Source organism: Nicotiana sylvestris, chromosome 9 (genome assembly GCF_000393655.2).
Source record: "Nicotiana sylvestris chromosome 9, ASM39365v2, whole genome shotgun sequence".
Taxonomy (NCBI): domain Eukaryota; kingdom Viridiplantae; phylum Streptophyta; class Magnoliopsida; order Solanales; family Solanaceae; genus Nicotiana; species Nicotiana sylvestris.
The window spans coordinates 70,569,107-70,625,056 of NC_091065.1; the positions used below are offsets into that span (position 1 = coordinate 70,569,107).

At 37.8% G+C, this 55,950-nt stretch overlaps 2 protein-coding genes and 1 pseudogene across 2 annotated transcripts; 2 read left to right on the forward strand and 1 right to left on the reverse strand.

Moving 5' to 3' along the window:
* Window positions 1–3,984: 3,984 nt before the first annotated feature.
* LOC104231535 (DNA mismatch repair protein PMS1-like) lies at window positions 3,985–15,812 on the forward strand (annotated as a pseudogene).
* A 13,615-nt stretch (window positions 15,813–29,427) lies between these two features.
* Window positions 29,428–30,177, forward strand: LOC138877727 (secreted RxLR effector protein 161-like). The gene has a single exon (XM_070157358.1). It carries the CDS (start codon window positions 29,428–29,430, stop codon window positions 30,175–30,177), a length of 750 nt encoding a protein of 249 aa, XP_070013459.1.
* A 20,025-nt stretch (window positions 30,178–50,202) lies between these two features.
* Window positions 50,203–55,278, reverse strand: LOC104247583 (WD repeat-containing protein GTS1). The gene is made up of 8 exons (XM_009803639.2): window positions 55,019–55,278; window positions 54,724–54,931; window positions 54,532–54,627; window positions 54,106–54,180; window positions 53,339–53,449; window positions 52,632–52,723; window positions 51,157–51,241; window positions 50,203–50,844 (listed from the first exon to the last, which is right to left on the reverse strand). Exons 1-8 carry the CDS (start codon window positions 55,156–55,158, stop codon window positions 50,491–50,493), a joined length of 1,161 nt encoding a protein of 386 aa, XP_009801941.1. The 5' UTR covers window positions 55,159–55,278; the 3' UTR covers window positions 50,203–50,490.
* Window positions 55,279–55,950: the final 672 nt, after the last annotated feature.

Below are 55,950 nucleotides of genomic sequence, written 5' to 3' on the forward strand. Positions count from 1 at the left end.
CTTGCACTTGAAACATAACTATGTTTAATATACAAAGACATGTCTATATTTTTGAGTAAACTTTTTTCGATTAAGACCAATACAATTTCTTTTGGAAAACACCAAAGTCCAAATGATATCGAGTAATGAATAATAATCTACTACTTGTGCAATAATAACAGTTGATATCGCAATTCAGTAGAGGAATGGACTATGAAAAAGAAAAAAGGATTATTTTTTCCAACTTTGAAAAGGAAAAAGGATTATTTTTTCCAACTTTCAGTTCCAAGTTAAAAATTCAACTAAAAAATATATAGTGGCGTCGCCCGGACTTGAACCGGAGATCTTTAGGGGTCGTTTGGTAGGGTGCATAAGAATAATGCTGAATATGGTGTATTAGTAATGCTGGTATTAGTTATGCTTGCATTAGTTATGCTGGTATGTGACGACCCGGCCAGTCGTCTCATGAGTTACCTCTCCATTTTCCCCTTATTTCTGCTTCTTTATGCTCCGTTATCCGTGTTTTATGTGATCAAGTTGATTAGTCTATGTTCGGAGAGGATTTGGTAAGGAATGAGACACTGTCTCTTTTAAGAAGGTTTGATTTGGAAAAGTCAACCGGATGTTGACTATTGTGTTAGAAGGCTCTGATGTGAGTTCTGATGGTTCGGTTAGCTTCAGGAGGTGATTTGTGACTTAGGAGTGTGATCGGAATAAGTTTTGGAGGTCTGGAGTAGAATTAGGCTTGAATTGGCGAAGCTAATATTTTGACGATTTTCGGTTGATAGGCGAGATTTTGATTTGGGGGTCGGAATGAAATTCCGAGAGTTGTAATAGCTGCGCTATGTCATTTGGGATGTGTGTGCAAAATTTCAGGTCATTCGAACATGTTTTGGTTAGGTTTTTGATCGAAAACGTATTTCGGAAGATTTCTAAAAAATTAGGCTTGAATCCGATGTGTTTTGAGTAATTTGATGTTGTTTGAGGTGCTTTGATGATTGGAACAAGTTTGAATAAGGTATTGGGTTATGTTGGTGCTTTTGGTTGAGGTCCCGGGGGCCTCGGGGTGAATTCGGATGGTTAACGGGAAGATTTTGGACTTAAGAGATTTCAGAAGATTGCTGCTTCTGGTATTTCCGCACCTGCGGTTTGGGGACCTGCTTTGACTTATTACTTGAACTCAGTCCTGTTGATATTTATTGTTTTACAAAACTCAGCCACTGTTACTCATATTTGAAACTTAAATGATATTTCTAAATGATGTTTTGGGCTGAGAACTACTGTTTTACTAATGCCCGAGGGGCTTGTGATGATTTTCGGACTGAGTGAGGCCGAGGGCCATATGTGAGGATATGCTGAGTGATATGAGGCCGAGGGCCTGATATACTTTTATACGCCACGAGGTGGCTTGAGTGATGTGAGGCCGAGTGCCGAGAGATGATACCACGAGGTGGCTTGATATAGTGCTTGGGTCGTAAGGGGCCCCTCCGGAGTCTGCACACCCACAGTGAGCGCGGGTACCCATCATGATCTGAGAGTGAGCCCGAGGGGCTGATATTATTCTGAGAGATTGCCCGAGGGGCTGGTACTGTTCTGAGAGATTGCCCGAGGGGCAAACCTTTATGTATTCATCTTTCATATTTACTTGGCATTTTACCTGTTATACTGTGGTATTTGTGCCCGAGAGGCGGATGCTCTGTGCTTATCGGCACTAACTATTTTGCATTTATTTGCGTAACTATTGAAAAAGTCATTTTCGAAAGAGGTTTTAAACTGAGCTAAGATGCTTCTAAAGATTTCACAACTTCATTGTTTTTCTCAAAGGTTTTACACTGCTTCTATACAGCATGTTGGGTTGCCTTACGTGATTTCTTACTGCTCAGTTGTTATTTACCTTTATTACTCACTGAGTTGGAGTACTCACTTTACTCCCTGCACCTTGTGTGCAGATGTAGATATTTATACACCCGGTAGTGGGTTTTGGCTAATCGGTGGCAGAGTTATCAGAGTTTAGCAAGGTGGCTGCCAGCGTTCGCAGCACCGTTTTCTCTCCCTTTTTGCTCATCAGTCCTGTTTTTGTATATTTCAGACATTGTAGTTGTATTTATACTCTAATAGATGCTCGTGAATTGTGACACCCCGGTTAGGGATGTGTCGGGATGGTTTCTACTGTTGTTATCGTTATTTCCGCAAATTATGGTTGTTATATCATGTTTTAGAACTATTTACGGTATTTAACTGTTTAAAAGAGGTGTTCTGTTTTGGTTTGGCTGGCCTTGTCTTCACGAGAGGCGTCGTGACGACCGAGTTCGGGGTTAGGGTCATGACATGGTATTAGTTATGCTGACATATTTCTTATCCATTGTGTGGTTTGATATATTAAAGCATTGCACAATTTCTAATAGAATTGTTTGTTTACAAAAATGCCCTCAAAACCATTCCATCACTCTAACTTTTTAAAAGAAACATATGTTGAGAAATATTTTTATATGAAAAGGTTTTAAAAAATTATTTGATTTGTTTACCTATATTGTAATATGAAACCAAATATTTATTTATAAAAAAGGAAATATGCTAAGTATTTATTTATTTACTAGAGATATAATTTTATTTTTCACTATTTGGATTATTTTATACTTGCATTAATTTATTAAGGAAAAATGCATAAGAACCCCCCTGACCTATACCCGGATTCCCAACTACACATTTTTTCTTTGCGGAAATCCTATTACCCTCTTAAACTTATTTTAAATGAAATTATTTGCACCCTTAACGCTGACGTGACAGAGTGTGTGTATTTCACTTTCCCTTGGGAGAGTGAGAAGCAAGAAAAAATGATTTTCAGATTATTTTTTATTCTTTTTTACCATTTTTTCTTACTTTTTTTTTCCTTTTCTTTTTTCTTTGTCTTTTTTCTTTTATTTTTTTTCGTTTCTTATCTAATTCCGGTGGATATTCATTCACTGGTGACTTTGTCTAACCGTTTTTCTTCCATTTTTTCTTTTCACACAAAAATTAAACTCTCAAAAAGATCTATTCATAAGCAAAGCAAAATACACTCAGATTTGGGAGAAAAACTTCATCATGAGAAAACCTTCCCACGTCGGAAAAAAATGATGTATTGAAATTTTAACTGGAAAAAGTTTTCTCAGCTTATATTCGTTTTTATTTCTTTTGCTCTTCCTCCCACTCATAAATTACACTTTCAAGAAAAATTTATATATATATATATATATATATATATATATATATATATATATAACAAAACACACTTATATCGGGATAAAAATCTATCGCCGGAAAAAAAATTGCCAGAACAAATGGTGTTTGTAAAATTCCGACGACCACCATTTTATGCCGTCGGTGACCAAAACAAAATGAAAGAGAATGAAATAAGCCAAAAAAATGAGAATAATAAGAAATAAGAAAAAAGGATAAGAAAAAGAAGAAAGAATAAAAAAAGTACTAAAAATACATGTGGGGGCGCGTGTACCTCACTACTTGCCAAGAGTTTGGTTGTCTAGTTTTAGAGTGCGAATAATTCTATTTAAAATAAGTTCAGGGGGTAATAAGATTCCCGCAAAGAAAAAATATGTAGTTGGGAATCCGGGTATAGGCCAGGGGGTGCTTATGCATTTTCCCATATATTAACTGGCATATTTAATCAAGCATAAATTTTGAAGGCCAATTTTGTCTTTAACTAAGCTAATGCATGCACTAAAACCTATTGCATTGCTAATACCATTGTTTTCTATGCATTAGTTATGCATATGATAATACCAAATAACATGTATAACTAATGACTGTATAACTAATACATAGGTTTAAAATATCTACCAAACAAGGTATTATTAATACACAAAGCTAATGCATGCATTATTTTATGTAAAGCATTTTACCAAATGACCCTTTAGTGTGTTAGACTGACGTCATAACCAACTACACCACGACAGTATTGCGTTACCTCATTTCCATATATTTTATATCTCGGACAGGTTCTCTTTTGGCGGTAAATAAGTGATTTTCTGAACAGTAATCAAATTGAAACCATAGGGTTTTGTTGCTTGGTTTAATTTCTGGTCCTTGAAGCTCCACTATTCAATAATCAGTTAAAAGCATAAAAAATTGCAGATATGCATCCCTAAGTTCTCAGCATGAAGTCGGTTTGATACCTTACAGGTACCGGCATTGCCCTGTAATCGAGCGCCATTGAAATGGACGGAGGACCAGCAGCTTCACCGTCGACTATAAAGCCCATAAACAAGGGCGTCGTGCATAGAATTTGTGCTGGTCAAGTTATTTTGGACCTTTCCTCCGCCGTCAAGGAGTTGGTTGAGAACAGCTTGGACGCCGGCGCCACCAGCATCGAGGTTTCGCTCAAAGACTATGGCGCTGAATCCTTCCAGGTTATCGACAACGGTTGTGGCATCTCGCCTCACAATTTCAAGGTCTCTCTTTGCCGTTCTATTTTCTGCTCTTGTCCTAAATTTTTGTCACTTTCTCTTCCATTTGCTTGTTATTTGTGAATAAGCCAGTAAAATTGTGTTTTGTGTGTGTGTGTGTGTGTGTATTATGCATACAGACACCCACACTTATGCGGTTATGCCTGTATATGTGTATGTGTGTAGGCTTTCTCCATACTACTATCTATTTTCAATCAATTTGTGTCTTGTGTGTGTTTTCTGTGTCTTTATGTATATGTGTCATGTGTGTGTTTTGTGTGTGTTTATGTAGATGCGTGTGCCAGTGTGTGTAATTGTGTATATATATGTGTGGTATTTCCTTATGTATGACATTTAAACTTTCTCTATGCTAATCTCTATTTTCAATCAAGGTTGTCTCTTGTCCTCTGTAGCTCCCTTGCTACTGGTTTTCACTGTTTGTTAATATTTCTTAGTTTGTGCTGATTAAGTGCACTGTTTGTCGTGTTCATTGAGAATTGGTCTAATGGTACAAAGTGGTGTGTGTTTGATTTTGAAGGTACTGACGATAAAACATCATACCTCAAACCTATCAGATTTTCCTGATCTTCAGTCATCGACTTTTGGATTTAGAGGGGAGGCATTGAGTTCACTTTGTGCTTTAGGGGATTTGATGGTTGAAACAAGAACAAAGAATGAGCAAGTGGCGACACACTTGACTTTTGATCGTTCGGGCCTTCTGTTAGCTGAAAGGAACACAGCTCGCCAAGTTGGTACCACTGTCACTGTTAAGAAGTTGTTCTCCACTTACCAGTGCGAAGTAAAGAGTTTCACCGCAACATCCGAAAGGAATATGGAAAGCTTATTACATTGCTGAATGTATGATGCCTTTAATCTGCATTATCTACTTGCCTTTGGCTACTGATTTCTTAGGAAGAATTTAATTGTAATTCAACTAAATAATTGAAGATCAAAATTTCAACTGGTGCCTTCAAAACTGTAGGACAGTTCGTGGTGGTATAATTCGATTCAGTTCAAGTTGGTTCAGACTTCAAGCTCCAAACTTTTATGTGTTACAGTAGCACTCCTGTCTTTGACATTTTGGAGGACATTGATTTTTAAACTTAGAAATTTGTTGAACATACTTATTTCAACCAAAAAAGGAAAAAAAAGAGTTAAAAGAAGAAAATTTCTTCACTATATTGGAAATATATTATTAATCATTCTATTTGAGGTATCTCGATAATGAATAATTATCTAACTGACACCGTATTGTAGATGAATTTGTATATTAGCAGTTGTGCTGTGTTTGTGCTGTAGTGTTTTTTGAATATTCTTTATATGTCTGCTAATTCTTTTTATATTCCTCTTTTTTTCGATCGGAAATGCTTAAAGTAAGTTGGAAATACCTGACTGAATTTGAGTCCCTTTATAAACTCAAATTCTAAGAGGGATGCAACTGTGCAAAATAGAGATCTTCCTTGGAAAATGAGGTTACTGTCTATATAGAAGATTGGGTGCAATTTGTAGAGAACCATATTTTTGTGTAAGTTCTCTGCTTTTTTGGTATACATCATAAGGGAGATTTTCCCACTGTAATGAAATTGATTTACTTCATCAAAAAAAACCTTTGCTTCTGGCAATTCTAAGTCGCATTTTGCTATAACCTTGGTGACCAAATCATCCATGTTAGCCTTCTTATATAATTTTTTCTTGTCAATATTTTTAATCTTAATAAGAGATTATAGGCATGACATCCTGTTGAAGAAGTATTTTTATGCTTTAGTTGTTTAAGTTATTTAATTTTTTTGTCTTTCTTGCACTCCTAGGCCTATGCTCTTATTTCTAAGGGAGTCAGAATAGTTTGCACCAACACAGCTGTAAGAAATGCAAAGTCTGTAGTTCTGAAGACTCAGGGAAGTGGATCCCTGAAAGATAACATCATAACAGTATTTGGTATGAGTACCTTTACTTGTCTGGAGCCTCTTAAAGTATGTACTTCTGATGGTTGCACAGTTGAAGGATTCATTTCCAAGCCTGGTTATGGTAGTGGACGCAATATAGGGGATCGACAATACTTTTTTGTGAATGGACGGCCAGTAGATATGCCAAAAGTTGGCAAGCTTGTCAATGAGTTGTACAGAGGTGCAAACTCTCGACAATATCCCATTGCAATCATGGACTTCACGATCCCACCCAGAGCATTTGATGTCAACGTAACTCCTGATAAAAGAAAAATATTTCTGTCCGATGAAGGCTCCATATTGCATTCTTTGAGAGAAGCTTTAGAGAAGATATACTCATCAAATCATGCTAGTTATGCTGTTAATAGTTTCCAAGAGGTTTTTGAAGAAAAACATACATCCACTCATTCCCAACTCGAGGCCTTTCAGTTTCAATCCAAGCAATTATTGTCAGATAGCGATGATACTCAGGAAAGTGACTGCATTGGGGAGCTACATAAAGATGGTCACTATCTCAAAAAACCTCTAAAGGAATTAAAAGATACTTCTGTCACGGGCATGTTAAATGATGGAAACAGGTCAACAGAGAAAGACTTCAGTCTTCTATTCCATGGAAAGAAGAAAGACAATCGCAGTTCCAGAAGTCCCTGGAAGGAAGTCGGAGGTCTGATTACTGCTGATGGACAAGCACTCACCCCAGGATCAAAAGATAAAAGCTGTATCGATAATGCACATTATGTGGATCGTGCAACCATTGTCCAGTCATCACTCACCAAATTTGTTACAGTAAATAAGAGAAAGCACGAGAGTATGAGTACTGCATTATCTGAGGTACCTCTCCTGAGAAATAGATTGACTCTATGTCCTTCAGGAGAAGACAATTATTTGAAGGATACGACATCCTTAAGATCTCCAGATAATCCAGTTAAGGCTGATAAGTGTGATGAAGTAACCAGTGATAAGTCTGGATCTTCCAAGTTCACAAAGATGGATAGATTTCTTCATCATGTGAAGCAGTCAAGAATGGACACAGTCCTTGATCAAACAAATAATTTAATTCGGCCTGGAAATAGTATACAAAATGGAAAATTTGAGGAGGTAAGAGAGAACTAGTAGATATTTCCTTTCTGAGTTTTTTTAACTATCCTTGCTTTGTTGGATTAGAATTATAGTTGCAACAGGAGACAATTTCAATTCATTCTCTATGCTATTTTTGTTAGTCCTTTTAGTTTTGAACCATTTCATTTTCAGGAGCATGAGGTTCAAATGAACGAGTTATGTGTGACTGAATCGGTGCTTGTTAATTCTACTTGCAACAACATTCACGATGTGTCAGAAAATATGGTAGATGCTGTTTCTTTTGAACAGCCTGCTAGTCTGACTTTGGATGCTCCTAAGGCTTCATCTGATTTAAAGATTGGTTCGACATTGCAATTTAGTGTGAATGACCTCATATCAAGAAGGAAGCAGAGACTGTCAAGATTGCAACTCCTTAATCGTACATCTCAAAGAATGAAAACAAAAAGGTACTATACAGTAATTTCCTTTGGCTTGGGAAAAGAGCTTTTGGTCTTTCAATTAGTTAAAAGAAATTCTTTAATGGCTTCGGTAGGGATTATGCTGCAGCTACACTGGAGCTCACCGAATCAGAAAATGAAATGGCCAAGGAAAAGGCTTTGATTGCTGCTACCAGTGAGCTGGAGAGACTTTTCAAGAAAGAAGATTTTACTAAAATGAAGGTCCAAAACTCATCCATTAGTATTCAAAAGCAAACCTGTATTATCATTTTAATCTGCCAATAAGTTTGTTTCCTGTTCTGGCTGGAAGGTAAGATTGTTTTAGGATCTCCATGGAGCATTCTTTTCTTTCATCCACACCCCTACCTTATTAGACCCCACCTCTAACAAAAAAATTTGCAGTTTTCTGATTTTTGTTTGCATCTGAATGTTTCAGTTAAATATTCCGTAGTTGGTTTGATTGAGGATATTGTGGCACTGGGGTGTTCTCACGCTGCATTGTTTTTTCCAGTCAATAGCACTTAGAAACGCCCCAATTGACATTCTTAGCATTCCTTGGTCCCAAATTGAATATGTCCACCTCTTTCTTCTGTGTCGTAAATAATATCATCTGCTTCTTTAAAGGTGTCAGTTCAAATCTTTTTCTTTTTTTCTTTGTTCGGATAAGGTACAGTTTAATTGTACCTTATAAACCCACTTCTTCACTCCGTAATGCAACTCTGAAGTGCAGTCTGAACATGTTCCCTGATTTAACGCTAGATAATACTCATTTTCAATTTCAGCTATTCTTTGTAAAATCAATTCAATCCAAGGCATGACAGGAGTCACTATTTGCATTTTGGAATTTGTCTGATCTCTTTTTCCTCTCTTTACACCATGAAACCTGTGTTCTGACTTAAATTATTGTAACAGATTTGCTAGTCCATAATAGGTGATTTTTGTCGTCCTCTCTTGGATATGCTGATATAAACCTGCTCTTTTGAACTTCTTAGTATTTGTGGAGCTGTTTTTGTGCTATATATCTGTAAAATGTGAATTTTATTGCATGCTATTTGGTTATCATGCTTCCAACACTAAATGCGGTCAAGCACTAGTTTATTTACGTGCAATTGGCAATCATTCCATGTCCGTGTTTACTTTTGTCATTAGTAGTTTAAGCAGAAATGCAGAGTTTTAGTATCAGCATTTGAAAATTCTCAACTTCCAAATTTGGTTATGCAGGTGATTGGGCAATTCAATCTTGGATTCATTATAGGCAGGTTGGATGAGGACCTTTTTATTGTTGATCAGGTATTATTCTGTTGCTTTTGTATACTGACCTCTCTGTAGTAAAAGTAAATTAGTCTATCATTTGAGTTTGGTTTTTGAATGTTGCTTATGTGATTTGAATTGGATGATCTCTCTCTCTCTCTCTCTCTCTCTTTTTTTTCATTTTTCTTTGGTTGGTCAGCATGCTGCAGACGAGAAGTATAATTTTCAGCGTCTGTCACAGTCAACTATCTTGAATCAGCAACCTTTGCTTCGGTGAGGATCTTCATTCTCCTGCTATGTGTTTTGTGTAAGATTGTTTTTAAGTTCATAATGGATCAAGATAGTTGCAATCCCTCCAACACAATAGTAGCTGGAAAATGATGTGTTTTTATTAAGCTAAATCTATACTGATGTTACTTTACTCGACCAAAAGAATAAAGGGATTACCTTCTCCTTTTCCTTCTCAATAAGTGATTTTGCACGATAAAAAGAGCAGCATAAATTTTAAAAGCAGGGACTGAGAGAAGACTTTATTTTTGTCCCTTGTGTTTTGTTTCTTTAATTGCTGAATCCTTATTGCTCTTGTTTATGGTGAATTCTTATTGGCATTTCTTTTCATCATTTGGTTGTGTTTCTGCCTGAAAGATCTGCAGTATGGTTATGTTCAACTTCTGAGGTTAAGATGACATGATTTCAACCTTTGCATGCTATCCTTAACTTTATCAACCTGTTTGAAAAGTCAAAAGCATGACTGCACTGATGCTTAAGCCAATCAGTCAGTTGTCAGCGATAAGCAGTCCTTTACTTTTTAACTTAAATCAGAATAAATAAATATGTCATTTGTTGTTTAATTCTTTTATCTAGTTTGTCACATCACACTTTCTTCTTCATTTGGTTGGTCTAATGTTATGATTATCTTTTCCTCCCATTCTTTGCACCCTAACGCATATTATCTTTTCCTCCCATTCTTTGCACTCTAACGCATATTTCTCCTGACAAAAAATATGAGAGAAAAAAAATTGCTGAAATTTGTGGTGAAGTTCAAAGGGAAATCTATTTTGGGGGGGGGGGGAGGGGGGTTGGTAGAGGCAAGGGTAGGAGGGCTTTGGCTATTTCTTAATGAAGTTGAGAATTATACCTTGGAATGTTAGGAGAATGAATGATAAAAAGAAAAGAAACTTGGTAGATTTGCTTTTCAGAAATTGGAACGCAGACATTGTTTGTCTTTTTGAAACAAAGATAAGTGGTCTAATTCAGGAAGGTATTAAACAAGTTGGGGTTGAATTGGAGGCTCAAGGAAATAGTGGGAGAATTGTGGTGTATTGGGACAAAAGGAGATGGAAATGCAAGGAGAAATTGTCGTACAACATTCTGTTACTACTTTTATGGAGGAGGAAAATACTGGCTTTGACTGCACATTCACAGGGGTATATGCAACTTGTTATCGGAAGATAAGGAGGAGCTTGTGGAAAGAGATGGGTGCAATCTATGGCTTGATTTCACAACCATGGTATAGTTGGAGATTTTAATGTGGTCAAATTTGAAGCAGAAAAGAAAGGGAATGCAAGAAACACTAGAGCTATGAGGGAATTTTCCAGATTAATTGATGATTTATCTTTACTGGATCCTCCACTTCATGGTGGCAAATACACTTGGTTTGTGGGGGGGGGGGGAAGGAATAGTACATGTGCCTCTAGAATAGACAGAATCCTCTTTTGCTGAACGATGGGATGAGCAATTTAAACTCTTAAAACAAAGAGTGTTGCCCAGGGTTTCTTCAGTCAATTGTCCCATTCTGCTAGAATGTGGGGATTGGAGTAAGGGAATGGGTTATTCTAAATTCGAGGACATGTGGCTTGAACATAAAGATTTCAGTGATTTGGTTGATAATTGGTGGAACTCATACAATGTACTTGGCAGAGCTGATGAAGTCCTGGCTAAAAAGCTGAAATTATTGAAAAAAGACTTGAAAAAGTGGTATAGAAAGGTCTTTGGCAATCTGATAGAAAGGAAAATTAAGGCTTCGGAAAAAATAGAAGTCTTGGATCAAAGAGCAATTTTGACTCAAAGTTCTGATCAAGTTGAGGCTAAAAGGTGTGCTATCCAAAGTGAGCTAGAAAATATTGCCAAAGCAGAGGAAATGTCTTGGAGACAAAAATCCAGATGTTTATGGATTGATCATGGAGATAGAAATACCAGTTTCTTTCATAAACAGGCAAATGTGCATAAAAGGTACAACTGCATTGACAAGATTGTTATAGAAGGTGAATTGACTGAAGATGATATATTAATAAAGGAACCTATTCTGGGATTTTATAAAAGTTTGTTTAGAGAACCTGAAGCATGAAGGCAAAAATGATTAGGAGACGATCTAAGCAAGCTGACGGAGGAGGAGAAAGAATGGGTATAAAGACCTGTTACAATGGAAGAAGTGGAAACGTCTTATTTTAAGGGAGAGCTCCAGGTCCAGATGGTTTTAATCTCCACTTCTTTCAGAAATGTTGAAGTACAGTAAAAAATAATGTATGGAACACTGTAATTTTTTTTTCTTTTTTCAAGAAGGTAATTTCACTAAGAGTTTTAATGCTACATTTATTGCCTTGATACCAAAAAAGAAAGATGCTGGGAAATAAAAGACTACAGGCCAATTAGCCTCCTAGGAAGTGTATATAAAATAATTGCTAAACTGCTGGCAAAAAGGATCAAGGTGGTGATGGGAAATTTGATCTCTGATAATCAGAATGCTTTTATAAAGGGGGGGGGCAAATAGTTGATGATTCTATGGTTGCAAATGAGTGTGTGGAGTATTTGATCAGAAACAAAAAGCAAGGAGTACTCTATAAATTAGAGCTAGAAAAGACATATGATCATATTAATTGGGCATGTGTATTGGATATCATGAGGCGGATGAATTTTGGTGAGAAATGGATAAAATGGATTGAATATTGCATCTCTACCGTAAGTTTTTTAGTACTTATTAATGGAAGCCCACAAGATGCTAAAGAAAGCTGAACAATTGGGGTGGATTAAAGGCTTAAATATTGAAAGAAGGGGTGATGCAAGTTGTGTCATCTCGCATATTTTATATGCAGATGATTCCTTACTGATTTGTGAAGCTAAAGAAGAACAAGTCTTTTATCTCAAAGGGGTCCTACTAGTCTTTGAAGCAGTAACGGGTTTGAAGGTGAATTTGGCAAAGAGTAGCATGTTTAGCACTAATGCAGAACATTGTATAGGTGATCTTGCCGAGTTAATGGGCTGTTAAGTGGAGCAGTTATCAACATCTTATTTGGGGCTTCCATTGGGTGCTAGGAAAAACGAACAGAGGATCTGGCAAGGGGTAGTTGATAGATGTTGCAAAAAATTGATTCCATGGAAAAGGCAATACTTATTCCTTAGAGGCAGACTCACCTTGGTTAGTAGTGTAATGGATGGGATTCCAACTTATTTGATGTCTTTATTTCAGATACCTGTGAGTGTGGAGAAGAAACTGAACACTATGAGGACCAATTTTCTGTGGGAAGGTAATGCAGAAAAAAGGAAGTTACATCTGGTCAAATGGCAAAAGGTGATGATTGTTAAGAAATGAGGTGGACTGGGAGTTAGAAACTCGAGATTCCATAATAAAAGCTTGCTTATAAATGGTTATGGAGATATAATGATTGATAAGAGAGCATCTGGAAGAATCTTATAAATGCCAAGTATGAGAAGAAGGAAGTATGGAGCCCTCCAGTTGTCATTATTTCCTCAAAGGGAGCACCTGGAGCAGCATAAGTAAACTGTGGAATGAATTTCATCAACATGCTAAATTGAAGTTGGGAAAAGGGGGCAAAAATCAGATTCCGGTCTAAGTATGGGTGGGGATTTGAGCTTGAAAGACAGATTTCTGTCCTTATACAACTACTCCCTCGCTAAAGAAGGAAGTATGGCTGAGCATTATTCTTCCAATGGCTGGCAGATAAATTCTAGAAGAGATTTTAATGATTGGGAGATGGAAGAAGTTCGTCAATTTTTTTCAATTAATGGACACAGTTATGATAGAGGAAAATAAGGAGGACACCATGGCTCGGACAGCAAGCGCAAATATGAAGTATTCTGTCAATAGTGACTATAAACTTCTTCAAAAACAAGCAGACCATTACGTATCTAATTGGCCATGGAAAATGCTATGGAGTACAAAGGCACTTGTTAAAGTAGCCTGCTTTGAGTGGTTAGTTATCAGAGAGGCCCGCTTAACTCGAGACAATTTGCAGAAAAGAGGTTTCAATTTAAGCAATAGGTGCTATCTGTGTGAAGAAGGTTTGGAATCAGTCAACCATCTGTTTATTCATTGTAAAATTGCAAAGCAATGTTGGGAGCTATTCTTGAACCTTTGTGGAGTTACTTGGGTTATGCCTTCAAGCATTAGAAATCTGTTGGCTAGCTGGCGAGGACAGAAGATAAGAAAGGAAATGAGGCAGATTTGGAGAACTATCCCATTATGTAATTTTGGACCATCTGGAGTGAGAAGAACTATGTTTGTTTTGAGAACATAAGAAATCAGATTTCTAGAATCAAAACTCTTGTCTGCATAACTTGTTTTTTTGGTGTAAGAGGTGTATATTAGAAAACATGGATCAATATATGGAATTTTTGGATTTGCTAGGGAAGATGTAATTGGAGGTTTGTGTAGGTGTTGTCTGGTGCTTTTATGTTTCTGTACTTGGTACTTTTTATCAATAAAACTTTACCTTGTCAAAAAAGAAAAAAAAAATGTCTGCTGTCTTCACTCTTTCACCTAACACACACGCGCGCACAAAGAGAGAGAGAAGAAAAAATAAATGTCTGCTGTCTTCACTCTTTCACCTAACACACACACGCGCGCACAAAGAGAGAGAGAGAGAGAGAGAGAGAGAGAGAGAGAGAGAGAGAGTATTACTGTTTCCCTTTTACCTATTTTCAGATATATCTAATTTGGTGAAGAAACTAAAAAAGAAAAGAAAAAGAAAATATTTCAAATGAGAATAAGAGTAAGAAAAACCATTTAGGTTTAAGTCAGATAGAAGTGCCAAAAATTAACAGTTGGAAGGTTCTTTATCTACTTAATCAAATAGAGGTCAACGAAATAAATAGATCTTGTAATATAGCAGCCAAAATGCAGTCCACAGAATCATCTTGGCATCTGGCACTTCTCTGTTTGATAAACTACTAATCATATTAGCTTAAAAACTATTTAGTGCGATATGTCCTCTCTTAGAGTGATGAAAATATCATTTCTGTCTTTGGGCTCGCAGGAGAAATGGATTTCTATTGGAAGAGGATCTGCATGCTCCTCCGGGGCATCGATTTAAGCTAAAAGCAGTTCCCTTCAGCAAAAATATAACTTTTGGAGTCGCAGGTAATCACTCAGATGCATTCCATACCTTCCATGAACTTGAAGGTCTGTAGGACATTGGTCAGTGTTTCATCTGTGTTGCAACTTCACAAACGACCACACAAGTTGGCAATCCTTGATAAGATAGCTAAGAAGAGCGTCATAAAAAATAACTAAAGAGAGAACTTCATAATCTGGAATACGCTTTGCATTACTGGACAAATTTCCCTTTGGTCATTCTATTGACAGTTGGGCCTGATGTAATCTACAGAATGTAAGGGGGGACAAGTCGTGTTAGCTCCTGCATCTGCTTTATTGCATTAAGAAACTTTGGCTCATCTTTTTTTAAAGTACTTTATTGTCCTTGCAGATGTGAAAGAACTCATTGCGATTCTTGCCGATAGTCAGGAAGAATGTTCCATGATGGGTACTTATAAGGATGATACTGCCGATTCACTATGTCCTCCTAGAGTTCGTGCAATGTTGGCATTACGTGCCTGCAAATCATCTATTGTTATTGGAGATCCACTTGGGAGAAATGAGATGCAAAAGGTATTTTTGTCTATTTTACCGTGGTCTTGAAATTTATGCTCATATCATAGTATCTTTGGTATCATCCTCTCTGCGTTGCACTTCTGCAATTGTCTAGCTTAATATAGAAGGGAAAAATGGTAAAAAGAATTTTGGCCAAATACTATTTCTAGTTTCGAAGTGTTTGTTTGATAGTTTATGCCAAAAAAGCTTTATTTTTTCTCCAAAACTTTGGAAAACATTTCATATTTCTTAAAACTTGCTTGAGAACAACTATTAGGAGTTTTTGGCCAAAAATTGTTCTTCTTCCCTCTGGTTGCTTCATGACCCGAGATATAAAATTTATTGTTTCAGATACTTGAAAATCTATCACGACTCAAGTCTCCGTGGAATTGTCCACATGGTAGACCAACAATGCGTCACTTGGTTGATCTGAGGACTGTACATAGAAGAATAGAAGCAGATGAGAATGAGACCGCCTTATAAACTCCAGTTGGTAACACAACCACCAAACTGAAGCGGGTACTTCTTTCTATAAATTATTGGAAACATGTAAATCAAGGCTGCATTTTGCCTAGAATTATCAAAATGTCGAGGAATTAATTGAGAACACAGAAAGGGGTCTTTTGCTTTCCATCTACTTCGTTTTATACGTTCCTTTTTTTCGTTTTTGTTTAAAGAGCGATCTTTAGTACTTACCTTTCTTGCAAACACTTTATCTTGTTCCTTTGACTGTGTTTATTTCTTTTTTTGTTCGAATTTCTCCATTTCCACAATGAGCAGGAGGTTTAATTAACCGATTGAGTGGATTCTCAAGTTACACTTCCTTGAAATGCGCAAGTATGGAAGGTTTAAATACTGTGCCAACAATTGCTTGCCAGAAAGAGAATTTATTGCGTCGACAGTCAGATGAAGAGTCAATGAACCAAAGCCTTGATCTTAAATTAATTAAAATTTGTTAAGAAACTTAGCTCAAAGCAATAATATAAAACAAGAAAATAGACAAGAATGTAGGGAGCAGGAAATGAGAGATTCTTATTGAAATATGTACAATGTGATGCCCAAACTCTCTATTTATAGGATGATATTTAAGTAATACAAATGGATGTCATAATAAATTTTGAGATAATGGGGAAAGATGATAGAGGGGGTTATGGAGGTGTGAGAGTTATAACCATAATGGTAAGAAGTAGTGGGAGGTTAATATAGAAGATTAACGGGAGTAACTTCTTTAGGAGTTATAGACATCTACTACATAATATAATATTTCATAACACTCCCCATTGGATGTCTATAGATAATGTGCCTCGTTAAAACATTACTAAGAAAAAACCCTGTGGGAAAAAATTTTAGTGAAGGAAAAAGAGTACACATATCTTGTAATACGCATTATGTTACATCTCGCATTTCGTACGTTAAAGTTTCGTCTTCAGTTAATTGACATAAACTCGGGGATGAGATTATCTTGCGGTTAGCATATTTATGCTATTTATAACAAGCAATAACTGCCATGAAGGAAAAGGTACACGAATTAAAGAAAATGAGTTTCCTTGAAGGTTGTCGAATTTGGATAAAATACAGTCCGAGCTATAATACCCGATACTTATGGATTAGTACCATACAAGGTATCATATGACCACAATAGTATGATGTATAAGGTGTATTAAAAATGAGTAGTATTTTAAGTAAGTTGAGACAATTCTTAATTATGTGGGTAATTGGTTAATTATTGGGTAATGTGATATTACCTAATTAATTAGGGATATATGTGATAATGACTAAATGTGGCAACCCCTCCATTTAAAATAAGTGACTAATGATCTTAATTGAAAGGTGGCATCATAAGTGAATACGTGTAAGTCATGTAGTATTTGGCTTCATTGGATTTAAAGAAACAAAGTAAGAGATCTTATAACATTTTTCCTAATTCAAACATTTCAAACCGACGTCCCTCAATCTAGCAAGTTTCTGTAAGAAATCTTATAACACCTTCCTAATTCAAACTTTCAAACATACGCTATAATCTACCAAGTTTCAACAAAATTTCTTGCAACAAAACAATTCCAACAAGAATTATTGAAATCATAGCAACGTAAAATTTTGCGGTTCTAAAGGAGTACAGTGCAACCTTTTTCAAGAATATCATACGGATTTTTCCCTCCTCCAAGTATGTTAAGGCTAAGCCCTTTCTTCATTTTGGCATGATCTCGTAATTACACGAGTTTGATAATGAGGCATAAAGAAAAATTCATATCCCGAAATTTACGTATATTTTTCTAGTCTTGTAAGTTACAATATTCTCCTTATCAGGACTTCATATTCAATTGAGTATTTCTTTTTTTTTTGTTTGATAATGAGGCATAAAGAAAAATTCATATCCCGAAATTTACGTATATTTTTCTAGTCTTGTAAGTTACAATATTCTCCTAATCAGGACTTCATATTCAATTGAGTATTTCTTTTTTTTCAGTCATGAGAGCAGAGAATTTATTTATACAGTATTACAGTATTTTCATTACCATTGAGCTATAATGATGGGCAGGCCCCTATTGGGCAACCTTTGATTAGATGGTAAGTTATATACCGAGCCTACTGTGGCTGAGCGTCTATGAGCGAGCCCAGTTGGTCGAGATACAAAGCCTAATATGGCCGAGTGCCTATGAGCGAGCCTACTATGGCAGAGCAGTTTTATATATATATATATATATACCCCGAGCCTTATAGGTCTGGACAACTATTTTACTTGCTATATTGAGAGAGTTGAGTCAGTATCAGCAGGTAAGCATATGTTCAGGTTATCAGTTCAGTTTCAGCTTTCTATATATTGCCTTACATACTCGGTACATTATTTTGTACTGACGTCCCTTTCTGGGGGCGCTGCATTTCATGCGTGCAGGTTCAGACAGATAGACGGGTAGACCCCCTCAGTAGGTGTTGCCCGAGTTCAACTTTATTGGTAAGCTCCCTGTCCTTCGGAGTTGCTGAGTCTATAAGTTTTGTGTATATCTTGTATATGTATGTAGATAGGTTATGGGTAGGTCGGGGCCCTGTTCCAATCACCGTACATCCATCAGTAGAGGCTTGTAGACATATCCTGTCAGTTAGTGCAGTATGTTGGGCTTGTAGGCCCTGTACGTATATTTTGTTAGCTTGTCAGTTATAGTAGTTATGACGGCCTTGCTGGCCCAGCTTTATGTTGACATTTAGTCAGCGTTAGTCTGTATTCAGTTTTATATTTTGTTCGCAAATTGTCTTGCAATGTGGCCCCTGGCCAAAGTATGACATTATATGTCCAGAATTCTTGAGTCGCAAGTTGGTACGCAAGGATAGATGAGGCATCGGGTGTCGGTTTTGCCCCCAGGCTTGGGGCGTGATAAAAGTGATATCAAAGCAGTTCTTTCCTAGGGAGTTTACAAGCCGTGTCTAGTAGGGTCTTGTTTATAGATGTGTGGTGCACCACATTATATAAGTAGGGGACTACAAGGCATTTAGGCGTGGTTACCCTTCTTTCAAATCTAAATCGTGTTGTAGAATTGAGTTATAGGAAATTTGAGTTAAACTTACGTGTTGGCGTTGCATGCACAAATGACTATAACTAGGAAGGCTTCGACTAGCTAGAGGAGAGAGACAACAGTAGGTGAGGGGACGAACAGGGTACCCCTAGTAGATGGGGACCAATCGGAGGCCTAGGGAGAGACCCCTACTCAGCCATTACCGGCTTCTCCGCCACCTGAGGAGATTCCTAGGGAGATCGTACATCCAGTTCTCCCTCCGCTTCCATCAGATCAGGACTTGAGGAGAGCGGTGCATTTGTTGGCACAGTTGGTAGCTACCCAGCAACAAGCTAGGGCATCTACTAGTGCAGGACCTTCTGAGGGATCTGAGAGTTCAAGGGTCCGAGAGTTTATTGCTTTGGGTCCCCCATAGTTCACTGGGACAGATCAGAGGTATGACTCGCAGGATTTCATAGATCAGCTTCACAGGATCTTTCGGGTTATGCATGCCACGGAGAAAGAGGCAGTTGAGCTAGTAGTTTTTTATCTCAAAGATATAGCCATCCTTTGGTACGAGGGATGGGAAAGATCCAGGGGACGTGATGCACCTCTCGCTATTTGGAAGAATTTTTCAGATGCCTTCCTTGACCAGTGCTTACCGCGGGAGATCCGATAGGCTCGAGTCGATCGACTTCTAGCCCTCAGGCAGGGCAATATGAGTGTTCGAGAGTATAGTCTCCGTTTTGACTCACTGGCCAGATATGCACCATCCATAGTTGCTACTATGCGGGACAAGATCCACAAGATTATAGCAGGGTTGGCCCCAGAGTTGACCGAGGCATATGCCACCGCTGCATTACAGGATAGTATGGATATCTCCGGATTCAGGCTTTTGCCTAGAATATAGAAAGGGGTAGGCGTCGGCAGCAGGGTACGAAGAGGATTGAGTCAGGGCAATGTGAGAGGATAAGATTTGCCAGATCTCAGGAGCAGTCTCAGGGTAGTTATAGGCCCCAGTACTTTGAACGGCCACCTAGACCTCCGCCACCTCAGTCACAGGGTTACATGTATAACCATTATATTCAGTCAGGACCAGGTGAGAGCCCCCAGGCGTCAAGTTTGCAGCGACAATGAGGTTCGGGGTAGATATGGCCATTTTCGCCGCGGTGTGCCATCTGTGGTAGAGGACACTTGGGCCAATGCCGAGCCGGTTTAGATGCTTGTTATACATGTGGACGTCCGGGGCATATGATGCGAGATTGCCCAAATAGAGATTTGGGGGGGGGGGTGTCGCAACCAGCGAATTCAGCAATAGGATCATCTATGTCCGTGCATCCTTCAGGGCGCAAGTCTCAGTCTTCGACTGGTAGAGGTCGAGGCAGAGGTTCCAGTTCAGGTGGTAACCAGAATCGTAGCTATGAGTTAGCGGGTCGACATGACCAGGAGTTTTCACCAGATGTTGTGACAGGTATGTTGACCATTTGCTCTCTTGATGCTTATACCTTGATAGACCCAGGATCTACTTTATCGTGTATTACCCCATTTGTTGCGGGGAAATTTGGTATAGTGCCTGAAATACTAAGTGATCCTTTTGCGGTATCTACACCGATCGGAGAATCTATTATTGCTAGACGGGTTTACCGAGGTTGTACAGTGTCAGTTTGTGGTCGTCAGACCTCAGCCGACCTAGTTGAGCTAGAGATGTTGGATTTTGATGCTATCATGGGCATGGACTGGTTGGCAGCTTGCTATGCCACAGTTGATTGTCGAGCAAAGATAGATAGATTTCATTTTCCGGGTGAGCCTGTCCTTGAATGGGTAGGTAATACAGCGACACCTAGAGGTAGGTTTATTTCCTATCTGAAGGCGAGGAAAATGATCGCAAAAGGGTGCATTTATCATATTATGCAAGTTAAAGATGCAGATGCTGAGATACCTACACTTCAGTCTATTACAGTAGTCAAAGAGTACACAGATGTATTTCCAGATGAACTTCTAGGTATTCCTCCAGAGCGAGAAATTGATTTTGGCATCGATTTGCTTCGGGGAATGCAACCAATATCCATCCCTCTGTATAGAATGACACCTGCCGAATTGAAGGAGTTGAAGGAGCAGTTAAAAGATTTGCTGGAGAAAGGTTTCATTAAACCCAGTACCTCACCTTGGGGTGTATCGGTACTATTTGTACGGAAGAAAGACGGCTCGCTGAGGATGCGTATCGATTATAGGCAACTGAACAAGGTAACTGTTAAGAATAAGTATCCACTTCCAAGGATAGACGACTTGTTTGATCAGTTGCAGGGAGCTAGATGCTTTTCAAAGATAGATTTGAGGTCGGGTTACCACCAGGTCAGAGTTCGGGAGAAAAATATTCCCAAGACAGCTTTCATGACCCGATATGGCCACTTCGAGTTCCTTGTCATGTCCTTTGGGTTGACGAATGAACCTGCCATATTTATGGACTTGATGAATAGCCTATTTCGGCCATATTTAAATCTGTTCGTGATAGTCTTTATTGATGATATTCTGGTTTATTCACATTCAGAGGATGAGCATGTGGACCACCTGCGAGCGGTACTCCAAACCCTCCGTGATAGTAAATTATATGCTAAGTTTTCTAAATGTGAGTTCTGGTTGAAGTTTGTAACATTCTTAGGGCACGTTGTATCCGATGGAGGTATAAAGGAAAACACTTAGAAGATTGAGGCTGTGAAATCCTAGCCTAGACCTACCACTCCAACAGAGGTTCGTATCTTTCTAGGCTTAGTAGGATACTACCGGAGGTTTGTAGAGGGTTTTTCTTCTCTTTTGGCACTATTAACGAAGTTGAGGAAGAAAGCAACTAAGTTTCAGTGGACGAAGGCTTGCGAGCGGAGTTTCCAGGAGCTTAAAAACATGTTGACTTTAGCGCCAGTTCTAGCGCTTCTAGAGGGTCCAGATGGTTATGTCATATATTGTGATGCCTCAGGTGTCGGGTTAGGATGTGTCCTGATGCAACATGGGAAAGTAATTGCGTATGCTTCAAGATAGTTATGGAAGCATGAGCGGATTTATCCGACCCACGACCTCGAATTAGCTGCGGTTGTCCATGCGCTGAAGATATGTCGGCATTATTTATATGACGTTCATGTTGATGTATTCACAGATCATAAAAGCCTGCAATACATCTTCAAGCAAAAAGAGTTGAATTTGCGACAGAGGCGATGACTTGAGTTATTGAAAGATTACGATGTTAACATTCTCTACCATCCAGGGAAAGCTAATGTTGTAGCAGATGCCTTAAGTCGCTATTCTATGGGTAGCTTAGCACATGTAGAGGCCGAAAAAGACAATTAACTAGAGAGATTGATCAATTGGCTTGTTTGAGGGTTCGGTTAGTAGACTCTGGCAATGGTGGAGTTGTACTCCAAAATATTGCAAAATCATCTCTCGATTCCATATGGGTGATAGTTGATAGGTTCACGAAATCAACTAATTTCCTACCGGTCAGATCTACATATATAGCAGAAGATTATGCAAAATTATATATAAAGAGATAATACGACTACACGGAGTACCAATATCTATTATATCTGACCGTGGGCCTAGTTTATAGCACATTTTTGGAGATCATTTTAGAAAGGTCTAGGGACTCAAGTGAATCTTAGCAGAACTTTTCATCCACAAACTGATGGGCAAGCCGAGCGCACAATTCAGACGCTCGAGGATATGTTACGAGCATGTGTGTTGGATTTTAAAAGAAGTTGGAATGAACATCTACCTCTTATCGAGTTTGCATATAATAACAGTTACCACTCTAGTATCCAGATGGATTTGTATGAGGCTTTGTATGGGCGTAAGTGCAGATCTCCTATAAGGTGGTTTGATGTTGGAGAATCTAGGTTACATGGGCCAGATCTGGTTCAGCAGGCCATAGAAAAAGTAAAGCTTATCCGGGAGCGACTGTTGATAGCTCAGAGTCATCAGAAGTCATATTCTGACGTGCAACGACGAGATTTAGAGTTCGGGGTTAATAATTGGGTATTCTTAAAGGTGTCACCTATGAAGGGTATGATGAGGTTTGGCAAGAAAGACAAACTTAGCCCATGTATTGGGCCTTATAGGATCATTTGGAGAGTGGTCCAAGTAGTTTATGAGTTATAATTGCCCTCGAAATTGGAGTCTGTCCATCCGGTTTTTCATGTATCTATGTTACGGAAGTGCATTGACAATCCTACCCAAGTGGTGCCCACTGATGATGTACAGATTACAGAGGACTTGTCATATGAGGAAATTCTGGTTGCAATCCTAGACCGACAAATCCGCAAGCTACAGAATAAAGAGGTAACCTCCATGAAGGTCTTATGGAGAAGCAAGAATGTGGAAGATATGACATGGGAAGCGGAGGAAGAAATGAAGTCTAAATACCCCCACCTATTTCAAACTGAAGATATGACTCGAGGTGGGATACCTCAGCACAACTCTATTCAGGCTAGTAGGTCATCAGGTAAGCTCTCATTTTTTACACTCAGAATTTATAATGGACAGTTGTGTGAAGCCAAGTGTTGCTATTTATAGACAGTGCCTATGTGTGGCATGTATAAGGATGATACCACCAATTCACTATGTCCTCCTAGAGTTCGTGCAATGTTGGCATCACATGCCTGCAAATCATCTATTGTTATTGGAGATCCACTCGGGAGAAATGAGATGCAAAAGGTATTTTTGTCCATTTTACTGTGCTCTTGAAATTTATGCTCATATCATAGTATCTTTGGTATCATCCTCTCTGCATTGCACTTCTGCAATTGTCTAGCTTAATATAGAAGGGAAAAAAGGTAAAAAGAATTTTGGCCAAATACTATTTCTAGTTTCGAAGTGTTTGCTTGATAGTTTATGCCAAAAAAACTATATTTTTTCTCCAAAACTCTAAAAACATTTCATATTTCTGAAAACTTGCTTGAGAACAACTATCAGGAGTTTTTGGCCAAAAATTGTTCTTATTCCCTCTGGTTGCTTCATGACCCGAGATATAAAATTCATTGTTTCAGATACTTGAAAATCTATCACGACTCAAGTCTCCGTGGAATTGTCCACATGGTAGACCAACAATGCATCACTTGGTTGATTTGAGGACTGTACATAGAAGAATAGAAGCGGATGAGAATGTGACCACCTTATACTCTCCAGTTGGTAACACAGCCACCAAACTGAAGCGGGTACTTCTTTCTGTAAATTATTGGAAACCGGTAAATCAAGGCTGCATTTTGCCTAGAATTATCAAAATGTTGAAGAATTAATTGAGAACATAGAAAGGGGTTTTTTGCTTTCCATCTACTTCGTTTTATACATTCCTTTTTTTGTTTTTGTTTAAAGAGCGATATTTATTACTTACCTTTCTTGCAAACACTTTATCTTGTTCCTTTAACGGTGTTTATTTCTTTGTTTGTTCGATTTTCTCCATTTCCACAATGAGCAGGAGATTTAATTAACTGATTGAGTGGATTCTCAAGTTACACTTCATGAAATGCGCAAGTATGGAAGGCTGAAATACTGTGCCAACAATTGCTTGCCAGAAAGAGAATTTATTGCGCCAACAGTCAGATGAAGAGTCAATGAACCAAAGCCTCGATCTTAAATTAATTAAAATCTGTTTTGAAACTTTGCTCAAAGTAATAATGTAAAACAATAAAATAGACAAGAATGTAGGGAGCAGGAGATGAGAGATTCTTATTGAAATATGTATAATGTGATGCCCAAACCCTCTATTTATAGGATGATATTTAGGTAATACAAAGGGATGTCAAGGTAAATTTTGAGATAATGGGGAAAGATGATGGATGAGGTTATAGAGGTGTGGGAGTTATAACCATAATGGTAAGAAGTAGTGGGAGGTTAATATAGAAGATTAGTGGGAGTAACTTCTTTAGGAGTTATAGACATCCACTGCATAATATAATATTTCATAACACTCCCCCTTGAATGTCTATAGATAATGTGTCTCGTTAAAACATTACTAAGAAAAAACCATGTGGGAAAAAATCTTAGTGAAGGAAAAAGAGTACACATATCTTGTAATACGCATTATGTTACATCTCACATTTTTTGTCCGTTAAATTTTCGTCTTCAGTTAATTGACATAAACTCGGGGATGAGATTATCTTGAGGTTAGTGATAGATATTAAATACTCTTGCCTTGTGTTTTGATGATCTGACAAACTTACTGATAAGAACCAGATAGGGAACCTGACCTACTGGGATTGCTGCAAACTTAAATGGATTCCAGCTAAGGATGAACTGCTACAGATTCAGGAGTTAGGAACCAATCAAGGACCTGGTGCTCCTATGGTTCCTATGTAGCAGTACAAAGTCATGTGGACATAACTGGAACTGAAGTGACTGACAGCACTGTTTCTGCCGCACTGCAATACACTGTCAGCCCACTCACTCTCTAATCAAACAAAGCACTTACATCACTTCAAGTGATGTGATCAAGATGTACGTGATGAAGCTTCATACAAAGACATCACTGGAAGGTTTTTGTTTCTCATTCAAGCTCTTTGCAAAAACAGAAAACTCATCATCCTCTCAAGCTTGAAAAAACAAGGTTGAACACCACTACGGACCAGTTTCTAAAAGATTGATGGTTGTTATCCTAGTTGAGTTGTAACCTTATTATTGTACTTACTATATCTCCTAAATCGCTTACTTAGAAGCATACTGATTAGGAGTCCTCTTGTAAATCCTCAAACTCGCTGAGTTTAGGTTGTGACTAGATTTAGTCATAAAAAAAGGCTTTGTAATTGTAGAATTACGAAATGGCTTGGGGTGATAGCACCACAAGTTAGAAAAAGCCTTTGTAACTAGGATAGTCACAAAGTGGCTTGTGGTAAAGGTATTACAAGTTAGTTGAGTAAATCCTTTGCAATCGGAAGTATTGTAAAGTGGCTTGCAATAGGTAAGATTAGAAGTTAGTAAAGTTAAAAACCTACAGGTGTAGGTCGTGGTTTTTTGATCCCCTTGTGCGAGATTTTTTCACGTAAAAATCCTCTGCCTCATTTACTTATTATTTTACTAAGTGCTCTCAGCAAAAACTTATAGAGGACCAGGTACTCTAAGACTTGGTGGACCCATACAAACTATCAATTGGTATTAGAGCAGGTTCCTCCTATCAGGTTAACACCTAGGAAGGATCCTCATGACGGCTCCACTAAATCTTGAAGAAGGTCAATCCATATACCACCCACCCAAGTTTGATGGAAAATGCTATTGGTGGTGGAAAGCTAGAATGCATGATTTCATCATGGCCGAGGATTCGAGCTTTGGGATATCATCTGCGATGGTCCGTTTGTTCCAATCAAAACCAGCAGAGAATACACTAAAGCAGACAAGAAAGCATTGAAGAAGAATGCTCATGCCAAGAAAATTCTGGTATATGGTTTGGAACCTAATGAGCACGATGGAATCTCTACATGAGACACTGCCAAGGAAATATGGGAGGCTTTGCAAATAGCTTATGATGGAACTACACAAGTAAAACAAAATAAATGTAATACTGACGATAGTTCTACGATGACAGTTGAAGACGAGGAGACTGGATATGACTCAATGCTTGCTTTGATGGGGAAATCATACAATGATGAAGACAATGGCAACGAAAAGGTAAACTTCAGGGATGTTCAGAAAAATTTGAAATCCTACTCTCCAAAAAAACTCATGTGTTTAGCTGATGTTTTAATTACTGCATTTTGTAGTCTTGCGGAGGATATGGATTCCTTGTTCTTAGAACTAGAAGAATATGAACATACTAGGAAAAACTTAGTGGCTGTAATTACTGATCAAAAGAATGCCATTGAAACTCTTAGAAAAGAAAAGAGTGATCTCTTGGCAGAAGCTGCTAACCAAAAGGAACAAATAGTATAGCCTTTGACTAAGTCAAAACCTGAAAACCTTGAAAGAGGAAAGGAGATAGTTAGTGAGGAATATGTTAGGCTTGAAGATGAGGTGAAGGCCTTGAGATGTAGGATGAGCGCTGAAATTGAGAAAAACGAGCTCCTCCAAGCCAATCTAGAAAAAGTAATGGATGACCTTGAAAAGTCTCTAAAGTGGACCTGGTCCGTAGAGGCTACCACTTCCTTGTTCACTAATGATAGTGAAAAAGGGCGGGGAGCAGGGTTTTCAAGGAAAAAGGATCCTTACAACCCTCACAGTAAGTGCGCCACTGCATCTGATAACTGGCCTCGGACCCAATGTAGGAACACTGGGCACTCCAAGGAAGGTGTCCAGGCCAAAAATCAATCAGTACCAAAAGATAAAGTGGTTGCTGAAACTGTGATCACAAAAAGGGACCAGGTTCCACTTATAGAAAATGCACATTATCTGCATGGACTAAAAGAGCTCTTATTCATCCTCTTGGTTACTGCAAGGGACCCAAACTTGTTTGGGTTCCTAAAAATAACTCCGAAAATTCTTGTGCAGGGGACAATGAAGGGAAGTGGTCAACAATGGTTCATGGATAGTGGATGTTCGAAACACATGACTGGGAACACCACAAACTTTCTTTCACTAAAAGCCCTGTATGAAGGGAGTCTATCCTTTGGCAATGGCAAAAGGGGTACATTCTTGGAGTTGGAAAAGTTGGGAAGTCACTCACTCACTCTATTAAAAATGTGTACTATGTTAATGGACTTTAGTACAGTCTCCTAAGTGTCTCTCAAATTTGCGATAAGGGAAACAAGGTGGAGTTCTTGCCCAAAATATGTACAGTCACTGACTTTGTGACTGGTGAAATAGTCCTGGTGGCCAAAAGATACAAGAACATCTATGTTGCTGATTTCGAATCTTTACAGAGTGGTGATCTGAGTTGTCTGAAGGCGGTTGACGATGATGCTGAACTATGGCACAAAAGACTAGGCCATGCAAGTTTCTCTCTTCTGAACAAACTATTCAGAAGGACCTGGTCCATGGTTTGCCTATGTCACAATTCAAAACTCAAAAAGTCTGCGATGCCTGTGCTAGAGGAAAACATGTAAAGTCCTCCTTTAAGTCAAAAAGAGATGTGAGCACCTCAAAACCACTTGAGCTCTTACATATGGATCTGTGTGGACCTATGAGGGTACAAAGTAGAGGAGGAAAGAGATACATTTTCGTGATCGTGGATGACTATTTCAGATTCACATGGACTCTGTTTCTCAGAACAAAAGATGAAACAGCTGAAGTATTTGTGGCCTTTGTGAAGAAAATTCAGGTGAAGATGGAGTCTAGAGTTGTATGCATTAGATCAGATCATGGGACAGAATTTGTCAATGTCAAATTTGATGATTTCTGCAATGAAAATGGTATCTCTCACAACTTCTCAACTCCCAGAACTCCTCAGCAAAATGGTGTAGTAGAAAGAAAGAACAAAACTCTGGAAGAAATGGCAAGAACATTGTTGATTGACAGTGGACTTGCAAAGAACTTTTGGGCTGAAGCTATCAACACTGCCTGCTACTTAGTGAACAGGTGCATGATCAGATCAATTCTGAAAAAGGCACCATATGAACTGCTGAATGGAAGAAAACCCAAGCTGACCTACCTAAGAACGTTTGGATGCAAATGCTATGTTCTCAACAATGGAAAAGATCAGCTTGGTAAGTTCGATGCCAAAAGTGACGAAGGGAAATTTCTTGGCTACTCTTCTCAAAACAAGGCTTACAAGATATATAACAAGCGGACTCAATGTATTGAAGAAAGCGTCCATGTTATCTTTGATGAATCTCACCCATCATTTGAGAAAAACGCTGAGGAAGATCAAATTGGAGAACCCTTACTTGTTCCTGGAGAAGTCATTGACATGACAAACAGAAAGGCAGATATGATGAATCAAATGAAGACAACGCTGCCTCATCATCTATAGAACCAAGCACTTCAATTACAACCATTGAAGCTGAAGAAAGAGTGGTTGATGCAGTTCGGGGAACTCCACTTGCATCTGAGAGAAGGATAGAGGAAAACCAGCCAAACATACCTTCTTCTTCTCAGAATGAACCCCAATTATCTAACTGGAGACATCAAAGTTCCCACCCCATAAACAACATAATCACTCCTCTAGATTCCGGAGTCCAAACCAGGTCAAGAGCTAGAAATTCACTTGCCTTCTCAACTTTTCTCTCCCAAATAGAACCCAAAAACATCAAGGAAGCCTTAAAAGATGCAGATTGGATTACAGCCATGCAAAACGAGCTGCATCAGTTTGAGAGAAACAGTGTGTGGCACCTGGTACCCAGATCCCCAGATAGAACCATTATAGGAACTAGGTGGGTATTCAAAAACAAGCTCGATGAGCATGGAATTACCACAAGGAACAAGGCCAGGCTAGTGGTTCAAGGTTACAATCAGGAGAAAGGGATTGACTATGATGAAATTTTTGCTCCAGCGGCTCGCATGGAAGCCTTCAGAATTCTGATCACCTTTGCTTCTCATATGGAATTCACTCTGTTCCAAATGGATGTCAAAAGTGCATTCTTGAATGGACTACTTAAAAAAGAAGTCTATGTGAAGCAACCACCTGGGTTTGAAAGTCATTAGCACCCTGAGTATGTGTTCAAATTGGACAAAGCCCTGTATGGGCTAAAGCAGGCTCCTCAAGCGTGGTATGAAAGATTGTCAAAATTTCTCTTAGAAAATGGCTTTACGAGAGGGAATATTGACAACACTCTTTTCTTAAAGAAACGAGGAAGGAACCTGCTCATTGTTCAGGTCTATGTTGATGATATCATCTTTGGAGCAACAACTGACTCTCTATGTGAAGAATTTGCAAAACTTATGGGGTGTGAATTTGAAATGAGCATGATAGGGGAATTAAATTTCTTCTTGGGTCTTCAAGTAAAATAGTCCCCAAAAGGTACTTCCATCTGTCAGCAAAAATACATCAGGGAACTCTTGAAGAGGTTTGACATGGAAGCATCAAAGGTGATAGACACTCCCATTACAACTGCCACTCGACTGGACATGGATGAAACAGGATCTCCTGTGAATCAAACAATGTATAAAGGCATCATTGGGTCTCTTCTCTATCTCACCGCCTGTCGAATTGATATTGTTTTCAGCATGGGGTTGTATGCGAGGTTTCAATCAAACCCCAATGAATCTCACTTGAAGGCTGCCAAAAGAATACTGAGATATCTCAAAGGCACGCAGGACCTGGTGCTATATTATCCATCAGGTGACAATTTTAATCTAATTGGGTATGCTGATGCAGACTATGCAGGTTATCTTGTGGACAGAAAAAGTACTTCTGGGATGGCTCACTTCTTAAGATCATGTGTTATCTCTTGGGGTACAAGGAAGCAAAATTCAGTGGCTCTTTCAATAGCTGAAGCTGAATATGTGGCTGCAACATCCTACTGTGCTCAGCTTCTGTGGATCAAACAGCAACTGGAGGATTTTGGAGTTCTCACTGAGAGTGTGCCTCTCCTATGTGACAATACCAGTACACTCAACATGGCAAAGAATCCAGTCCAACATAAAAGGACCAAACATATTGATGTGAGACATCATTTTCTGAGAGATAATGTGGAGAAAGGGTTGATATGCATGAAGTTTTGTAGCACTGAAGATCAAATTGCAGACATTTTTACCAAGGCACTAAGTAGGGAACAGTTCGAAAGAAACAGAGTAAAGTTGGGACTGTTGAGGCCAAACTAAAAACCTGATCCCTTTTTGAGTTGGCTAGAGTTATTAAGAAATAATAGGTTCAAAGTGTTTTCTGGCCCTGCCTAACTCACTTCAATATCGTTGCAGGTAAACACGCATGATGAGCATAGAAGCAGTAGATGCAGTACATGACTGATAAAAGAGGATTAATTCTTTTCAAAAAAAAGGGAAGGAGAACTTGAAGAAAATGTTTCACAAGAACCAGGTTCTTATACTAAAGGTTAGTAGTTCTATACATCCTTTAATACACGTCTTAAAAGGGACAAAATACAACTTCCATGTCATCAACTTTTCAGATCCGGCTGTCACGTCTCTTCAATTCAAAACGTTTCATCTCCCTTTGAAACGTCATGATTCTCCACGCCCAACCGCCGTTTCAGAACCGGTACCTATTCTTCTCACTTCATAATTGTCCTCTCCGTTTAAAAAACCCCTCTTGTGTGATCTTCCTAACCATAAACCCTATTCTAGATTGACCAAAAAGGAAGGATCATCACATCTCCTCTTCCAATGGCTTAGAAAACCTCCACCCATCCATGGAACCTCTCCCCTTCACTGAGTCCGTGTCACCCTGTATTACCTCCACTACTACAATCACTCCTTCCCTAGTTTCCCAACCTCCTCCCTACTCTGAAACTCCTGAAACCACTGTTCCTTCCTCAACGTCATCTGATTCCCACACCAGTAAAACCCTAATTGGAAAACAAGGTGAAAATACTGACTTCACAAAAGGCTCCGCCATCGTTACCATCGACTCCATGGTCGTGGAAGCAACTGTTGAGGAAGAAAAGACTGTGTTTGTCGTATCTGCGGATAGCATACTGCATGAAGTTATTTCTCAGAGACAAGAGTCACAAAGCGTGTGGGTAGAAGGGACCCTTCTGGCTGTTGAAAGGGATGCAACAGTATACACTACTGGGGCATCTCATGAGGAACTTGATCCCTCTTCAGAGGACCCAGGTCAGGACTCTCATCCCCAGGATAGTGCTATACCTGCTTTCAATGTTGCGCCCCTAAAAATTCAAGCATCAGAAATGAGGTCTAGTGGTGAAGAAGACCTGGACAATGTGGCCCTAGATGCATTCTTGAGTCAGCGCAGGGTTGTCACCACTCCTGAGTCTGAAAGTAAGCGGCCTACTACCAGGCTTCAAGTCAAAGCAGCCTACGATTCTGCACTTCAAAATAGCAAGAAAAGTAGTAAAAAGAAAAGGAGAAAGTTGGTAAAAAATGGTGTCCTTGTAAGTGATGAAGCTATCCCTGTCGTTGTAGTGGAGGAAGTAACCCTTGAGGAACCTGGTTCCCTTGTTAGGAGGTCCTCGAAAAAGGTTGAGTCTGTCTCCATAGAAAAAGGATCTACTTCCAAGTCCAAGACAAATGAGGCAGTGAGTGATAAAGATATTCTTGTCAAGTCCAAGGGGAAAGGTAAAGTTAGTGGAGAAAAGCATAGGAAACGCAAATGAGAAACAGTTGAAGAACCCAGTTCTGGGAAGAAAACCAGAAGTGACGTCTACCTTGGATCGGAGCGACTAAGGCATCAAAAGGTTTTGCTGGGTCGCATGTTTGACCCAACAATCTCTGAGATGGCAGGAATGCGTCAGCTTCTAGAAATGGTGGAGTTTCAGCAATGGACGCATCTGTTCTACATTGACACTCCTAAAGTGTATGAGGAGGAGGTCAAGAGCTTCTTTGCCAGTCTCTTTCTAGTGGATAATGACCATGTGTGTGCTTTAGTAAATGGGGTGGATATTGTCTTTGATGTGAAATTACTTGGGGAAATTCTACATGTTCCTACTGTTGGGGTGTCTAGTGTAAGAGATGTTTGTCAATACAACTTCCGAAATGTAGTCGTGAAAGATAACTCTAATCAGAAGGGGGACCGGGTTCATAAGAAAGCACTGCTTCCCGTCTACCAGTTGTTGTTTGAACTGGTGAACAAAGTCTTGTTGCCTCGAGCAGAAAGGAGGTTTGTCACTTCCAAATCTGATTTATTCTTAATGGAGCAATTGGACGGTTTCAACCCTGTGAGTCTGCCTGCCATAATGATTGAGCACATGCAGAAAGTGGCTGATTTCAAGGATGGCAATCACGGGCTTCCCTATGAATTCTTGCTCAAGCAAGTGTTCAAATACTTTGAGGTTCCGCTGGGAACAGGTAAAGTAGGGACCCGTAAGCAGACATTCTCACAGACAACCTTGGAAGGTGCGAGTGTATTGAGAAGTATGGGGGTGTAGGAAGCACTTCAACTATGTCTCAGTTCATTAATGCCCAAAACAGCGCAGCTGAGGAGATACGTCGACTGAAGGCCAGGAATGCCATCTTGGAAGGCCAGCAAGCTCGAGCGGTTCCCATGTCGAATGATGAGGTGATCCGTTTGACTGAAGAAAATGCTTACCTCAGGGCGCAAGTTGAGAACCTGAAAGTCGAACTGCTCAACGAGCAAAAGTCGGGAAATGCCCAAATAGACCTTGTTCTCCAGACACTTGCCGCTGCTTCCAAGCCTTTTCCTCCTAGTGCCCCCTAAGTTTCCCCTCAGTGACCAGTTATCTAGATGTGTTTTTTTTCCTATTGATGATTGGTGGATTTTTTTGTTATTTTTTTTGTTGTGGTTGGGATGTACTACTACTATTGCTCCCGTGATCAAGTCCAAATGCTGCCTCTTCCTTTTTCAAAGGAAGGGGCATATGAAACTATTATTAATCTAAATCCTCTTTTATTTTGTCTATTACTTTCTCTTTGTGTTCTGTTCTTTCTCATGCTAGTGTGCACATATGTGGCATGAGTTAGCTTAGCTAGACGTCTTTGTGCTTTTAATCTTTTTAATGATGCCAAAAGGGGGAAAAAGATTAATATGGACTCAGGGGGAATCACATTGGGGAACTGGTTATTTATATATAAATTGAAAAAGATTAAGGCATCGTCTCATGGGGAACTCTTTGACACTGCTCTCTGCTGCCTTAATTCTGAACTTATAACTATTTAAGTTTGTCATCATCAAAAAGGGAAAAATTGATAGATCTTAAATACTCTGATGATCTAACAAACTTGCTGATAAGAACCAGATAGGGAACCTGACCTGCTTGGATTGCTGCAAACTTAAACGGATTCCAGCTAAGGATAAACTGCTACAGATTCAGGAGCTAGGAACCAATCAAGGACCTGGTGCTCCTGTGGTTCCTATGTAGCAGTACAAAGTCATGTGGACACAGCTGGAACTGAAGTGACTGCCGGCACTCTTTCTGCCGCACTGCAATACACTGTCAGCCCACTCACTCTCTAATCAAACAAAGCACTCACATCACCTCAAGTGATGTGATCAATATGTACCCCATAAAGCTTCATACAAAAACATCACTGGAAGGTTTCTATTTCTCATTCAAGCTCTTTGCAAAAACAGAAAACTCATCATCCTCTCAAGCTTGAAGAACAAGGTTGAACGCCACTACGGACCAGTTCCTAAAAAATTGATTGTTGTTATCCTAGTTGAGTTGTAACCTTGTTATTGTACTTACTATATCTCCTAAATCGCTTACTTAGAAGCATACTAATTAGGAGTCCTCTTGTAAATCCTCAAACTCGCTGAGTTTAGGTTGTGACTAGATTTAGTCATAAAGAAAAGTCTTTGTAATTGTAGAATTGCAAAGTGGCTTGGGGTGATAGCACCACAAGTTAGAAAAAGCCTTTGTAACTAGGATAGTCACAAAGTGGCTTGTGGTAAAGGTACCACAAGTTAGTTGAGTAAATCCTTTGCAATCGGAAGTATTGTAAAGTGGTTTGTAATAGGTAAGATTACAAGTTAGTAAAGTTAAAAGCCTACATGTGTAGGTCATGGTTTTTTGATCCCCTTGTGCGGGATTTTTCCACGTAAAAATCCTCTCCCTCATTTACTTACTGCTTTACTAAGTGCTCTCAGTAGAAACTTGTAGAGGACCAGGTACACTAAGACTTGGTGGACCCATACAAATTATCAGTTAGCATATTTATGTTATTTATAACAAGCAATAACTGCCATAAAGGAAAGGGTACATGAATTAAAGAAAATGAGTTTCGTTGAAGGTTGTCGAATTTGGATAAAATATGGTCCGAGCTATAATACCCGATACTTATGGACTAGTACCATACAAGGTACCATATGACCACAATAGTATGATGTATAAGGTATATTAAAAATGAGTAGTATTTTAAGTAAGTTAAGACAATTCTTAATTATGTGGGTAATTGGTTAATTATTGGTTAATGGGATATTACCTAATTAATTAGGGATATATGTGATAATGACTAAATGTGGCAGCCTCTCCATTTAAAATAAGTTACTAATGATCTTAATTGAAAGGTGGCATCATAAGTGAATACGTGTAAGTCATGTAGTATTTGGCTTCATTGGACTTAAAGAAACAAAGTAAGAGATCTTATAACATTTTTCCTAATTCAACCATTTCAAACAGACGTCCCTCAATCTAGCAAGTTTCTGTAAGAAATCTTATAACACCTCCCTAATTCAAACATTCAAACAGACGCTATAATCTAGCAAGTGTCACCAAAATTTCTTGCAACAAAACAATTCCAACAAGAATTATTGAAATTATAGCAACTTAGAATTTTGGGTTCTAAAGGAGTACGGTGCAACCTTTTTTCAAGAATATCATACGGATTTTCCCCTACTCTAGGTACGTTAAGGCTAATCCCTTTCTTCTTTTTGGCATGATCTCGTAATTACACGAGTTTGATAATGAGTCATAAAGAAAAATTCATATCCCGAAATTTACGTATATTTTCCTAGTCTTGTAAGTTACAATATTCTCCTTATTAGGACTTCATATTCAATTGAGTATTTCTTTTTTTCAGTCATGAGAGCATAGAATTTATTTATATAATATTAAAGTATTTTCATTACCATCGAGCTATAATCGATAGACATTCCCCTATTGGGCAACCTCTGATCAGATGGTAAGTTATATACTGAGCCTACTGTGGCTGAGAGCCTATGAGAGAGCCCAGTTGGTCGAGATACAGAGCCTAATAAGGCCGAGCGCCTATGAGCAAGTCTACTACGGCAGAGCAGTTATATATATATATATATATATATATACACCGAGTCTTATAGGGCCAGACAACTATTTTACTTACTATATTGAGTGAGTTAAGTCAGTATTAGCAGGTAAGCAGATGTTCAGATTATCAGTTCAGTTTCAGCTTTCTATATATTGCCTTACATACTCGGTACATTATTTCGTACTGACGTCCCTTTCTGGGGGCGCTGCATTTCATGCGTGCAGGTTTAGACAGACAGACGGGTAGACCTCCTCAGTAGGTGTTTCCCGAGTTCAGCTTTATCGGTAAGCTTCCCGTCCTTTGAAGTTTCTTGGTCTAGAAGTTTTGTGTATATATTGTGTATGTATGTAGATAGGTTATGGGTAGGTTTGGGCCCTGTTCCGATCATAGTACATCCATCTGTAGAGGCTTGTAGACATATCTTGTCAGTTAGTGCAGTATGTTGGGCTTGTAGGCCCTGTACGTATATTTTGTTGGCTTCTCAGTTATACTAGTTATGACAACCTTACTGACCCAGCTTTATGTTGACATTTAGCCAGCGTTAGTCTCTATTCAGTTTTATATTTTGCTTCGCAAATTGTCTTGCAATGTGGCCCCTAGCCAAAGTATGACATTATATGTCCAGAATTCTTGAGTCGCAAGTTGGTACGCAAGAATAGATGAGGCACCGGGTGCCGGTATCTCCCCCAAGCTCGGGGCGTGACACATTACTTGCTGCCTCATTAAAAACCTTGCCCAGAAAACCCAGTGGGATAAAATCTTAGCTAAGGAAAAAAGAGTACAACGCATATTTGTTCCCCTGATGAAAATATCACTTTATTTTTCGGAGGCGATGAATTCCAAGCTTGTATAACTTCTCTAATATTGAGATCGACAATGCCTTCTGAAGGAGTTTATCAAATTATCACTTGAACAAATTTGTTGAACAATGATCATGTCTGAAATAGAACTTTGGTGAAATATGCTTATTTTGTCTCCTTCGATAGTCCTTTCAATTGAGCTATGCATGTAGTATCGTCTTCAATGTAATTGAAATCTTATTGAATATCATAATATGGCATATTGAAATCTTATTGAATATCATAATATGGCATTACCCTCACAGACAAATAGATTATTTGAACAACAAACTATGCCCTGCATTTGTATAACCAACAAAACCTTGACAATATTTGTTAGAATAAATAAATTTATATCAAGATTCCTTTTGTAATATAACACTAATCGTATTTCAATATCTCCACATAGGAGTAAAACTTTATCTCTCTAGCATATTGTTATACTCATGGTTATAGCAAGATACATTAGTGAGCCTATTGCATTAGATACAAAAACAAATCATGTATGCCATGATTGCTCTAATCCACATAGGATTTGCTGAAGCATTATTTAATAAGTTTCGTGGGAACCTTAATATGCTTCAGAATAATTTAAATCCTTCAAGGATTTTCATATACGTATATTAAATGTAGTGTCTGACCAAAATCTGAAATGACGGTATCCACCTCAGGAGAACATGTTTCCATATAATCAATGTCAGGATATATACAAATCTTCTTGTGCCGCACGTCGTCTTTATGCCTATCGACTTGATTTTTTATTTAACTTTTCATACAAGAACACATTTATACCTTCACTGGCTTTATACTTTCAGGTTTTGGGACTATCCGTCCAACTTCATGTTTTTCCAGGTGAAGTCAATCTTTCTTGCGTATTTTTCATTTGGTCAATCATTTATCTGTCCACATTCCATGACAGATTTGAGCTCAAGATGTTCGTCAATATTAATAATATTGAGCACTACATTATATCAACAATATCGTTGACGATCACTTTATAGCGGTTCCATCGTTACCCAATAAAGACATAACTTATTGAGATCTTTTTATCTTATTATTTTCAGGTACCTGAACCTCTCCCATGAGGTCTTATGAGGTGTTATGTCGTGGTTCTCTTCTAGAGCACTTGCCTCCTTATTATGACCATCTTGATCATTTGATCCTCTCCTTCTTCAAGGAGTTTTATCTTTGGAACCGATTAGTCTATTACGCTTCATGTGTGCCATAGACGCTGTCCATCGGGACACTATTCTATTTGGGGCATTAGCAGCTGAAATATGATATTTAGCTTTGGGTCAGCAAATTTGCCTAGCAATATTTTGCAAATAAATTATCATTTGAACTTCAAGTTCACATTTTCTTGTACGAAGATAGGTATACTCATAATAATTTATTCCATGTATTAATTTTTCAGTTGTCCATTTTCTCCCCTTAATTGTCACGACCCTAACCCCGAACCCGATCGTGATGGCACCTCTAGTGAAGACAAGGCCAGCCAGTCTAACATATTTCGTCCTTTTAAGCAGTTAAATAGCATAAGAACAGTTCAAACATGATTTAATAGCATAATTAGCGAAAATAGAGATAACAAAGCGGAATTCCAACCCGACACAGCCCTAACCGAGGTGTCACAAGTCATGAGCAACTAAGGATCCTGATACGAGTCTACTAAATACAATATCTAGTACAACTGTTTGAAGAACTTAGAAATAATATGATAAGGGAGACACGGGGGCTGCGGACGCCAACAACTACCTCGTAGTCTCCGAAACACCGCCTGGACTGGAAGGATCAGCACTTAGGAGCGGGACCTGCTATGCCTGAATCTGCACACACGTTGCAGAGAGTAAAGTGAATACTCCAACTCAGTGAGTAATAAATATAAATAATGACTGAAAGTAAAAAAACACGTAAAACACAAGGCATTCTATACCGAAGCAGTAAAAATCACTTAAAACCAGTAGACAATGGAGATCGAGTAAAATCCTTTTTTAACAAGTAAAACAAGTAATTGACAGGTAAGTAAACAAATATAAGTTCGCCCCTCGGGCACAATATCAACAAAACCGTCCCTCGGGCAACATCTCAGAACAATACCAGCCCCTCGAGCAATCACATGGAACAATACCAGCCCCTCGGGCTCAATCTCACATCACAATGGGTACCCGCGCTCATTGGGGGTGTACAAACTCCGGGAGGGGCCCCTTACGGCCCAAGCGCAATATCAAGCCATCTCGTGGCATCAAATTTAGGCCCTTGGCCTCATATCAATCAAGCCACCTCATGGCGTATAAATCTCAGACGCTCGGCCTCATAAACAATATCAACAAGCCACCTCGTGGTGTATGTATCTCAGGCCCTCGGCCTCAAATCAGTATTAGTGTTTCCTCACAACTAGGCCCTCGGCCTTACTCAGTCAAAAATACTCACAAGCCCCTCGGGCATTAGTAAAACAGTATTTCTCAGCCCAAAACATCATTTAAAATATCATTTAAGTCTCAAAATGGAGTAAAAATGGCTGAGTAGTAAAACAGTGGAAAATACATGGCTGAGTTCAATTAATAAGTCAAAACAGTGAGGAAATAGTAATAAAAATCCCCGAAGGGTTCAAATAGTTGGCACAAAGCCCAAATATGGCAACCAGCCCAAATCATAATGAAAACAAATAAGTTTCAGTCAAATACGCGGTAAAATCATCAATCGGGATGGACCAAGTCACAATCCCCAATAGTACACGACCCCATGCTCGTCATCAAGCGTGTGCTTCACCTCAATATAGCACTACGATGTGCAATCCGGGGTTTCAAACCCTCATAGCATCATTTATAATCATTACTCACCTCGAACCGGCTAAATCTCTAACTCGCGACGCCTTTGCCCCTCGAATCGGCCTCCACGCGCGTCGAATCTATCCAAAATCAGAATGAATACGTCACAATATGCTAAGGGAACAAAGCCCAAGCGAAAACAATTGAATTACCACAAAATTCCAGAAATTGGTCAAACCCGACCCCCAAGCACATTTCTCGGAATTTGACAAAATTCACAAAACTAGAATCCTTATACTCTCACGAGTCTAACCATACGAAAATTATCCAATTTCGGTACCAGTTGGTCCTTCAAATCATCATTTTATATTTTTGGAAGATTCCCAAATTTTCTTCCCAAATTCCATCCCAAATCACGAATTAAATGATGAATTCAATGATAGATTCATGTACTCTAGCCAAATCTGAGTTAGAATCAATTACCCCGATGAATTTCTTGAAAAACCTTCGAAAAATTGCCAAAATCCGAGCTCTCTAGGTCAAAATATCAAATAAAACCCAAAACCTCGTATTTATAGAGTACCCCACAGATTTCCACCTCCGTGGACCGGACAAAATCGACCGCGGTTCCACACAAAACCAGTGCGGTCCACACAAAAACGACCGCGGCCGCACAGGCTTTCCTCTACAATGACAGGCTTTAGTAATTTAGCCATAACTTTCGCTACAGATGTCCAAATTGCAATATCTTTACCTTTCTGGAAACTAGACACGAAGGGATACAACTTTCATTTTCAAATCATATCAAAATTCCTTGTAGATCAAAGGTTATAAGCTTCCGAAGTAGGACCAGTGAAACGTTCCCCACTGCGGCCGCACAGCATTTTGTGCGGTCCGCACAGCACCTACCACGGCCGCACTTCATTTTGTGCGGTCCGCACAGCATATACCGCGGCCGCACTTCTTTTTGTGCGGACCGCGCGGGTGGATTCCGAGGTCTGCAACCCTTCTGGACCTGCGCAACTATGATTTTCGGCCTAAAACATCCCGGAACCTACCCGGAACTCCCGGAACTTCAAACCAATTGTACCAACACATCCCATGACATCGTTCAAACTTGTTCAAAACTTCGGAACGCTCACAACAACATCAAATCACCAATTTAACATATAATTCAAGCCTAAGAACTCTTAAATTATGTTTTCGATCAAAAAGTCTATCAAATCTCGTTCGAATGACTTGAAATTTTGCACACACATCCCAAATGACACAACAAAGCTACTGTCGATCTCGGAATTCCATTCCGACCTCTATATCAAAATCTCGCCTATCAACTGAAAAACACTGAAATCTTAATTTCGCCAATTCAAGCCTAAACCTTCCACGGACTTCCAAAATGCATTCTGATAACGCTCCTAAGTCCCAAATCACCCAACGGAGCTAACCAAATCATAAAATTTCTGATCCGAGATCATATACAACAAGTCAAATCTTGGTCAAACCTTTCAAATTTCAAGCTACAAACTGAGAATTGTTCTTCCAAATTCGTTCCGATTTCCCTGAAAACCCAAACCAACGATTTACATAAGTCATATTACACCACACGAGGCAAGCCATACCCGAGAACTGACGATCAAAGTGCAAAAGCTCAAAATGACCGGTGGGGTCGTTACATCCTCCCCCACTTAAACATACGTTCGTCCTCGAACGTACCTAGAGTTGTTCTAAAAGCCAACCAATTGTCGAATAACCTTACCATGCATATACCTGGGGGTGATCCCACGTCACTCTATCTCACATAGGTCCGATAACACAATATGACTGAAAGTTCACAATCCATCCTAGTCCATAAACCATAGAATCACATTTCCACTTCTAAAATCCTCAATACGATCAGAATCTCACATTTATACTGTGAATAAGCCCGAACCAGCTGTAACCAACCATACTTGCAACCTCGGATGCCATTTCATGATAAACCACATAACTCAAACGCTTGTATCGATAACTTCTATTCATAACAGCTACCCACAACAACCGAATACCGGTAGAAAACCTCTTATCAACTAAAATCTCATTCCAACACTTTCATATACTGCCAATGATAAGTGAAACACACAGTAAGCCATAACTATTTCTCAGATCAACCATTCATGAAGCTACTTCTTCCCTGGCAAATACCACAGCAAATTTCTGAACCGAAGCTTGATACTATCCTTCCAACATGCTGAAATTGCATCCGTTCGTATTTATTAATGATCCCCAACGATCTCCTCTAATCCAACACATTACTCTGGTGACATAACACGTCCATACAGGCCTAAGCCACAACTTGCACGGTACACGTACCAATACGCAACAGTACGAACATACTCAAATCATGAAAATGACTCAAATGAAAGAGCTATACCTCAAGCTCACCGGTACCACCACAACACAAGGTTGAGAACCCGTCTCACATCATAGGAACAAAACACACGAATCTAACCCGCAAGGTCATACCTCCACATAACTTCGTTGCGATATGCGATCCTATCCAATACTGCTCCACATGAACCACCTTAAGTCACTATGCTCGAAATCGACAACCACGCACAATTTGATATCTGGAACCAAAGCAATTCATCATACTCACGGTGAAGTAAATAACATACACCACGCAAACCCAAAAGGACATAACCAATACGCCATTCACCGAGAAACACCCAATTACTCTTCCCGCTCGACTTCCACTACGAGACCCCAATAGAACCGCACCATGTGTGCCTATAACCAACAAATCATAACACCTCGCCACACAGAAAGGTTAACTCCAAATTGCGATATCTTTATTTTTCTGGAAACTAGACACGAAGAGCTACAACTTTCGTTTTTGAATCATCTCAAAATTCCTTGTAGATCAAAAGATATGAGCTTCCGAAGTAGGACCAGTGAAACGTTCCCCACCGCGGCCGCACAATATTTTGTGCGGTCCGCATAGCACCTACCGCGACCGCACTTCATTTTGTGCGGTCTGCACAACACATACCGCGGCCGCACTTCTTTTTGTGCGGACCGCGCGGGTGGGTTTCGAGGCCTGCAACCCTTCTGGACCTGCTACTGCTATGATTTTCGGCCTAAAACATCCCGGAACCTACCCGGAACTCTCGGAACTTCAAACCAATTGTATCAACACTAGTGTTGTATTCTGGATCGGGCCCGGGCCTTCGTGGGCCAAACGGGACGGGCTTCGTGGGCCTGGGCTTCGTGGGGCTGGGCTCTGGCGGTCCCGGGCCTGGCGGTCCCGGGCTTCGTGGGCTCAATGCGTGGAACCGGCCCGTGACGGGCCTAAGCCCACATGGTCCTGTGTTTAACGGGCCGGACTCGTGGGCTTCGCGGGCCTAGCGGATTTTTTTTTTAAGGCAATTTCTTGTAGTATCATGGCTATATTAAAAATATATATGTAGTATATATGTAGATCTAATTATTAAAGTGCTTGACGAAAAAAGAAAATAACAAAACAATAGTAAAACACTAAATTGTCATGCATAATATATTTTCTTGTAGTATATATATTGTATCTTATGTATATATATTCGCATAATATATTGTCTTGTAGTATATATATTGTATCTTATGTATATATATATATTCTCTTATATATTTTCTTGTAGTATATATATTGTATCTTATGTATATATTGTAGCTTATAAATATATTTTCTTGTAGTATATATATTGTATCTTATGTATATATATTCGCATAATATATTGTCTTGTAGTATATATATTGTATCTTATGTATATATATTCTCTTATATATTTTCTTGTAGTATATATATTGTATCTTATGTATATATATTCGCATAATATATTTTCTTGTAGTATATATATTGTATCTTATGTATATATATTCGCATAATATATTGTCTTGTAGTATATATATTGTATCTTATGTATATATATTCTCTAATATATTTTCTTGTAGTATATATATTGTATCTTATGTATATATATTCTCTTATATATTTTCTTGTAGTATATATATTGTATCTTATGTATATATATTCTCTTATATATTTTCTTGTAGTATATATATTGTATCTTATGTATATATATTCGCATAATATATTGTCTTGTAGTATATATATTGTATCTTATGTATATATATTCTCTAATATATTTTCTTGTAGTATATATATTGTATCTTATGTATATATTGTAGCTTATATATTTTCTTGTAGTATATTTATTGTATCTTATGTATATATATTCTCTTATATATTTTCTTGTAGTATATATTGTATGTTATGTATATATTGTAGCTTATAAATAATTCTAAGTAAAGACAAAGAAATATTGCGAAAAGATATTCAAGGGTAGAAGCAATAAATTTTATTACCAAAAATGGCATATCTTTCTTAGTCATCCTTCCCCCAATGGAATGAGCACAACAAGGTACTAATACCACCATTAGAAGGAAAAAAAACTAAGGAAGATGTGCCAAAATACAAGTTACATATTAGTCTATGTATTATCTCTAACAAATCTCATAAATCCTTCAAGGTTCGGAGGAGGTTGCGTTGGTGGTGGTGGAAAAGAAGCTTGTTCATCACCACTTCCGGGCGAAGCCGAATCCTCCGCAAGTTCCGCTATCATTTCTTCATAAGCTTCATCTATCGCCGGTTGTGCTTCTGCAATTCCAAAGTTTCTTCTTTCCGAGCGGATCCAATCTCTAAACAGTACTGATTTTTCCAAGCTATCCCTCATAGACGCTCTATGATCACCTATTTGCAGTCTTGCTTGACTGAAAGCGCTCTCTGATGCAACAGTTGAAGCTTGAATTTATAAAATATCCCGAGCCATCCTTGCAAGAACCGGAAAATGTTTTTCCCTTGCCTTCCACCATTCCAAAAGATCAAAAGAGCCGTCTGGATTCTCCTTTTCAAGTCCCTGAGACAAATAAACTTGAAGCTCATTTAGATGTGAAGTTTCATCATAATTATCACCTTGAGAACCCCTGAACTCCGTCCAAGATTTAAGAGCTTTTAAGCCCGCAACTCTTTTAGACGATTGTGAGCTAGACGAAGTAGGGGTTGGAATAGTTGGCCTAGCATGCTCTAAGGCAAGTTGATAAGCATTATAAACTGTTTGAGCATTAATTTTAATTGAAGCTTTTGCATCTGCAAGTGTAGCAATTTCCTCATTTGAAAGATCTAAAGCCTTATAAATATTTGAATACCAAAAATGAGGACCTCCCAATTTCATTGTAGGATTTAGCATTGCAGCAAGACCATAAATAGGAGGGATAGGAAAAAAATATTTTTTAAACTTTTGTTTCATTTCATTTATAGCAAGTTCATAAATGTCCCCACCCTCACCAAATTCAACAAACAAATCAGATAGTGCTGCAATATAAACTAAACAGTTTGAAATAGTAGGATAATATTGCCCAGAAAATGCATTTGTAGCAATTTGAAAATGTTCTAAAAAATCTAAAAGAATTTTAACATTCGTCCAATCTTGAGTAGTAAGCATTTCATCATCATCCTCACCACCTACCCGAGAATTAAACGTTGCATTAATTGGGTTTCTATATTCATATGCAACTACTAAACTTTCGTACATACAATTCCATCTAGTCGGGCAAGGTTTAGGAACCTTTCTTTCTCTAAGGCCATATTCATCACATTTTTTAAAATACTCTCTAAGTCTACTTCTACGGTTTGAATAAAAAAGCCAATTAAGAGCCATTCTAACCTTTTCAATTTCTATGTTTAAAATTTGCATACCATCACCGACAATTAAATGATAAATATGACAAATACATCTAACATGGAAAATATTAGTAAATGCAGGATTTAGTGTTGTTGTAAGCATGCCTATAGCACTAGTGTTACTAGAAGCATTATCCATAGAAATTGCCATTATTTTATCGCTAAAGCAAAAATATCTACAAATATCTGCAACAGTGTTAGCTATAAACTTACCTGTGTGACGCGAATTAATTATTCTATATGCAATTATGCGTTTTTGCATTATCCATTCCTCATCTATCCAATGACTTGTAACAGTTAGATAATCACAATCATTACCACTTCTACCAATATCAGTAGTAATAGAAATCCGATTAGGTATATGAGTAAATAAATACCGCAAATATTGTTCATATTCATGTTTGAATTTATAAATATCACTCTTAACTGTTGCGCGAGGCCAACCTTTATAAGTAGGATTAAAAACTCTTCTAATATAATGAACCCAATTAGGATTAGAAGCAAAAGTATAAGGTAAGCACATAACAGTAATCATCTTTGCTAATTCTTCACGATCTCTATTTGGATCGTAATATAAAATACCTCCGGTGACAGTGTTAATTCCTGGTTGAACTAGATTTGAACCTGTACTAGGGTTAACCGCAGAATCTACACTTGTCCCCTCTAGCTGCACTTTCATTTGAAAAAATCTAGCCTTATCTCTAGGGTGTGTTTTTATGTGCCTAGTCAAACTACCCGTGCCGCTACGGTCTCCAGTATATTTATGCGACATTAATTTCCCACAAGTTTTACACTTAGCCTTATTTTGTTCTCTTACTTGAGTAAAAAAATTCCAAACTAATGATGTTTCTAGGCGTTTAGCAGGTTCTCTATTAAAAGTAGGAGTTTCTACAGGTGGGTCGACCGGTGCATCAGTTGGGTTATTAAGAGGACTAGTAGGTGTATCATCTAAATCCGGTGCTTGGGTTTCATCATCATCCTCATTTTCCTCAATATTTTCTAAGATGGTTTCATTAGGATAAAGAGCATTCATAATTTCATCATCTAATCTTTCACCTGGTGCAACATTATGGTAAAATTCACTATCGGTAAATTGAAAACAAGGGTGATCACTATCAAGAATTAAAGAAGGAGGAGGACGTCTAGGTTGACGACTACTTTCAACTTGCTTATCTTTTCTAGGTCGGGGAGCCGGGGGAAGGGTAGTTGGTTGGCCACTACTTTCACCGGTTTTATCTTTTCCTTTACCAAATATTTTTTTCAAAGAAAATGCCATATTAATTATAATTATGCAATCTAAACCACACAAAAATATATTCTTAAAACGTAAGAGTTGAAACGAGTTTACCGGATTGCCGAACAACTTCTTGAAAATTGAAAATCGTTGAACACTTGAAAACTTCAATTCAACAACTTCACAATTTTTCACGAAATTTCAACAATAGATTAAGAAATTGTAGTAGAGAGATTGAGAGAGATTGAGATATATTGATGAATTGGTGAATAAAAATGAAAGAATGAGGGGGTATTTATAGTTGAGAAATGGGGAAAAGTGTAATTATATAAAGTTTGGGGTTAAAATAAAGTTTGGGGGCCAAATACCAAACGGTCAAAAAAAGCCCCAAACGGCTACTTTTTAAATATGGTCGTTGGGCTGTTTTTTAAAAAAAAATAAAAATAAAAAATAAAAATTATAGCCGTTAGGCCCGCTGGGCCCGGGCTAAACGGTCCCGGGCTCGTGGGCTTACCAAAAAAGACCAGCCCGCCACGGGCTTAAAGAGACCACCAGGACCGGCCCACCGGGACCGGCCTACCAGGCCCGTGAGGCCCGTTAAGACCGCGGGACCGGTCCGGTCCGGTTCGGGACCGGCCCACAGTGCAGCATTAACCAACACATCCCATGACATCGTTCAAACTTGTTCAAAACTTCGGAATGCTCACAACAACATCAAATCACCAATTTAACATAGGATTCAAGCCTAAGAACTCCAAGAACTCTTAAATTACGCTTTCGATCAAAAAGTCTATCACATCTCGTTCGAATGACCTGAAATTTTGCACACACATCCCAAATGACACAGCGAAGCTACTGTCACTCTCGGAATTCCATTCCGACCTCTATATCAAAATCTCGCCTATCAACCGGAAAATGCCGAAATCTTAATTTCGCCAATTCAAGCCTAAACCTTCCATGGACTTCCAAAATGCATTCCGATCATGCTCCTAAATCCCAAATCACCCAACGGAGCTAACCAAATCATAAAATTTCCGATCCGAGATCATATACAACAAGTCAAACCTTTCAAATTTCAAGCTACAAATTGAGAATTGTTCTTCCAAATTCGTTCCGATTTCCCTGAAAACTCAAACCAACGATTTACATAAGTCATATTACACCACACGGGGCAAGTCATACCCAAAAACTAGCGATCGAAGTGCAAAATCTCAAAACGACCGGTCGGGTAGTTACACTAATGTTGGGATCACCAACATATATCTCCAATCTTCTGTGTGGACCTATCTTTGTGCATTGTGGTAGAACAATTAAATCATATAGTACATCCATATTTCTAGATGGAAACTATTTAGCTCCTGACCCTGAACAAATTGTGATAGGAAGAATTTATCACAACTTGTTGGCTAGATGCGTACAAGTGCTGATGTATATTAAATAATACATCTAATACCAAATTTTCTTTTGTTCTTATAACTAATGGTTTAAGTATATTTGGAGGCATACAATTTTTACTAAACCAACTTGGATTTAAACCAGCATTATCATCACAATTTACATTCTGGAACTGTGCTCTAATAATTTGAGCAAGCAACCTTGCAAAAGCCAAACTGCAAGTTGATAACAAACGCACATGTAACCATGCAATAGTTGCATCTATAAAATCATATAATAATAAAAGGTTCACATGGCACCTTTTATTCGTTCCAGAAATCAAGGGATTCAATCCCACCATTAACTGGTATATCATGAGAATAAGTAGCACAAGAGAATTCTTGAAGAATCTTCCATTTCTGCAATATATGCCAATGTGAATTCTCAATCAATTTTTCGCATCATAATTGAAAACTGATATTTGTTTCACTAAACCTCTAGTTTACTTGTGGCATGTGATTCATCGTCATGCTTATACTTGTGTAGTACAAATAGAAGAAAAATTAGATAACCTTTTATATTTACCCGGTATGATTATAGTTATATGAAGATATCTTCCTTTCATTTATAGTCTCAATATACTAACCACTTTGGCTAATACATTTGAAACTCAAAAAGTTTCTTTTGAGACTTACTACAATATCAATGTCATGAACAATTTCATTCATCCGGGTAGTAACAAATTAGTTCTTCTGGAACTCTTAACTGATTTTGTACTAAAAGATCTTTTGTGTCACCATCCATATGGTGAATGTCTCCTTCAAGGAGAAAATCATATCATAATAAGTGTCATGGTCAAAATCATTATAAGCAAAATCATTTCTTGCTTTAATTTTGCCTTTAATAACTTTTTATAAGACATGACAAAATATTTTTTGGCGTACCACATATACGCGACCAATGACATATTCATGCAACCACATAATATTTATTATTTTTATTTCTCCCAAACTCCCTTAGAGGTGAGTTGTGGTATTTGTCCAACCATATATAAGCACATTATTATGCATAATCTTTATCACATATATATTTTCACATTCACTTTCAGAAATGAGTCTGCATTTACAATGCTTATGACAAGTCATATTTTCAAGGAATAGACTATAATCATGTGAATATGCCTCATACTTATTGTTCTTCTTTTTACAACTACCACAATGATGGCTATTATTATTTTGATCTTTGGCATGCCCACGTTCATTGGTCAACAACCATTTGTCTTCATTTAGATTTATTATGCACCGCTATTACATTCACTTCAAGAATGGAGCAAAACAAGTGGGACAAAATCCTTCATTTTGGTCTTGTAATTAATTTCTGTTTTATTACACCCATATATAAATAGGGAGCTGTCATACCATAGAGTACTTCATATTAAGCATATATATATATATAAAATATATAGAAATTTATGTATATATTTATTGAAATAGAAAACTATTAGCTGAAAGAAACAATCCAAGAAGAATATATTGTCTCGTAAAATAAAGAGTTACTAGTACTGTTACTAGTATATTCAATTTTCAGAAAGTTAATAAGAAGCAAGAATATCTTGCTCGACAGTTTACATATTTCAATAGGCTAGCTATCTATATATATATATATATATATATATATATATATATATATATATAAATTGTTAGCTGAAAGAAACAATCCAAGAAGAATATATTGTCTCGTAAATAAAGAGTTACTAGTACTGTTACTAGTATATTCAGTTTTCAGAAAGTTAATAAGAAGCAAGAATACTTTGCTCGACAGTTTACATATTCCAATAGGCTACCTAGCTATAGAACATAATGATATCACTATGGCCAAATTCCAGCAAAGTCACATTTCTTCTAATATTTTAAGTCTTTGCTTTTAAAGTCATTAGTCCATATAATTAGATGAAGAATTTAATGAAGGCAGTAAACAACAAGGAAAGAAGAATTAATTAGTTTAACAACTATTCTGATCAAACCTATATATGTCCGTGAAACTAAAAGGCCATGAGGATTGTACCAAAGTATAAATTATTTCACAGTTTCTAATGGAACTAAGCTCCAAAGTTAAATAAAGTAAAAATCGTACCGGATTTCCATACCACAAGATGGAGTAGAAATGATACAATGTGACTTACTTGGAATATTATCCTTATCCGATAAAAGATGTAGCAGATAAAAACATATCTTTCCAGTTTCTTATTTCACTGGATACAATTAAGAAAAACCTTTCAATTAACAATTGCACATAAAATTTTGCAAAGATAAGAAAGAGTGAATGGGTTTAGAAGGATGAAAAACTTATCTTTGCATTATCATCCAAAATAGTTTTCGTTATACTTGATCTCATTGTCTGCTTATAATTCTAACATACTAACGATATGAAATATCAACTTATCACTTGGCAAAGCAGCAAAAGCAATTGTGGCTCCCATGGAAGGCTTTCATCTCTTATAGGATATGAAGAATATATCAATTAGTGCTGATAACGTGTTAAGAAACTTAACTCAAAGTAATAATATAAAATAAGAAAATAGACAAGAATGTAGGGAGCAAGAGATGAGAAATTCTTATTTCTTTCATATATTCAAGTATGTACAATGTGATGCCCAAACGCTCTATTTATAGTATGATCTTAAGGTAATACAAAGGGATGTCATGGTATATTAACTTTTGAGAAGTTATGAAGGTGTGAGAGTTACAACCATAATGATAAGAGAAGTAGTGGGAGGTTAATAGAGAAGATTAGTTGGAGTAACTTCTTTAGGAATTATAGACATCCACTACATAATATAATGTTTATAACAAAATCAGCTATGCAAAATTTTCACTTTATTATTACATACTCGGAAGATTCATAAGAGATCGATTATCTTCACATTTACTGCCAACCTATCAATTATCAGATTCAGAATTTGGATCAAATATACTTGACATGGGTTCATAGGCAGAGTGAACAATCAAAAATTCAGTAATGGGACAATTACTGGTTTCCATCAGGATAATCCAAAGATGTATTACACTTGCTCTTGTGCGTCCTCACAATCTTATCGAGCTCAAGCGCCTTCCCAAAATAATTATAAAAAAAGAAAAGAAAAGAAAAAAGGAACAAACCAAGAAAGATCGCATTTTGCAAAATGAAGCAAGCCTGACCGGTGAATTACGACAACATTGATATAATTATGAGACATAATATAAAAAACTAATATACAACATAATCTTCCATCCAAAGGAAAAATTGCTAATACGGAGAATGTCTGCTCTTTCTGCGGGTCTTCTCCGATTTCAGAGCAAGAGTAGAGATCCATGATTGGCTATTATCAGAACCATCAGACAGCCAGCAACATAGGCGGCCATCTTCACCACCTGTCCATCCAAAAATACCGTGGTTATCCATGGTCTCACCTGGCACGCCAGACAAGACACTCCTAATAATGCCTTCATGTCCACCGCTCAAAACTGCTTCCGGAGGACCAATGGCTCGCATTTCTTTATAATTTACAGGGAAATAGGCCAAGGAACCACCATTCGCCCCGCCAATCACCCAGAAATGGTCTTCCTCCACTGAATAGTGGCAATCAACAAAATAATCAACCTGCCATCAGAATTTAAGCCAGAATAATCAATTTATGCTCCATCTAAACTCGGATTTATTGCCTTCAATACCGGAGCACTTTATATATTTATCCAAGTTCTCCGATATCTTATATATCCTTTTATTTCTTTTTTCTAAAACTAACATGTGCAGAACATTGCAGTTGCCAAGTATCGAGGATAGATCACTGCCAACAGCAAACTAGGATAAGTTTGTCTTCTTTTTGAACAACATACATGTGTCAGATTTTTAACAAGAATAGAGAAATTAGTTTCATGAATAGAGAAAATGAATAGGTGTACAGTCACATACATGGTCTGTGATCCAGCTCTTAGAGGCTAAAGCTCTAGCATCCTCAAAACTGGCTTCAATTCTTTCATCTTTCCAGTCCCAGAAACTGCACCGAAAAAGAAATCTATACTATATTAAAAGCACAAAGGCCCTTAGCGAAATATCGCTCGCCTTTTTTACCCTTTAAAAATATATTTTAAGTTGGATAAAATTGTCATTAAATATTTTTCTAATATTTAGGGACTTTAAAATCAAGTACATTTTGTTTATCTAAATCTTCTTTATTTAAACTATGCATAAAGTCTGATATTTAGGACTTCAAGTGGACTAAGATTTTAAATTAATAATATTTTTTGTTTAACTGGCAAAGGAGTAATACTACCCAGACAGAAATTAAATCTCCATATATACGAGATATACAAAAAAAGGAATAAAAATATATTTCTTGCCACAAAGTTCATCCAGTTGTCTACAAGACTTGGTATTCTATGTATGCACCAAAAACTTATATAAAATTAAAAGCGCTAATTGACTTTTAAACTCTTTAAAGTAAAGTTTACATTAAACGAAAATAAATTATAAATTTTTTATTGTCTGAGTAATATTTTAGAACTTTGAAACCAATTAAAATTTTGGTTATTATCCTTATTTGAACTATGTTAGAAGTCCTAATATATGGGGATCCAAAATCGATTAAAAGTTAATCTTATAAGTTCTTTCTTATTTGAGCTATATAACACAACTATAACATCTTCCACACTAACTTTTTTTATTACTATTTAGCACTTTAAAATTAATTAAATTTTATTTATTAAATTTATTCGTATTTGAACTATGTAGAAAATTCAAATATTTAGAATTTTAAAATTAATTAATTAAAATTAAAATTTTAATTAATTTTAAGTTCCTAAATATTAAGATCTTAGATACAATTAATTGATTTTACAAAACTAATTAACCATAATTCCTTCCATTTTATCATTGAACTATATCTATGAACTATAGTACATAGTCGTATTATATTTGTACTACTTTCCTACTTTATAGTATTTTTATATTCATCGTAAACTCCGCTAACCCCCTCAACCTTTAGGGTTATTAGATAAAATTACCTCAATACACATAATTATTATTTTCTTTAACTCAAAATGAAATTCTAAATATACTTCCAAAATGATAATAATAGCATGGTAGGGTGTACATAGTTTAACAATATATTTATAATTTTTTAACGATTTATACTTATTAACACAGGGTACGCGCATTGTGCGTGAACCCTAAGATTAGTAAAAATAAAACACCGAGGGTGAGAATTTCAGATTTTTCCTCCAAAAAGTAAAAACGGCTAGATCATCTTCAGAGATATGTACAACCAGGAGAGATGCACAATAACATGCAAAAGACACCAACTGTGCCAAGGGACCAAAATTTAGCATAAAAGACAATTGGCAAGGAGCCAAATGAAGCATATTAGGATAATATGGAAATTATAATACCTTAAAGTTTCAATATGCGTTAAACACCAAAGCTTCTGATTCTTCTCCCCAAGAAATCCCACTTTTCCAACAGAGGTTCCCACATTGAGGACCTGTAATTACATCTTGGTATAAGTAGCAGACAACGATAAAAAAGGAACTGAAATCTACTTAACAGAAGATAGAAACATGAAAACACTGGCAGAGCTTATTCATCAATAAAACCACAATATCCCAGGTTTTGCTTCAAAGTTAGCTAAATGTCTACATTGTACTGACACTAAACTAGCAATTTCAAAAGTGAAGAAAATATAAAATCAATAACCTCATGAGAAGAAGACAATGTGTCATATCCTCAGCGTGGATGGAGGTCGTGTTCTCGTAAGAAGAGATGCCTGAAAATTTTACAACTAGAATGTACAGAAACTACTTATTTTTCTTTTGAGTACTAGTTAACCGAGCTCATGAAAGTTTTCAGTAGCAATCTGGCATATCTCTATAGAGGCAAAAGCATGGATTTCAGAAAAAGCTTCATAATATGGTAAGACATAAGACATGCTATTGATTTACAGCTAGTGTAGACTTTTCCACCTAAAGTTTTCAGGGACTGCACCATCTCAAAGCAGTTGTAGTTATAATTATTAATTTTTTCATGAGGTAGTTATAATTATTATTTAAATAAACAAAGAGAAAATATAAAGGACTGCAAAAGTTATTTTTTGACATACCGATACCAAGTGATCATCATCGTTGATATCTCCACCAGTATCAAATAGACATATCAATCCATCAACAGATGCGGAAATGAGTTTATCATCATAGCCTGGAATGAAGTGCACCTAAAAGCGACCACAAGCAACAAAATAGACTTCAAGATACAAAAAAAGAAAAGATAAAAGACTCCAAAAGATTATGCATTTAGTATCATCAAAAGCATAAATAACTCTGCATCCCAGCAAGGCCGGTCATTAATTTTCTCTGCTCCTTGTCTTAGATAGTTAGGGGAACATGCAACGAATGTCAAAATCATATCTGTGTATTGTGGAGCAGCCAATCAGATGACTGATAGTATAAGCAGGTTCAGTGCAACTTCCAAATCAGTCAACATTTCAATGATATAATCAAGACTATGGACAAATTAGCACTTAAGAGTATAATTACGTCTCAAAAATACTAACTTCAAAAACATGCTAATGATTTAGAGTAAAACCATTATCTAGTATACCCATATCTTATCTTTATTGTGTTGCCATCAGAATACAAAGGAAACTTCAGATTATTCAGCTCTTAGAAATGCGAACTAGGAAATTTCATATTATTCAGCTCTTAGAAATATAATTTGCAATGCTGTAGTAACAAGAGTGTGAATTGTTCTAGCACTGACGAGAAAACTATTGTATAGAACATTAATTGTAAGAACATCAAAGTATACTCCACCACCTATTGACAAAATGTGCACAGGGAGATGAGTCAATAAACTAGTATAGTAACACACCTGCGTAACATCTTCGGTATGAGAATCCTCCAAGCAGGCAACCTGGCGCTTGGTCCTCCAATCCCAGAAGAGTAGCTGTACAAAATAACCACAATGCGATGTCAATTGCCACATATCTCATACTACTAAATAGAGCTGAGTAATTTCATGTGCCTCAGTTAAAAGAATAATCTAAATCACATCTCTCATGTAATAAAATGGTTCTTTCGAATTATTTCTGGAAAAGCTTCAAGCAATTGGAGGTTGAAGCAAGCAGTCAATAGCTTATGACAGACCAAACTAAATAATTTGAATCATATATATAGTTAAAACAATTTTTTTCTTAACTACACAGACACACAAACACTAAGTTTTGCAGTGCTTCTACGAACTTAAAATTCTACCAAAATAGACCACTGCTAATTTCGCGGATACAAGGGGTAGTACCTGAGGATTACAGCCAGCAGCAAGCAGATTGTGATTGGCTCCACCGAAGGAGAAACTAAATATCTCTTGAGAAGGGCCACCACTTACTGAAAACACCTGCATTCCATCTATTTGATATCAGAAATAAAATAACAACAAAACGTGATAGCACATATTACAAATGCATATAAATAGTTTAAAAAAAAGTGGAACCTGCTGAAAAGACCTGGTATCCCAAGCTCTGAGAGTACCATCGGAAGAGCAAGAGTATAGTACATGTGGCGATGAAGGACCTGAAAAGGCAATTTGATTAATGGTGGAGGAATGACCATTACATTCCCCAATGTAATGTCCTGTTGCGGCTGAGTACAATTTAATTGCATTAGTTGAGAGTGATACCGCCATTGATGTCCAGTCATTTCTGTAAATACGTTCAGTGAGAATTCTATGTTATGTAGGGGACAAAAATTAATACATAAGAATCGAGCGAAGGAAAAAGAGGAGATACTTGGGAACGATTTGGAAAACGTAATCGTCGCCGAAGTTAGTCTGAATAGAGTTTTTGATACCAAAACGCTTAGAAGAAGTGTTGGGAATAGGAAGAGGGAGCGGTTGTTGTTCTATCTCCATCTCTTCTGCGCCATCCATTTTCTTTGTTGCTCCTACTACTCTCTCTTCTCTCGGGGAGGAAAACAGTGAAGAAGCAAAGCTCCGGCTCGGACACAAGGGTTTAGGGTTGGACTTTTTGTTTTTCTTAATTTAGATTTTAGGGTTGGACTGAATAAGCTCCAATATTAGTAAGTTTGACGGTTACCAGAAAAGCATGTGGTGCAGCGCATAAGGCTGCTACTGCACGTTGCAGGTTCAAGTCCTAAGTATGGAAAAATATTTGATAGGACGCGCTTTCCCCCCAATGGAGCCCTATTCGGCGCGAATTCGGATGTAGTTGAGCTCCAATATAGATACCGGACACCGGATGAGAAACCCAAAAAAAGTGTTTGACGATTGTACAAAAGTTAAATTTAAAAAAAATAAAAAAAAGGTTGACCAACTTGTATAATGTACTCACGAGTAGTGTGGTGAGATAGATAAAAAGATCTCAGAAATGGAGATCACACAGTAATGCACGCATAAGTCTTATACAGTGGCGTAAATCTGTATACGGTCAAAATCGGGCTTTCCTAATTTTGTATGGCTAATCGAAATCAGGGTGGCAGACCAAGGCTCGGCCTCGCATTGTATCGAACCATGGTATGAGATGGATTGCTAAGCTCATGAATCAATGACCGATCAAGATCGAGACAGGTCGTGATCGGATCGAAGCGGGAAAGAAATCGAGCGAGATCGAATGACGCCTGCTAAGTCGAATAACAAAAAGCCGAGATATCCGTGATCGGGCAAGGATCGTGGCAGAAATCTCGGCACGTATCGAGTCAGGAC

What these genes read in the sequence shown, in the direction of transcription:
- LOC104247583 (XM_009803639.2), bottom strand. Translation starts at nt 55,158, where the DNA reads ATGGATGGCGCAGAAGAGATGGAGATAGAACAACAACCGCTCCCTCTT. An exon ending in GTTTTCCAAATCGTTCCCAA is followed by an intron (nt 54,932 to 55,018) that starts GTATCTCCTCTT and finishes ACGTATTTACAG; the next exon opens with AAATGACTGGACATCAATGG. An exon ending in ATACCAGGTCTTTTCAGCAG is followed by an intron (nt 54,628 to 54,723) that starts GTTCCACTTTTT and finishes GATGGAATGCAG; the next exon opens with GTGTTTTCAGTAAGTGGTGG.
- LOC138877727 (XM_070157358.1), top strand. Translation starts at nt 29,428, where the DNA reads ATGGAAGCATCAAAGGTGATAGACACTCCCATTACAACTGCCACTCGA.